Source organism: Ipomoea nil, unplaced genomic scaffold, assembly GCF_001879475.1.
Source record: "Ipomoea nil cultivar Tokyo-kokei standard unplaced genomic scaffold, Asagao_1.1 scaffold0632, whole genome shotgun sequence".
Lineage (NCBI taxonomy): Eukaryota > Viridiplantae > Streptophyta > Magnoliopsida > Solanales > Convolvulaceae > Ipomoea > Ipomoea nil.
In genome coordinates this window covers 10289-82377 of record NW_017617060.1, presented here as the reverse complement: position 1 = coordinate 82377, position 72089 = coordinate 10289, and the positions used below count along the sequence as shown (strand labels likewise).

The 72089-nt window shown below is 34.2% G+C and overlaps 1 protein-coding gene across 1 annotated transcript; it reads right to left on the bottom strand.

Moving 5' to 3' along the window:
* Positions 1-26157: 26157 nt before the first annotated feature.
* LOC109174324 (LRR receptor-like serine/threonine-protein kinase GSO2) lies at positions 26158-50513 on the bottom strand. The gene is made up of 2 exons (XM_019323557.1): positions 48808-50513; positions 26158-27939 (listed from the first exon to the last, which is right to left on the bottom strand). Exons 1-2 carry the CDS (start codon positions 50347-50349, stop codon positions 26242-26244), a joined length of 3240 nt encoding a protein of 1079 aa, XP_019179102.1. The 5' UTR covers positions 50350-50513; the 3' UTR covers positions 26158-26241.
* Positions 50514-72089: the final 21576 nt, after the last annotated feature.

Genomic DNA, 72089 nt, shown 5'->3' with positions numbered 1-72089 from the left:
CAGAACCGGCAGGACCAGAAGTCCACTTTTATGCCTGATGATAAATTAGTAAGTTTATTATTATTATTATTATTATTATTATTATTATTATTATTATTATTATTATTATTATTATAATAATTATTATTATTATTGTTGTTGTTGTTGTTGTTGTTGATAAATTATGGATTCCCATTTTTGATAGCTCTTTGGAACTCTAAGGAAAAAATTGACTCAGAGATGGACCAACTTGAAAGGAGACGACAAGATATTTTGGAAGAAGCAATGGGAGAAACATGGCACAATATCAATTAAGTTATGGATCAAAAATTGTACTTCTAGAAAGCGCTCCAGATGAATGCAGCACTAGGAGATATAAAGTCACTATTGGCACAGGATAATAAATATACTCCCAATGCTAAGAAATCATTAAAGGGTATTTGGTTCTTAGCATTGGGAGTATATTTATTATCCTGTTCCAATAGTAACTTGATATCTCCTAGTGCTGCATTCATCTGGAGCGCTTTCTGGAAGTACAATTTTTGATCCATCAACTTAATTGATATTGTGCCATGTTTCTTCCATTGCTTCTTAGAAAATATCTTTATCTCCTTTCAAGTTGGCCCATCTCTGAGTCAATTTTTTCCTTAGAGTTCCGGAGAGCTATCAAAAATGGGAATCCATAATTTAATAATAATAATAATAATAATAATAATAATAATAATAATAATAATAATAATAATAATAATAATAATAAAACTTACTAATTTATCGTCATAAGCAGGCATAAAAGTGGATTGTGGGTCCTGTCCGTTCTGGTCAAACGGCCATAAGCCGTATATTGTAAACATCTATTTGATTTTGGCTTTTTTACAGTCGCTAGTTATTTCACAGTAACCAAGACACCAAAGCAATGCGAGGTGAAAGCCTACCCATTGCGGAGGACCCGAAGGTGAAACAGGTGGACTAGGATGAGGAGTGGTACGACGACCGTGACCAGGACATGAAATGGGCGGACCAAGACGGGGAGGTGAAACAGATGGACTAGGATGGGGAGTGATACCGCGACTGTGACCGGGACCGGGAGGTGAAACAGGTGAACTAGGATGGGGAATGGTACCGCGACCATCGGACCGTGACAGGGACGTGAAAGGCGGACTCAGACTAGCACCGCCACTCTGACCACGACCGGAATGTGAAAGTGGGGGATTTGAACCGGTACCACGACCGTGATGGGAGGCTTCAATTGGACTGAAATCCTTACTCGCATTTGGCAGGATTGGAGAAATGGGAGTAGGGGAGGTGGTGGAGCAATGGCATTTAGACTAGGCCAGATTGTGAAGGAATAAGCAAACACCAGCAGCGCAGCCAAAACATATTGTTGTTTGGCAAGATGAAGATGAATGAAGCTGAAGATCAGATGAAGATTAAGATGAATGAACTTTGAGGCGCTTTTAAAGGCTTGTAAATGCTCGTCCAAGACATTGTCCAGCCACCTTTTTTTTTTTAAGCTGGCATGTTAAACATGATTTGACAGGTTAACATGATTTTGGCCTCTCTTTTATTATTGTTATTATTATTTTTTTTGGACCAAAAATTATAAAAGTAGGATTTTATTTTTATTAGTAGTATAGATAAACACTACTATAAAAAAGAACTTTAAGGTCAGCTTTTTGACCCCATTTAATGTCGGTTTTTGACCGACGTCTATGCAGCAGACGTCTAAATATGAGATACGACGTCGTAAATATGAGATAATAGAATGAGGAACCATATTCAGTTCAAATTGTGGCAGGCTAGCAAGTGTTACCTTGTACAGGTCGGTATTGCGAGTCTCCGCATCTGCTAACTCTTGCTTCAATTGAAGCGTTTGCAATTTTTCTTTGTTGAGAGACAACTCTAGTTCTTCCTTCTCTGCCTTAAGGGCTGATAAAATATGTTCACTTGTTTCTTCAACCTTTTTCACCTGCATAGCACAGTCAGCTCAAACCATAAGGGGATAAGCAAAGGAAAAAAATTAGATGTTTAAATAAATTATGCAGTTGCAAAAAAAAAAAAAAAAAGTAGGAATGAAATTAAATAGAGATGTGAAGAAATCAAATGATAGCAACATCAAACAGAAATCAACAGACTTCTATATATGGAGAATTCTTACAACAAAAGCAGACTACATGTTTAAAGAAATATATAGACATGGATGAGAATTGGATTGTAGTAAAAACTCTACAATGAACATTAATAACAAAAGATGTATTAGAACTGATATGGATTATACTTTCCTCAAGCAAAGGTGATAGTGGAGAGATTGTCAAGCAAAAAATTTAATATGAAACTCATTTTATTGGCAACAAATGATATTGATAGATTTATAATGTAATTCCTCCCACATGCTCTGTCGGGTCGGAGTGTGGGGAGCCCTTAGGGTTGGGGATTCATTCTTTTGGGGTAAGATTTATAATTTAATTAAATAATTACATATAGAAAGTAAAAAATTATCATTTAAATTTTGTATGATTAATATAGTGCATAAGTATATATATTATCTTTGTCCTGCCAAACTTAGTTTGACAGGGTTTTTTTTTTTTTTTTTTTTTTTTTTTTTTTTTCGAAAAAGTTTGACAGTTTAATATTCAGGGGTGACATTGATGATAATTGACATATTATGGAGGGCATAAATTACAATTATATATATATATATATATATATATATATATATATATATATATATATATATATATATATATATATAGGGATGCACTCAGGTGTGAATAAGTGCCCAGGAAGGAATATGCGAACGAATTAGCGCGCGACACGTGTCCAGATCTAATAACTTAAAAAAAATGCGGTGGCATTTTCGTAAATAATTGAACATCGAAGTGCAAGTAAAATCACTTACAAGTGCACCTACTTTTACCTATAAGTGCATGTAATTTTGCCTTGTTAGCATTCACTTTCCGCAAACATTCATGCACCTGGGTGTGCTTATAACTATATGCATTTGCAACTATTTATAACTATAGGTGCAATTACTTATAACTATATGTGCACCTACTTTCACCTATAAGTGCATGTAATACCCATGAAAACCACTCGCAAACATTCATACACAGGTGCAACTACTTATAACTATGTATGCAACTACTTAGAACTATAGGTGCAACTACTTAGAACGATAGGTGCAACTAAGTATTCATGCTCAGTGTAAATTTTTACTTGCACCTATAATACATTTTACATGCACTTGTAATATATTTTACTTGCACTTCGATGTTCAATTATTTACGAAAATGCCACCGCGTTTTTTAAAAAGATCAGTGTTTCTCATCCATTAGATTTGGACACATGGACGGACAGAATCCATTTCTATTTCGTGCCTGGGCGAAGCATTCGCACCTAAGTGCGATTATATATATATATATATAGTCGTGATCAAGTGCGAAGGATGTCACAGGTGCGAACATGCAATGAGATCTTAGTCGATTAAATCTTGATCAATTGCTCAAATCAATGAAAGTTGAAAAAAAAAAAAACTTGAATCTGGAAGGAAGAAGCAAAGTCCAAAAATGGCACACCTTAAATATTAAATCAACACACCTTAAGTCTTAACATCGCACACCTCCAATTTATAAAAATGACGCACTTTAAGTAGCAAAATTTTATCTCCTTAATTTATTTTTTATTTTTAGTCTTAACAAAGACGCACTCAATATAATTATATATATCCATGTTATAGTTGTGCATGCCTCCGTTAGAGTGCTTATTACCTAACCTTAACAGATGCGCACACCTCGCCAAACACACCATCAATGCCATGTTTTGAAAATTGAATGATAACATTTATACCACTAATAATTCAAAAATGACATTGATAATTAATATATTTTTGAGGGGCATAAATTACAATTTTTCCGATCATAAAATATTACAATTATAAAATCATTTCAATAACTTAGAAAGCCATGAAGTAAATAAACATTACAAATGATTGAAACTTACAGTCCCCTTCTACTTTCTTCTTGTTCTCTTCCTCACCACTTCTCGTGCTCATCCAATTCTTCATTTATAGTAGAATATACATAAACTCCTAATATAATACACATAACATAACATAATACATAATACACATAAACTCTTAACATAATACACAACTCTTATCGTGCATAATGTAATGTACACCTTGATTGTTGGAGATTTATATAGTAATAGAGATTAATATTTCAGATGGACTACCATGAAAGCTTAAATAATATTTGGAGTTGTGGAGTTATAAATATTATTTTAGTTTGGTAGAAAGTAAATTGAGAAATAAGAATTTTAATCAATGATTTACACGATTCGTTAGTTTGAATGATTTGTTGGTGTTAATGAATCGTCGGTTTTAACGGGTTGTTATTATTGATTGTATTAAATCGTGCTTAACGAATTGTAGTTAAACAATGATATATTTTGTACAATTCATGTGTAAAGGAATCGTGTGGTTAACGATTTGTTATTTGTGTACAAATCGTATTTTGGAGAAATCTACACAATTCGTTGGCCTTGAATTTTGCATGGTAACATCAATTCGTTGGTTCATCGATTCGGCTTTGGTTTTGCTTTGTGTAACGAATGATTATAGCCACTCAAATGATTCAATTCGTTGGATTTATTTTGGCTGCTTTCGTGCAAGTATACATATATATTATTTACTTATTTATTATATATATATATATATATATATATATATATATATATATGTTTTATTTAATAATTTGGCAGGCAGTGCATGAACCTATGAAGGTATATATCTTATGAAAATAAGATTCAATTAATTATTATTATTATTATTATTTCTCATGTTTAATATATCAGTTAAGATATATCTTTTTGGAAGTTGAAGTTTGAAACTTCTGTAACTTCCATGTAACCTCTCATAACCATCAAAATATTTTGTATAAATATTTGGAGAGACATCTGAAAGGGAAAGGAAAATCAACATGCAATTTGATGGAGGCAATCAACTTGCAGGAAACCAAGACATTTCACAGGCTTACAATTCTACAGGAAATTCTCAAACAGAGCAACTTGAGAATTTCATTCATCTTCTTGTATCCCATAAGATTAAATCTTGAACCTTGTTGCTTTTATAGAGGGAGATTTAAAGCTTATAGGAAAGTGATTACACGCCTGAAAATATCAAATGATCCAATTTTTGTTCCCTGATGTATTCTGTATTATTGTTGTATCTCAAATGTATTACACATTACAAACCCTTTCTCCAACAATCTATAAGCTTTAAAACTTATAAACCCGTGATCATTGGTCTTGCCTTGAAAGTTTTGAAGACAAGATGCCAGGCGTGAACAGTTTTCAATCACGAAAGTATTTCGGAATGAGAATTTCGAATTTGGTGGCAAGGATGACAGAAATCACTTTCTATCGTACAAGAAGGTTTTTCATGCGATTTTTGCATGGTGTTCCTGGCATGGTGATTTAAATGCATGCTGTGCAGTTTTGTTTTCATCTTCACTTAAATTCATGGGGTATTAGATTATACCAAGATAATTAGTGAGATGTGAAATTGATTTTATATAAATAAATCATTTTATTAGCAATGATTTATTTGGAACGAGAAGATATGTTATCTCCACGGTGGGGTGTGCGGTTTCAGCGTATCAAAGGCCGGAAGAGATGGATTATCAAGGCAGATACAAGTTATAGGATGTGATCGGTACAGTACCTTTTATATTTTTGTATCGGCTTCGGCAGGTACGTAAGTTTTATTTTACTTACTAGTTAAGTTCTGGTTTCTGTCTAGAAGGTATGCATGCGATTCTTTTGAGTTTTTGCATAGCCTGCTAATACAAGGATATGTTTATGCATGTATATAAATATTTTTATATTGAGACTCTGTCTCGGTTGCATGCATAGTATACAAGATACATGTATAATATGTTGGATCTTGGTGTGCTGTATATTGTCAAATTTGGTGTAGTTTGGTGTTGTAAATATTTCTGGTATCATTTGCATGGATACAGAGTTGCATAATGATAAGTTGAAATTATTTTTATTTTTTCATGCATGAAATATTGGTATTTTAGCACACAAATATTTTTATCCTTGTGAATGTTTTTGAAATATTATGTTATTAATATTTCCAATAAAGACATAAATGCCTTCGAAGTATTCTAGTATATTTCTAATGAAGGCATGTAGAAAGTTTTATGCATGAAATATGCATAATGAAATTCATAAAATTTATGAATGTCTTTAACACAAAGTTTCTCATTTTGAGAATGTGTTAAAGTTCTGAAAGTCAAAAAGTTTACTAGTTTATCTAGTATGGAAATTGACAGTGAAAAGAATTTCAAATTTAAATCATGGATTATGATTTAAGTTGGTATGATTCTTCAGTTTAGAAGAAACATGAAAAGTTAAAAGCTTTAAATAAAAAATGGTTTCTTCTCCAAAGTGAATGGATATTCTTGAATGGAGGAGGTTTATCAGTATATGATTTCTCCAAAGTAGTTGGTATTCCAAATGGAGGACGTTTAATTATTTATTTAAGGAATCACTCATTGTTAATGAGTTCAACACGGTGATTGAAATTCTTGGTTATAGAATTTGCAAGAAATAAATATTTATTGACTAGGAACCTATTAAGTGGGTTCCAGTAAAATCAATTGAATATTTTTCTCCAGTTCATTAATAGAATAGTAAATTTCTATCTATCATCGGTTGGCTAAGTGGATGGGATTAAAATGAATTTTGATATACTTGAATAAAACCATTAATTATGGTTTAGTATATTTAATAGAAATTTCCATTCTGAAAAGATTTTCTAATGCCAGTTGAATGTCTAATCATGAAACTTGTTCCTCAATTAGTAGATGGATATTTCTGCTTGGAGGAGGTGTAGTTTTATGGATTTCTAAAAGCAAAGTTGTTTTTTCAACTACGGCATCTGAATTTCTTGTGTTGGCTTCGGCATGAAAATAAGTTGATTGGCTAAGGAATTTAATTATTTAGATTCTGGTTGGGCCAAAATCGATGTCACCAGTTTTAGTACATTGTGACAATGCTACTACACTGGGCATATCATGTAAACAAGTGTTTATAATGGCAAGTGAAGGCACATGGGCTTGAGACTTAGCTATGTGGGAAATCCTAGGTAATTGTGTTATAGCACTGGACTTGGTACAGTCCCGGTTTTAACGGATCCGTTTGCAAGAGTCCTTGCAAGGGACATGGTACATCGGAAGGGATATGGAAAACCTAATTATTTAATTGCAAGTGAAGGAAAGCTCAACTCACGTCTAAGTTATTACGTTAGACCTTGAGTTCAATGTAGATGAGTACTTCATCTTGTGATTGCAAGCATCAAAAGTTTAAATTAAAATTTATATCCCAAGAAAAAAGTGATGCTTGGTTCTGAATTGTTGTAGGGATGAGTTTTTATTCTTAACTGATCTTTTGAAAAAATGCAAGCTGCAGTGCAAGATATAAAAGATTAGCCTTTGTGAGCATGAAGTGTGGCCACTTCAAACAAATTGGGCTTTACTTGGTATGTGCTCATTAATGGATACGAACACATGGCCTTAATAGTGTCAAGTTACAGTGAGTTGTAATGACTATAAAACTTGTGTGTGTTATATCTACGTTTCTTCAAAGCGACTGCGTGATTCAAGGTTCGTCCATCACAGCAATCCGAATTAATGTAACACATATAATACTATGTGAAAGTTCAATCTGTAAGACATTTTCATTTATGCATGAGTTTTGGATCTATCTTGGTACAGTGTTAATTTTTACTATATAAATGGAGGAGGAATGTTGGAGATTTATATAGTAATGGAGATTAATATTTCAGATGGACTACCATGAAAGCTTAAATAATATTTGGAGTTGTGGAGTTATAAATATTATTTTAGTTTGGTAGAAAGTAAATTGGGAAATAAGAATTTTAATCAATGATTTACACGATTCGTTAGTTTGAATGATTTGTTGGTGTTAATGAATCGTCGGTTTTAACGGGTTGTTATTATTGATTGTATTAAATCGTGCTTAACGAATTGTAGTTAAACAATGATATATTTTGTACAATTCATGTGTAAAGGAACCGTGTGGTTAACGATTTGTTATTTGTGTACAAATCGTATTTTGGAGAAATCTACACAATTCGTTGGCCTTGAATTTTGCATGGTAACATCAATTCGTTGGTTCATCGATTCGGCTTTGGTTTTGCTTTGTGTAACGAATGATTATAGCCACTCAAATGATTCAATTCGTTGGTTTTATTTTGGCTGCTTTCGTGCAAGTATACATATATATTATTTACTTATTTATTATTTTGCATGGTAACTTGCAATAATAAATATATAAATAAATATATATATATATATATATATATATATATATGTGTGTGTGTGTGTGTGTGTGTGTTTTATTTAATAATTTGGCAGGCAGTACATGAACCTACGAAGGTATATATCTTATGAAAATAAGATTTAATTAATTATTATTATTATTATTATTTCTCTATGTTTAATATATCAGTTAAGATATATCTCTTTGGAAGTTGAAGTTTGAAACTTCTGTAACTTCCATGTAACCTCTCATAACCATCAAAATATTTTGTATAAATATTTGGAGAGATATTTGAAAGGGAAAGGAAAATCAACAGCCAATTGATGGATGCAATCAACTTGCAGGAAACCAAGACATTTCACATGCTTACAATTCTACAGGAAATTCTCAAACAGAGCAACTTGAGAATTTCATTCATCTTCTTGTATCCCATAAGATTAAATCTTGAACCTTGTTACTTTTATAGAGGGAGATTTAAAGCTTATAGGAAAGTAATTACACGCCTGAAGATATCAAATGATCCAGTTTTTGTTCCCCTGTTGTATTCTGTATTATTGTTGTATCTCAAATGTATTACAATATACAAGCCACTTTTTCCAACACTGATGCACAATATAATTTGCCTGCCATGACTCATGACTCAAAAGTCACCAAACCAGCACTCAGATCAGACTCACGTTATAATTTGCCTGCCATGACTCACGATATGTGCACCCTAGCTCAAAAGTCACCAAACCAACACATATTCATAGATGAAGAATTCTTCGGATGTCATGACTCATATATGATTCATGAACAAAGCCAAACAAGTAAATAGCGAAGAAAATAGGGAAACTTCCGATGTCACACTCAATCGTACTTTCGTAGATGAAGAATTCTTTGGATGTCATGCTCATATAGTTGTAGGCCGGTATTGAGATGGAAGATTGTGAATTGAATTTATTGCATGTTGAAAATTAGCAATCCTTATACATGGGTTAGGTTCACAGTGCACTATGAATTCAAGTATTTATGTGTGTTTTATATTGTGAATTTTTGTATCTTGTGCTTTAAAATTTTGTATTTTAAAAATATGAATTCTGTTTTCTCAAAAAAAAAAAAAATGAATTGTGTACTTAAAACAAATTAATAATTGTGTCTTTTGTTATAAATTTATGTTTACTGTGTTGTGAAATTCTATGCCTATAAACACAAATTATATACCGAAATCAAATTTGGAGAATAAGTAAATATTTAATAATATAATATAGCGAAAATTGTAAAAAAAATACTCCTCTATAATATGTCAATTATCAATGCCACCCCTGAATTATGAGTGGTGTAAATGTTGTCCCTCAATTATCAAAACGATGCACATATAGCCCCTCCCGTAACGGACATGTGGTTCCCCGTTAGTGTACGACACCATTAAGTCAGAGTAAATATGTAATTTAGTTATTTTTCCCCTCCCTTGATTCGAAGTACCAGCGATGGACAGCGGTGGGGAACCACAAGTCCGTTACGGGAGGGGCTATATGTGCAACATTTACACCACTCATAATTCAGGGGTGACATTGATAATTGGCAAATTATAGGGGGGCATTTTTTACAGTTTTCTCTATAATATATGTATGTGTCTTGAGTTGTGATTTTTTGTGTCTTGTATTATGAAAGTTTATACCTCATTAGTATGAATTATGTACATCATCGTTTCGATAAGGGTCTATAGTGCTATGTTGACCCTAGTCCATGATATAAATTGTCAAAAATTAAGGATGTCAATCTTAATCCAAATTTGAAGGGTTAGCCAGATAAAATTGAAATATCTTAAGGTTAGACCCAAAATATTTTAGCAGAATAAAAACTAATCTAATAAGCCAGAAATCTATAAGTTCGGTGGCCTGAAAAGGCTAATAACCCGAAGATTACCCTTTATTATAGAAGTGATGTAAAACATAACATACTTAGAGTTTATATATAAACTCATCTTTAGATCATTGATTGGATGATATATATATATATATATATATATATATATATATATATATATATATATATATATAGGGTAGAGTTCCAGTGAGAACATGTGCTTAGGTGAGAACGTGAGAACACATCATGTGCATCCATCTAATATTTTGTAATGGTCTAGATTAGATTAAGTGTGTGCGAACACGCATTAAATGTGTGCAAACGCGATTTAGTGTGTTTGCACACATTTAATGCGTGTTCGCACACACTTAATCTAATCTAGACCATTAAAAAATATTAGATGGATGCACATGATGTGTTCTCACGTTCTCATCTAAGCACATGTTCTCATATGATCCTAATTATATATATATATATATATATATATATATATATATATATATATATATATATATATATATATATATATAGATTTAGGTTCTGGTGCGGTTAGGGTGTCCAGGTGCGATTATGCGGTTTAATTTGGGCCTTTCATCTCGCTTAAATCAACGTTCAGGATTATCAAAGTTTTAAAAAACAACGCGGTGGCAATTTTGTAATTTTTGCATATAGGTCAAAATTAAGGTGAGCGGATCTGTAATTAATGTGCGTGAGTTTTGTGCTTAATGTGCGTGTGTTTTGTGCTTAATGTGCGTGAGGTTTGTGCTTAATGTGCGTGGGGTTGTGCCTATCGTGAGTAGTTGTTAAAACTTAAAGTCTGTGAGTTAATACTTAAAGTGCGTGAGTTTTGTGCTTAATGTGCGTGATGTTGTGCTTAATGTGCGTGAGTTTTGTACTTAATGTGCGTGAGTTTTGTGCTTAAAATGCGTGGGGTTGTGCTTATCGTGAGTAGTTGTTAAAACTTAAAGTCTGTGAGTTAATACTTAAAGTGCGTGAGTTTTATGCTTAATGTGCATGAGTTTTGTACTTAATATGCGTGAGTTTTGTACTTAATGTCAGTAGTTGTTGAAATTTAAAGTATGTGAGTTAATATTTAAAGTGCGGGGATTTTGTGCTTAATGTGCGTGAGGTTGTGCTTAATGTGTGTGGGTTTTGTACTTTATGTGCGTGAGTTTGTGCTTAAGATCTAACACTTAAGGTGCGCCTTAGCTTATACTTCTTTGTTCCAGACGCGCGTTTTTTTTTTTTTTTTTAATTTTCATTGATTTGAGCCGTTGATGGTTTTTTTTTGAACGGTCAGATGGTGTGTTGATGGAATACACGTGTGATTGTTTTAGGGGTTGTTTTGTAATTTTCATTTGGCATTTATTATGTCTACGCATATTAACGGAGTTAATTTGGTAAAGAGAGTAAATAAAATATGAATTTTGTCTTGTTATCTCCGCTGTCTTCTTTCTCAGTCTCTTCCGCTTCCCATCAGCTCTCGTTCCTTCTTCACCCGCGTCTTCAACACTTCGCATAATCTCTTCGTCGTAATCAAAGTTACAGTTTCTTCATAGCTGGTTCAAGCAAGAGGCTGTCCAAGAGGCTTAGGGGATTCTCTTCTACTTCAAATACCGGTATTATGTTCATCCATTCTTTTATTTTGTCGTTCTTTATACGATCGCATTTTTGGTTTTCCATGGTGGGGTTTTAACCGGCGTTCTTTACCGGCCGGAGTGGTTGTGGGTTTTTGGATTTTTGTATTTTTATTTTGGTCGTAGTTCCTCTGGGCGCTTTAGTTTTCTGGTATTTTCATCTCGGGTTTAAGGATGGTGGTTGTCGATTCGAGTAGGTGTGGTGGGCGGCGAGCGTGTTGTTGTCGCTGGTCAAATTCTAGGTCTAGGGTTAGGGTTTTCGATTTTCTTTTTCTAATCGGTTGGGGTATTAATGGGGTCGATGGTGTTTCGTTTATGAGACTGGGAGAATGTTTGCCTGGTTTTTTTTTTTTTTTTTTTTTTTTTTTTTTTTTTTTTGTTCACGGAGGGGGGCGGTGGCGTGGGTGTTAATTGGTGGTGGTTTGTGCATTTGTGATTGTGATCGTGTGTAATTTAGATTTAAACTGTGGTTGGAGAATTGCTAATGCTTGTTTTGTTGTTTTTTTTTTCTTTTCTAATCGGTTGTGGTATTAATGGGGTCGATGGTGCTTCGTTTATGAGACTGTAATGTGTATTTTGTTTTTATTTCATGCAATGTGTATTTTGGTTTTAGTATTTGCTCAATTTTTTTTAGGGGTACGAGGCTTCAAATGCATGGGTAATTGGCTTGTGGCGGTTTTTTTTTTTTTTTTTTGTTTGTAGTGGTGACATGTTTACTTTTCATGTTTTTTTATGTGTAGGTTTTTTTGGTTGTATGTGTCTTCCATTGTCTTTTTTCCAACCTAGAATGGGGTTTGGGTTTTGGATTTATTGGTGGGGTAAATGCATATGGGTCCAATAGTTTACTGTGATAGTGTCTGGAGTTGTAATATGCATTATGGTTTTCTGTTTCCACTTTTTTCATGATGGGGTGGTGGGCTACTGGTTTTGGGGGCGGTGGTTGTTGCGTTGTAGGTGGTCGGTTTGTGCATGTTAGGGGTCAAGTGTGGTCGGGTTTGTAAATGTTGGTTTTATTTCGGTTTTGTACGTATGCAGGTTCCATCACTTGTATTGGTTATCTGTGTATTTATTTTTGTTGTTTTTTGGGATTTTTGGACTTACCTAATCGGTGGCATAGGTTTGTGCGTTGCAATATGTTCCTTTGTGCAGGTTAGAGTGTAACGTACAAGCCAATTTGCACTAGTTTTTTTAACGGGGATTTTCATTTGGGGCACTAGCATTATGTTCCTTTGCGCAGGTTGGTGCGCGTATGATATTCGGTCGGTGCGTGCTTTTTAATTTATTTATTATTTATTAGGGGTTCGGGATGGTTCTCGTCTATTGGTGGTGGTTTGTGCGTTGTGTCTGTGACCGTGTGCATTTTAGATTTAAAGTGTGGTGGGGCAATTGCTAATGATTGTTTTGTTGTTGTTTTTTCTTTTTTAGGTGGGTGCACCACTATTTTTTTGTTGGTGCGTGTTTTTTGTTTATCGGTCGGGGCTTTCTGGGTTTGCCTTGTTAGTTGTGGTAGTTTGTGCGTAGCAGTGTATTACCGTTTCCACGTTAGGGTGTGGTTTAGTTGATAATTGGCACTATTAATTTTTTGGGATTTTTGGACTTACGTAATCGGGTGGCATAGGTTTGTGCGTAGCAATATGTTCCTTTGTGGAAGTTAGAGTGTAATGTACAAGCTAAATTGCACTAGTTTTTTTAACGGGGGTTTTCATTTGGCCACTAGAAGTATGTTCCTTTGTGCAGGTTGGTGCGCGTATGGTATTCGGTCGGTGCATGCTTTTTAATTTATTTTTTATTTTTTAGGGGTTCGGGATGGTTCTCGTCTATTGGTGGTGGTTTGTGCGTTTGTGTTTGTGACCGTGTGCAATTTAGATTTAAAGTGTGGTTGGGGAATTGCTAATGCTTGTTTTGTTGTTGTTTTTTCTTTTTTAGGTGGGTGCACCACTGTTTTTTTGTTGGTGCGTGTTTTTTGTTTATCGGTCGGGGTTTTCGGCGTTTGCCTTGGTAGTTGTGGTAGTTTGTGCGTAGCAGTGTATTACCGTTTCCATGTTAGGGTGTGGTTTAGTTGATAATTGGCACTATAAGTTATATTTTCATGTCTTCTTCATTTAGGTTTGGTGCGTTTTTTTTTTTTTTGGGTCGGTGCGCCTTCATTTACTTATAACCCTCACGTGAACAAAATATTTTCTTTCTCATGATTACTCCCTGATGTCCCTTAAGTTCTTTGGGGAATTGCTACTGCTTGGTTTTTTTTTTGTTTTTCTTTTTTTTTTTTTTAGGCTGGTGCACAACTGTTGTTGTGTTGATGCTTTTTGGGGTCTGCCTTGTTAGGTGTGGTGGTTTGTGCTTAGCAGTGTCTTACCGTTTGCAAGATAGGTTGTGGTGTAGTTGCTATTTGGCACTGTTATTTATATTTTCGTGTCTTTTTCATTTAGGTTGGTGCGTTTCTATAGTTTGGTGGGTGCGTTTCTGTTGTTAGCACTAACGTGGTTTTGGATTATTTGCTTGTTTTGGTTATTTAGTTGTATAAATTGTAATGACTTTGTTTTTTGTTTAAAAACGAACAGTTAAACAGCGCGGGGGTTCGGGCTTGTGTTTTATGTTTTTTTCTTTTTCATTTTTTTTGGGTGTAACTCTGATTAATTCTTGCCGTTACCAGACGATGATCCTTCTGAGCCGGTTGTTGCTGTTGCGCCTGAGCGGGTAGTTGCTGAGCCGGTAGGTGCTGCCAATGTGGTTGATCCTTTGCCCCATGCTGCGGTTGCTATTGTTATTGATGAACCAGCACAACCAGCGCCGGAATAAACCATTAGGTGTTTCTTCCCATGTAAACTGTTTTTTAGTGTGATTGTTTTTTGCTCCTAGACGTTTGTTTGGTTTACCGTTTACAATGTCAACATTCCCGTGATTTAGATGTTTCCCGTTTTTCTTTTTTACGACGTGGTTGCTTTTTATTTCCCCCTTCGTTATTTTAATCAGTTTGTGCAATAATGTTATTCAAGGGGTAAGTGATACAAAGCAAATGTCTGTATCTAGAACTAAATTAATTTACACACGGATCCAGTTCCCAATTAATTTTTAGGTCATCTAATTTTAATTCTTGCTCATGAATCGCTTGGTTCACGCACCAACCAAACAACACACATGCATCAACCTAACAACAGAAACGCAAATAAACTAAATGAGAAAGACAAGAAAATATAAATAATATTGTCAATTAGCAACTAAACCACACCCTATCTTGCACACGGTAAGACACTGCTACGCACAAACAACCACACCAAACAAGGCAACCCCCAAAAAACGCATCAACACGAAAACAGTGGTGCACCCGCCTAAAAAAAGAAGAAAAAATAGTTTGTTCATGTGAGGGTTATAAGTAAATGTAGGCGCTTCGACCCAACAAGAAAAACGCACAAAGCCTATGTGAAGAAGACCAGAAAATATAACTAATAGCGCCAATTATCAACTAAACCGCATCCTAACTTGCAAACGTTAATACACTGCTACGCAAAAAAAAAAAAAAAAAAAAAAAAAAAAAAAAAAAAAAAAAAACAACCACTGCCCCACCGCATAACATCAGTATAATGCACAGATGATTACTACTACACGCACTCGGCCACTAAGCTCCCATCATATATACTTGATGTCATAAACCCAGACGGGTAGCACATGCTTATATGCATCCACGCTACCACGCGCCAGTTGTTTCCTGAGGTTCTGAAATAGACCTAATTGATAGTCAGCTATTCCCATCAACCAAAACATTAGTAACGTTCCTATTGGTAATATGCATAGACCAACACACGACTACGCACCGACATAGTATCTAATCATCTATACTACACTGCCTATTGTTACTCCACGAACCCAGCCCCTAAGCTCCCATTATATATACATGACGTACTAAAGCCGGAAGGGTTACAGACGCTGGTATGCATCCACGATTACACGTAAATGCTGCTTCGAGAGGTTCAAAGATACCGGTATTTCGTCGGTCGTTCATCAAGTCAACAAAACCAGTAAGAAATGCAAATACATATATTACGCACACACCACTATGAACGAATGCAAATACCTGTGCTTGGTCCAGCCATTATTGAAGTGCGTTTCTTAGTTCTCTCTGTGCTGCGTTTTCTAACTCTCGTCCTTCTGCACTATCAGTATCATTCACGCGTTTAGAGTTTACTACGTGTATGCTGTTGATGAAACGATCCATCTCCTCAATTACCATACATTATATCCCTAATTTAATGCTTAAGATTCCATTACAATTAATGCCATAAATAGTTCTTTTTTTTTTTTTTTTTTTTTTTTTAACTGTGCATTTATTCTATTTCAAAACTAAGAGTCTACAAGCATACGCCATAGCCCCAAAAGTGGACTATGGCTCAAGTCAAGTCCTTGGCCATTTCGGCCATAACAAAACAAAACAACTATCTAAATATATACAAGAGGTGGCCCAAAAGTGACCCCCCAATCAAAGTGTAGAGCTCCCAACCATCTAAGTCTACTATATCAAAATCAAAGGCCAAAATGGCTCACAAAAGAGATCAAAAGGTAAATTCAAGCCTTGAAAGCCCAACCCTCACCAACACATCCACACACCTCGTCTGTAAAAGGCTCCCCGTCCCACACAAGTGATGGGAACGATGCCTAAGCTCATGGAGATCCAACTATCCTATCCTATCCCTACTACCCTCGAGTCAAAGACCCATCCCCACCGGCACGGCGTACCGTCTTTTAATCCCGGGGGAATTTCACGGGTCCCGGCTTAAGCGGTAGCACTCACCTCCTTCCACCCTGGTGCCCAAGACCAACCTCCCTCGGCATAGCGCACTATGTTTTACCCGGGGAGGCTTTTGAGGTCCCGACAGGAGCAATGGATCCCTCCCCCACCACCCTTAGGCCAAAGGCCGACTCCCACGGCACGGCGTACCGTGTTTTAGGCCCGGGGAGCCTTTGCGGCCCCGACCTAAGCAATGGGTATCCACCATCTCACCCCTCCCTTCTCATTTCTTATCAAAATTCCTTTTCTTTTGCTTTTTCAAATCCACTTCTTTTCTTGCCTTTTCCTCATTTTCCCCTTGTTTCGCCCTCCTCCAAATTTCCTTACATTTCTCTCATTTTCTTTTAAACCTATTTTTTTTTTAATGCCATAAATAGTTCAATAAGTACAATTACAGTTTAATCCTTTTGGTCAATATATATCCTTTCTTCTTTTAATAATCTCTAATTATCTGAACCATTGATGAAAAATTAATCAATGGATAGCATGAGTTCTCATGACCTCATTTATCAAAGGGGGTGCACCAGATTCAAAGCCTATATATATATATATATATATATATATATATATATATATATATATATATATATATATATATAAACATAATAAGTGTGAATGAAAGTTATACCCCTGATTTATGTCCATTTTTTCCATTAAGTTTTTTTGTACATTATGCTATAAAGGTTGTACATTAAAATATTTTGGACAAACATACCCCTACCATTATAACTTCCGTTATCATTTCCACTATTGTTACATTAAAATATTTTGGACAAACATACCCCTACCGTTATAACTTCCGTTATCTTTTCCACTATTATTACCATGCACATGCATCCACCATATATTTTCTTATCTTCTTCATTAATAATAATATATACACATTAAATATTTGAGTTATATGTTAATTATTACATAAATATAAATATCAAATTTATAAAAATGATTTACATTATTATTATTATTATTATTTAGAATAATTTAAATATCTAAAATCTAAATAAATTTAAAATTTTAATATAATGTATTAATATTGGGCACCTATTTTTTGCGCATCGCGCATAAAAAATACTAGTATATATATAATAAGACTCAATTAAGGCTATATCCTTGATTTATGTCCATCTTTTTGTATGGAAATAAATGTGTACATTTTACTTTAAATGTTGTACATTCCAATTTTATTAGACAAAACTACCCTTACACCGTTATAACATCGTTAGTTTTTAATTCTAACATTGATGACACATCATTATTACCATACACCTATATCTATGATATCTTTTTAATACTTAATTATAGTTTAATTAAATTTCTATGAATGATAAATTATATATGTGTGTGTACAAAATACATATATTATTTGTGTATATATAATTCAAATTATAATTTTTAATTATTTGTATTTACCAATGTTTAAATTTTGGGCATGAATTTTCGCGCATCGCGCGTACAAAATGCTAGTACATTTATATTTGTTATTGTAAATATGATTAATATTTGATGCATCGCCGGTGTATAGATGCTATATATACACCGACTGTTAATGAAGAGATGACACATCATTAAAAACTAAAGTAAATATTAGTCGGGTCCTTTTTTACAAAATATCTAACACTTATATTTTTTTAGAAAACACTTTTATTTCTAATTAACAAAATATATCTACTTTTCTAAACATATTTATTACTTAATTATTGCATATATATCTAATTATCTAATTATTAATAATGATAATAGATTACTGAAAGCCGTAAAAGAATTCGAATTAACAATGTTAATTAACAGGTTCTTTACTCAAACTATTATATTATAATTAAGAATTCTAATTGATATCTAAAAATAAATTTCTAAATTATTATATTTATAATTAAAAATTCTTTAATCTTAATTAACAAAAACCATCTAATTTTCTAGGGATAATGTACAAATAAGCCACTGAACTATTTGGGAAAAAGCAATTAAGCCATCGAACTCAAATAACCCTCAAATAAGCCACTGAACCCGGGAAAAAAGAGCAATTAACATTTTTAACAGGTTAACTCCAGGTTTTTGCTGACTTGATTGCCAAATGTTTATTTTATTTACGTTTTTTTATTATTATAATCCACCTACATAGTAATATATTTTAAAGTAATTATAATCAAAGTAGTTTTGTCTTGTCTAGATCAAATTTATTTATTTATTATTATTTTTTAAACAAAAGATCCAGTGAAAAAATAATAATAAATAAATAAATCAAATCTCGACAAGACAAAACTATTTTGATTATAATTACTTTAAAATATAATACTATCCAAGTGGATAATATTAATAATAAAAATAATAATAAAACGTAAATAAAATAAACATTTGGCAATCCAATGAGTAAAAACCTAGAGTTAACTTGTAAAAAATGTTAATTGCTCTTTTTTTCAGGGTTCAATGGCTTATTTGCTCTTTTTTCTGGGTTCAATGTCTTATTTGAAGGTTATTTGAGTTCGATGACTTAATTGCTGTTTCTCAAATAGTTCAGTGGCTTATTTGTACTTTATCCCAATTTTCTATATCTATCTTTAACTCCTAAATCTTAATTAGAATTCTTTTCAACGTGTATTACGTCTCACAAGTTTGATGTTATGGATGACCTTTTCAACGTCTAGCTATAGAATAAAAAAAAATAAAAAAATAAAAGAAGATTTTGTTATATTTTTCTTCTTAAATTATTCACTTTAGAGGTACGGTCCAGGAGATGAGATCGTGTGTTCTGTTATTAATGATAATAGAAGACTAAAAGATGATAAATACAATAGAGACCTATCTATGATACAAGATAGAGAGTCCAAGATACAATATAATACTACTAAAAGATATATTTCTAATACTCCCCCGCAATTGAAGCATGTGCTCCATCTCAACTAAAAACCTAAGCTGATAGTTGGATTGCACATTACCCCCTCACGTGTGCGGTGGGTGCGGTGGGTTCCAAGCAACACATGGACCGGTGCACATTACCCCCCTCACGTGTGCGGTGGGTTCCAAGCAACACATGGACCGGTAAACCGTAATCGCTTATGAGTGGCGCTGAGATTCGAACCCATGACCTTCGGTCTAGCTCTGATACCAAATTGAAACATATGCTCCATCTCAACTAAAATCCTAAGCTGATAGTTGGATTGCACATTAATAGCTATATGCTCACACCCGCAAGTTCAAGTGGGGTGACTAACAACATTGAGCTTGTCACGCAACTCAGTAAACCGAGGCCCAGCCAAGGGCTTAGTAAAGATGTCAGCAATTTGATCCTTCGTAGAAATAAAACTCACATGAAGCCCCCCCCTTAGCCACTTTGTCACGCACAAAGTGATAGTCGATTTCAACATGCTTTGTAGAAGCATGAAAAACAGAATTGGCGCAGAGATAAGTGGCTCCTAATTATCACACCACAGCTTAGGAGACACAGAGATGGGCAGACCTAACTCACTTAGTAAGGCAATTCAAGCAAAGTAACCTCAGCCAACGCAATAGCCAATGCCTTATACTCAGCCTCAGTAGACGAACGAGCCACAGTCCGCTGCTTGCGACAGGACCAGGAAATTAACGCGTAGCCACTGGTAGACTTTCGATCTTCGGACGAACTAGCCCAGTCAGAGTCACTATAGGCATGCAAAACCTCCGTAGCAGACTTACTTAAAAGCAAACCAAAATGCAAAGTCCCCTTAATATAATGCAAAACACGTTTTAGCAACGCCAAGTGAGCAACCGTCGATGAGTGCATGAACTGACACAACCTGTTAACAACAAAAGAGAGATCCGGGCGAGTCACCGTCTAGTATTGCAAGGCACCCGCAAGACCCCTGTACTGCGTGGGGTCAGCGTAAGGCTCAACAGAGGTAACCTCAAACTTAGCAACAGAGAGCGGCGTAACCAAGGGCTTGCAATCAACCATACCTGCTTGTTTCAAAATGGCACACATGTAACGCTGTTGAGACAACAACACACCATCAGCCACAGAAACAGTCTCAATACCCAAGAAGAAAGAAAGATCGCCCATGTCACGTACTTTAAAAGCAGAAGATAACTGACTGACCAAACCTGCAACACACTTCGCATCACTGCCCATAACAAGGATGTCATCAACATACACCAGAAGATACACAAAAACACCACTAACAGAATAAATAAACAGGGAAACATCAGTCTCAAAGGGGCGAAAACCAATAGGCACCAAAAACTCATGCAAACGGAGAAACCAAGCACGGGGAGCCTGCTTCAGCCTATACAACGAGCGCTGCAAAAGACACACATAATCAGGATGCGCCTTATCCTCATACCCCGGAGGCTGATGCATGTAAACGGTCTCTACCAACCGACCATTAAGAAAAGCATTATGAATGTCAAGCTGGCAGATCGACCCAGCCATGAGAGTGCGCTAAAGATAGAAACAAGCGTACAGTCGTCGGTTTAACAACAGGGCTTAAATTCTCAAAAAAGCCCTGCCCCGGAACCTGATTGAAACCTTTCGCCACAAGCCTGGCTTTGTAGCGCTCAACCGGGCCATTCGCCTTCCGTTTCACATGTAACACTCACTTGCAGCCAACCACATTCATACCGGACTTAGCTGGGACAAGGCGCCATGTCTGGTTATGTAAGAGAGCATTAAACTCTGCATCCATGGCATCTCTCCACTCAGCATGCCGAACAGCCTGAGTAAAGCAAGTAGGCTCCTGAGGAACAACCTAAGACACCAAAGCACAGTGAGGCTGATCACGAGGCATGTGCCGAAGAGTCATCGTGTGAGAACGAGGTTGCCCCCGTACCCGCTGGTTACGAGTACGTACAGGTTGTCTGGAAACACCACTAGGAGCAGGCAAAGTAGGAACAAACACAACAACAGGAGACAGCACAGAAGGCACAGAAGTCAGAGAGAAACCAGCAACGCCCCATGAAAACCCAGACATGGGCTTGCTCACCGGACCCTGCTCAACACTAGAGCGTGAAAAGGAAAGCTGCATTCATCAAAACACACATGTCTACACAAAAAAAAATATGGTTAGTGTTCAGATCCATGTACCTATAACCACGAAAGGACGGAGGGTACCCTAGAAAAACACAAAGAGCAGACCTATAATCCATTTTATGACGATTATAGGGATGCAAGTAGGGCTAGCACTGTAACACCCTCTTTTTCTTAATCCTACTTAAGCAACTAAACCTTTAAAAGATAAACTAAACAGCAGAAATAAACTTAATAAATTAACATAAGGGAGCGTCACCGCCACAACCACCCTACACGGTGATTGCACGGGCTTAGGTAAAACTTAACAAAAACAAGTCAAACTAATCCGAGAATCTAGGGGATAAGACCCTGGTGTTCAACACTATCAAAACAAAGGTTTACTACAAACACCAAACGAATTTAGACTACAACATTAATCTAACTAGTCTAACTCGGAACTCTCTCACGTACCTACGAGCTCGAACCACCTGAAATGGGTTAACAAATAAACAAGTAACAAGCAAACACGTTAGCACGAAGCTAAGTATAACGCCGCTCAACCCTGTAAAGTAAGTACAGTATATACTTTGGAAAACAAGGTTCCACATTCTTTGCTCAAGCAAGTTTAAACACTTAATATACTTTGGCGTAACTTCTAGATGCTTGCAACTTAATACTCAAATAGGCATACTTAAACATAAACAACTCATCACATTCTCATCTTATAAACAATCTAAAGCTTCTCAAATAATCAAAATTCTCATGCTTTCTCATATAAATCAAATATGCAACTCATGCTATCAGGTACTACTCATCAAGATATATCAATAGGCAATCTCGTGCTACTACTCATGCAACCAAGTGCAAGACATATATTAATAAGCAATCTTGTTCTACTACTCATGCAACCTAGTGCAATACATATATAAATAAGCAATCTCATGCTTCTACTTATGCAATCTAGTGCAAGATAAACAAATAAATATAAATATATTGTCACACTCTAAAAATAATACTTTTCTGTGGAGGCTTCTGATGTCATAAATGACTTGCTTTTCTTCTCTTTTCTTTGAGTTTCAATGACTCTCTTTCTTTCTCTTGAGTGTCTCTTGACTCACTTTCTTTCTCTTGAGTCTCTCTTGACTCACTTACTTTCTCACACTCGTGGACGGTTTAGGGGTTCACAATGGTGTGAATTAACCCATTGGGAACGGCGTATAGCCGACCCAATATCTCCTACCGTCCACAGAACCAATCTAGTGGTCCCTTCTCTCACTCTGTGGAATCAGGTATCAAACTATCAGTGTGCACATCCCCTGACCAGGATTCCAAGCCTAACGGGCAGTTTCCAACCTATTAGTAACGTGGGAATACGCCTCATTACTGATTATCGGATCGCAATTGTCCGAATCTTCTTCTTTTACTCCGAAAGGACATAGTCCAAACGGCTCCTCCAAAATACTGTTTTGCCCACCATAGATACATATAGATAGATATATCACTCATGCATCTCAAGATATGCAAATACTCTTCTCATGCAATCAATGCACATAACTTCTCAATTAAATCTCAATATGATAAGATAACGGATCTCTACGTGGATATGAGATTTTAGAAAAATATACATAGGCTCACATTGGCCACTTATGCACTTTAATATATGAAAAACTCAATGATGCAATCTACAGTAACATGCTTCAAATGACATGTATTGTGAAAATCATGCTTCTAGATTCTACTCACTGTAAACTCACGGATTTCATAACTCATGCTTGAAACATACAACTCCACAATTCTTCTCATCAAACACTTAGCAAGTATAACATGCTATTGGAAAAATAGAAACTTGGTTGTAAACAACTTCAGTTCATAAAATACAATTTAGGCATGCTTTGATAGCTAGAAACAACTAACTTAACTTAGGCTTCTCTATTTAAAAATCAAACAATGACCTGCTTAGCAGATAAAATATCCATGTTTCATAAACAAAAACACTTTCACTGTAAAAACTCAAAAGAACATCTGCAACAAATATGCTTATAAATCTTAGCATAAAATGCTCAATTCTTCTCCAAACTCAACGAAATCAAAGCCAAAACGTGCGTCAAGATGGCCCCGAGGTAGAGAGTCGCAAGGGCCTTCGATACCCCGTCTGAAACGACATATAACGGAGCCACAAGGGCCCGACCACTACACAGAGAACTGCCAATGGGCCTAAGGGCGGGGCTCCTCTAAGCCCGGCCCTCCTTCCGCCTCTTCATCGGTCCTAGGCAACGGCCCTACCCTAGGGCCGATGGCCAACGGCCTTAACCAACGGACCCCTTGTTGGGCCGTTGGCTGGGATCGGTTGGCATATCTGGTGCACACTGGTTGTGCACCAGATGCCTCAAAACCAAAACCAAACATTTTCAGGCAAAACCAACTCCTCCAAAACATCAACAACACAGCATAGATCATCTAATAGCTCAAATAAAACATGTATTTAGAATTTCTACTCATTTCTAGCACAAACAAGACTTCACAGAGTCTATAAAAATAGCTTTAGGAATCCATGGGTTATACCTTTGTAGACCTCTTCTTCTTCTAGCTTGGTTCCCACATCCTTCTCAGCTAGTTATTACCTCTTTCACCTCCTAAACACCTCAAACAAACCATACAACATCTTACTACTAAGTTCTCAGAGGTAGAAAAGAAGGAAAACTTGAAGAATGAATGGCTAGGATTGAAAGGGTAGAATGAAGAAAACTTACTGCTTTGCTTGGTGATTTTGTAGGAGGCTCAATGGTGGAAACAAAGAGGCAAATGTCTGATAAGAGCTAAATTTATAGGACCACAAAACCCTAGGTTGATCCCATATGATTGGTTGATGGCAAAAGTGTAATTCCTTTAGCAAAAGAAGACTCAGGAAAGGTTTTGGATGTCTAGTGGTCCACCATGCTCCATAGACCAAGGGCTAGAATTGCTATTTAAAATACTTTGGGGTTGAAAATAGAATTTTCTTAAAAAGTTTTCTAGATGAACACTTGTTTAAGGCTTCTCAGAATTCTCCCGGTTTCACTCAGATAAATTTCTCAGTTCAAAACGTGGCATGCAATGTACCCGAAAAATCAGGATTTTGGAATTAAATCTAATCTTAGTGTCGAATTGAATTTAAAATGGCTCGAAATAAAATATTCAATACCGTTTCCTTTGTAAATCCAATCTTGGTGAACTGTCACTTATAAAATTAGAACTAAAAAAATTGAATTAACTCACCATACTATTACTACAAAATATGTTAGTATTAGAAACTACTAAAAAAAATCTACATTTGATTAAAAAAAAATAGAATTGAAAAAATTCTTAGAAATAAAGTTAAATTTAGATAATTTTAACCATCAAAATTGAAATTGAACAAAAAAAAAATAAAGTTTAAAAAAAAAAAAAAAAAAAAAAAAAAACTCAGTTTGAATGGTTGGTCCATACCTTGAGCAAGTCTAGACGTGGGTGTCTAAAAAAAATTGAGTAATTCTACCTGTACTCCCATTTTATACTTTATATGATTTGGCATGTTTTGATTGCTCAATTTTGTAAGGGAACATGATGTTTATCCATTCATTTTTTTCTTCCTTCAATTAAATTTGAACACAAGTGGGAGTAAAATTTTGAAAATACATCAAGTGTATAATCATTATTATACTATTAACTATGATCTACATTGCAATACTAAAAATTTATTTTTAATATATTAAATGTTCATTTTTTGTATATATTCAATAATGAACTTACAGTACACCAAAATTAAACAATTAATATATTAATAATAAACATTTATGTATAATCCAAAGTATAATTTGCCAAATTTATATGTAGTACTATAATTAAGTTTAATTTAGTCTCCATTTATTAAATTGAGCAATTCCGTTCACGCTATACCAATCTGGCCAATATTAAAAATACATAATTTAGAACTAGGGTTCACCTTGCAAGGTGAACCTACTCCATACCTCCATGGTATAACAAGTGGCTAAGTGATATTCCTATTCATATTGATATTTTGCTCTGTTATTTCCTGTTCTTCTTGTATTCAAATAAATATATAGCTGCTTTTGAGTTGTGAGATGAGTCAATTTTCAGAAGAAAAGTTCAGAAGAAAAGTTCCATAACGAAGTTGGAAGCTCACCCTCTATTCCACCCCAGAAATTTGATGTTATAATTGGGGATACAATACAATTGTCACAAGCTAAGATACAAAGATGTGTTAAATTTTCAAATTCTAAAGGTTTCGATATAATTGTAATACATAGATAGATATATAACTATCACAACTTCACAAGACAAAATTGTTTGATATTGAATTGCCAAAACTTAAAAGTTCAAATATAATTGTCACACATTAATATAAATGATTGAGATTTTTTCGGGGGCTTGCAAAACAGAAGTAGGCAATAGACATGCTTTTATTAGCAATGATGTATTTATGTCCATTCCCTTGCTTAGAATTCATAACTCTTCTATCCCAGGTTGTCAGAATAATAGAGAGCATGAAGCTAAGTTCAGAGAACAGAGTATTAGGAATTGAAGAAGAAGAATGAACTTTATTTATTACTGTCATAACTGCCATATTACAGGAGAATATAACATTGTCATTCACTTCTAAACTTTCATCCAACTCTGTATAGCTAGAAGCATTAAGCACTCAAAGCATGTGCCCATACTAAAAAAGACTTCAACTTCTTATCTAAAAATTTAAAATAAGCAATCCTCCAAGATTTTACAAGAAACAAAGAACCATAGATGCATCCAAAGCCCACTGCAAATCCTATAACCATGCTAACATAAAACCAATCCACTTCACAACCATCATCTCTTTTGTTTTCATTTGTGGGAATTTTACCTTCATCAATACTGCTACAGCTTTTTGAGATCGGAGGGCCGCAGAGGTTGTTGCCAATGTAACACGAAGCATTAAAGCCTTGCAGTTGAGTACCTGAAGGTATCTTCCCAGATAGGTTGTTATAGGATAGGTCTAAAACACCCAACGATGACAAACTTGAGAAGCTTGATGGAATTTTTCCTGAAAGTTGATTTCTTGAAAAATCAATGGATTCTAATAACTTCATATTTCCCATCTCCACGGGGATATTTCCTGTCAAATTGTTTCTTGATAAATTCAAAGATTTCAATTGCACAAGATTCGTCAATTCAATTGGAATATCCCCATTAAAGTTGTTATTAGAAAAATCCATGCTAACAAACAACATTAGAATGATAGTGAAATACTCGTACTCATGTCCTTTTGTAGTTACTAAAGCACTTTCACCAAAGCTCCCAAAATCTGATGAATACCCCGTTTCAAAGAATCCATATGAAAATTCCTTCTTAATCATTGCAGTGAAATTTTTAAGACACTTGGGTATCACACCAGTGAAGTTGTTATTGGAAATATCTAAAATGCGAAGAGATGTAAGATGGCAGAACTCTGGATACAATTCACCGTTAAAGTTATTTGATCGAAGTCTTAAAATTGTCAAATATGAAAGAGAAGTCCCCAACCATCTTGGGATCGTCCCTGTGAATCCATTTTCAGCCAAATCAACTTTCTTTAGCATGGAGCAATTTTGCAGTGATGGTATAGGGCCAGAAAGCATGTTTTTGTGCATGTCCAAAGATTCCAAATTACTCAAAAGCCTAATGGAATTTGGAATGCTTCCAATCAATTTGTTTTCCTTCATATTTAAAACTTCTAAGTATGGCCAATGCATCCAACAATCTGGAATTTCTCCAAATAAATCATTTCCTCCCAAATGAAGTAGTCTGAGGTCATATTGCACCTTTTGTGCATGGCATAAGAAGTTAGAAATATTTCCTGAGAATGAATTGTTTGACAAGTCTAACCCAATTATGTGGATAGAAATACGAGGTAAGGGACCACTAAATTGGTTAGAGCTCAAGTACACCTCTCTAGTTGAATGAGAAGGTATGTTTTGAATTTGGCCTCGCAATTGGTTGTGTGAAACATTAACTAATTCAATTTGAGAAGAAAAGTTCCATAACCAAGTTGGAATCTCACCCTCTATTCCAGCATTAGAAATGTCCACCGCATAAATTTGATGTTGAGATTGCAACCAAAGAGGAAATTGAGGACCCAAATTCCAGCCACTTAGATAAAGCCGATCAAGTTGGAAGGGAGGTGTCCAGTTTGGATTGACACGCATGGTTAATCTATTTCCAGATGCAACTAAAATGGTTAACTTTGTGAGATTAACAAAGTGATTTTCTGTCACTATGCCTTCCAACTTGTTATCTGAAATGTACAACCTTTCAATCATTGGAAATGAATACCCCAAATTCTCAGGAAGAGGTCCGCATAACCTGTTTCTTGCAAGATTAAGCTCTTGCAGCTTATTGAGATTCCCAATTTGCTTTGGTATCTCTCCAGTAAGCATATTACTAGAGAGAGAAAGCGCTTGCAACTTGCTGAGATTTTCAATTTGCTTTGGTATCTCTCCAGTAAGCATATTCCCATAGAGATAAAGGACAGACAAAGATGTCAAATTGGAAATAGAATTTGAAATGGTTCCTTGCAATTGGTTGTCACTAAGATCTAGTGACTCTAGATTGGTCAAATCATAAATCTGATTTGGTATGTATGAATTCATGCGGTTACTAGAAACATCCAAATTTTTAAGGAATGTCAAGTTTGAGAAACCATTGGGTAAAGGGTTTTGCAATTGATTGAAACTTATGTCCAGAGATGCCAAGTGACTAAGACCAAACAATTGATGGGGTAATGAACCATTCAAATTATTGCTGGAGATGTCAAGAATACTCAGAGATGTCAAGTTCCAAGGACTATTGGGCAAGGAACCTTGAAATTGGTTATCTCTTAGATTCATAGATACCAAACCACTAAGACCAAACAATTGACTAGGTAATGAACCATTCATTTCATTACCACTGATGTTAAGAGTGATAATGGATGTCAAGTTCCAAGGACCATCAGGGAGTGGACATAGAAAACCAGAAGATGTTAGATCAAGAGAAACAAGGTTATTGAGATTAAACATCCACTTAGGAATAACAGTGTTGAATTCATTATAGGAAAGATCAAGGACTTCAAGTAAAGAATTGTTTAGAAGGGAAAGTGACTGGGATAGTTTAGGCAGATCACAATCAGATAAATAAAGCTCACGCAAGGAAGGAAGCATATTAATGGCCTCTAACCAATTATGTGCCATGCTAAGATTAACATAACTCAAATCCAATAACTGTAAATTTGAAAGATTGGACAACCAGTCAAGACTCTTAGTTTTTATGAGACTAGTACCACTCGTTTCATCAATGTTCAATTGCAAAATTAAAGTGTGCAAACTTGTAAGGTTTCCAAGTTGAGGGGGAATCATCCCTTGAAATCCCGAATGGGATAAATCAAGATATTGCAAGTTTGCAAAAGATCCTATGAAATTAGGAATTCGAGATCCACTGAAATATTTATAAAGGCCGCTAAGATCAAGGTGATGTAGTTGTTTCAATTCTAGCAAACAAGGACTGAGTGTACCTTTCGGAAGATGAACAAACTCAAACTGAAAGTTGGGATTTGTTAGCCGGAGTTGAACAACATGACCGGTTACATTGTGGCACATAACTCCCTCCCATTTGGTGCAACAATCAACTCCATCAACCCAAGAGGAGAGTCGATTCATTGGATCTTCAAACTCCTTCTTGAAGCACAATAGTGCTTGCATCTCCCTCTCCTTGCAAACCCCCAAGTTGTTGCTTCCGCTACAATTGCACAGCTCCATAAGCACAAAGGCGAAGAGGATGATGAAGAAATAACTAGTTTGATGGACGAAAGTCGTCCCCATTATGAGGAAAGTTTTTCAAGCTTAATATATATATGACTATAAATGTAATGCTTTGCTTATGTTTATTTGTTTGCTGGATAATAGATATATATACAAACTTCATATGCTATAGCTATTACTGAGATGGGCTGGAAGCTTCCTTGACAACTACGAAAAACATGGACTGGAAAATGCATTGCATGTCTCAATCGGTATAAAATATTAAAATGTAATACTTTTAAATTAAATTGTAAAAGTATTACATTTTCCTTTTAAAATATTACATTTACCTTTAAAAGTAACAAAAATTTTATTCTTAATTAATATTATATTTAAGCATATAAGTATGACATTTGTGCTATAAGTATTACATTTTTATATTGACCCGACCCGACTCACGATGAGACAGTCTCAAACAAGTTTTTGTCAAAACCCACGCGAATTCTACTTTTAATTTTTAATTATTGTGATATTTAGTCTTATTATTCTTTAATTTTTATAACATTACATTCTTGACTTTTTTTTATACAATTAATTAACTCTATTATGAGTTAGTATTTGTTCTATACTTTTTTATCTGTTGTAGTTCAAAGAGTCAAATTCCATCACTGATGTATTTAAATTTCACTATCTGTATTTAAATTTTACGCTAGGCAGGTCAATATTCAATATCGATGTGCTCAGTTTACAATAAATTACAAAGTCGAGTATTAGTTACGTAATTTTAATCACCCAGAATTCATGTTAAATTTGATATATAATTGCATTGTTACTTGCGAGTCTTTAGTCTTTAGTTGTCATTATTCCTGAGCTTTCTCAGTCATTAACCAATTTTTAGTGAAATGAATTATTGTACCCCAAATTGTAAGTTTGCTCCGTCAAGGCGTCAACAACTAAAGACAAAGACTTACAAGTCTAACCCAAAATACACGTTAACTATGATATCAGCATTGCAAGTCTTTAGTCTTTACTCTTTGGTCGTTACTGTCCTGACTCTTGAGTGGCTGAGTTGTCATTAACCAATTTTTTGGGGAACTATCTTACACCACAAAATTTAATAGGTGGAATCCTTACATTTTTTTAAAAATTAAAAAAAAAAAAATCTTTCTTTGGATGACTTTGTAAACCTACAGACAGTACTAGGTAAATATTACTTTTGTGTAAAAATTATTTAAGAGAGCATGTTGGAAAGACCACGACCACATGCATAATAGATATAAATTGCACTAGGAAGATCGCTCCAAAAAAAATGTTAATAAGAATCGACTTGTAATCTTTAAATACAAAATTCATACTCTACTCACTCGGCCATCTTTTTTAATTTTTTTTAATAAAAGATTTAAAAGAAAAAAAAATAAAGCAAAACCTAAACTAAAAAGTAAAAGGTAAAAACTGAAAAAAAAAATAAAATAAAATAAATAACATACGTACTTGAAGGCTGACTGGCTAGGCCGGCGACTGGCGGAGGCGGAGGCGACCGGAGGGCGTGGGCGAGTTGCGAGCAGTGCGTTTGAGGGGTTCTTCTTTCTTCGTTGCTGACTATTACTATTACTATTACTATTACTATTACTTCTTTCTTTCTTTGGATGACTATATGTAAAACTGCGGGCACTACTAGGTGAAAAACCCCTTATCTGTAAAAATTATTTAAGAGAGCCTGTTGCAAAGACCACAATTACATAAGATAGATAAATTACACTAGGAAGACCGCTTAAAATTAATAATGTTAACAAGAATCAAACTTGTAATCTTTAAATACAAAAATCATACTTTTTGAATTTTTTTCGTTACTTCTCTCCTTGTATCTAGATGGAGAATTTTTCATTTCATTTGCAGAACCAACATCTTTATAAGGCTTGTTGTCAATGTATGCATCAGCATCAACCACAGGAAATAGCCTCTTCTTCTGGGAGCCATAGCCTAGACTTAGGAAACTTTGTGATACAACTTGTTAACATGATGCGAAATTAGACCCACAATAACGAGTTAGTGTTTACTTTTAATATATTCCACGTCATTAACAGGTTGACTCGTTAAAAATCTATTAAAATTCATGTATTAACAGAGACTAATTAATCCCCATTTACACAAAGTGCTGGCCATACAAGAGGGAGTTCAAACTCACAACCTTTCTTAAATCGAGAGTGTACGGCCACTCACGCCAACCAAACTGTTTAATATGTATACTATTTTATTGATTTAATTGTAGATCTATCTAATATAATAATTTTTGCTAAAGTTATATTTTCTATATAAAAAAAAAACAATTATATTAACATGCATATCTAATGAGTTCTAAATGAGGAGTCATTATGTTGTGCATCCGTGTACACCATGTATGGTGCACGGATGCAAAAACGACGTTGTTTTGACGCCGACTCAAAAAAAAATTAAAAATTTAGAATTGCATAACTAAACATCCATAATTTCATAACTATACATCCAGAATTGCAAAACTATACATCTAGAATTGCATAACTATACATCCAGAATTGCATAACTACACATCCATAACTTCATTACTATACATTCAGAATTGCATAACTACACATCCATAACTTCATAACTATAAATCCAGAATTGCATAACTTCATAACTATACATTCAGAATTGCATAATTACACATCCATAATTTCATAACTATAAATCCATAATTGCATAACTATACATCCAGAGTTGCATAACTATATATTCAGAAATTATGCACAACATAATGTTGTTGACGGGAATCGAAGTTGATTCTTTTTTTTTTTTTTTTTTAAGTTGGACCGTTGGACGCACGTTTTTATTCAAAACGACGTCGTTTTTGCATTCGTGTGGTGCACACAGATGCACGGCATAATTTGCCCTAAATGAGCTATTATGGCCAATGACCTTGTGGTCTAATGACATGAAGTGACTCTTCTAAATGGGGAAGTCATGGGTTTAAGCAGTATTAATTCTGTGTGCTTTAGAAAAAAATTGCATTTGTTGGTGTATAAAATTTTATCTCGTTAACCTTGAAAATATGTTTATTTGTTCACTGGATAATAGATAGATATACACACTTCATATGCTATAGCTATTACTAAGATGGGCTGGAAGCTTTCTTGAAAACTACAAAAAACATGAACTGGAAAATGCATTATTGCATGTCTCACTCGGTATAAAATACAGCAAATTAATTAAAGAAAAACTCCAAAGCTAATTAGTGAATAGAAGAAAAAAGGTCCTCACACAGTACCATGACAGCTCTGGCCAAAAGATTAACCTTCGGAAAAGTTTCTTCGTTGTTTCCAAGCACTGTTCCAATCAGCAGGCTACCACTATGACACGTATTCTTGGCATGCAGAGATCGAATTTGTCCTTCCGTTACTTGGGTGTGAACCTATTTTTAGGGAGAAACCGCCCGTTGTACTACCAACATCTGTTGGAGAAGGTAGATAACAAATGATTGGGCTGGCAACGAAAGCTGTTATCTCCCGGCGGTCGCTTGACATTAATCAAGCATGTTCTAGCCATGATCCCCCTCTACACGGCGGCATCTATTATGCTTCCCCGACAGACACAAAAGTCTCTCGAATCCAAATTTGCAAGATTTTTTGGGGGGTCTTCAAACGGATATCATAAAAGGCACTGGGCAGCTTGGGGGAAACTCTGCTACCCAACTGAAGAGGGCGGGTTAGGAGTCCGTTCGCTAGCGACTATACAACAAGCTTTTTCAGCAAAGCTACAATTTAACTTCTTGCGCGGAGGCTCTGTGTGGAGCGAGTTTTTGGATGCCAGCTATCCGGATAATCGCGCACGCAGGGCTCCCTCAATTACTTGGAGAAGAATGCAGCAACAACTAGAGTTTGTGAATGACAACGTGGAGTTTACCTCTACAGGGAATCCTATTTGGGCTCCCTCAACTTACGGGGATTTCACTTTCTCAACAGCTTATGACCTTCTTCGCTCGAAGCAAGGACGCTGTTTGTCATCGTCATGCATATGGGGCGGGGGATTGCCATCCAAAGTCTCTATTTTTATGTGGAGGCTGCTTCGTCATCTCCTCCCTTATCCGGATGTCATCCAAAGCTTTGGATTTCACCTGCCATCAATCTGCCCTTTCTGCCGAACTCAATCAGCCTCACTAAACCACTGCTTACATACCTGTCACAGTGTTCAGGAGATTTGGAGACATTTTGAAGGCATTTTTGGTTTGCTATGTGTCCCTGCAGGTTCTCTCCGTGCATGGTGCCATTCGTGGTGGCTATTCACACCCCCGGGATCAGCTCTGGAAATCTTTGCTCATTTGATCCCTTGTTTAATCCTATGGTTTTTGTGGAAAGCCTACAATAGCTGCCTATATGATGATGCACCATTCTCGTCCGTCGGAGTCATCATCAACATCAAGCGTGAAGTTATGCTAATTTCTTTAGCTCGGCCGACTCGCTGCAGTAGTCCCCGAGATGCTGCTCTGGTTCACGCTGGTTTGGTGGAACGTTTTGCACCTCCCCAGAAATCTGTAACTCTATGGGTTAAGTGGATGATGCCGCCGACGGGAAGACTCAAGCTCAACACCGACGCTATTTTTACAGAAAGTGGCGTGGCTGGTGGTGCGTGTTTGAGAGACTCGCGCGGCCAGCTTCTGGTGGGGCTCTGCTTTCGCTTTTCTGCTTCTACAGCACTGGAGGCTGAAACCCGGGCTGTACGCCATGCGGTTCAATGGTGTGATGTGTTCGCCAGGAAACCGCACGAGGTGGAAGTGGACTCTTTAGCTCTTGCCAATCTGGTTTCTAAGCTGACACGGCTGCCGTGGAGGCTGGAAGAGTCCATTGTCTTCATTCGATCGCGCCTTGAGGATTGGGGCTCGTCCATCAAGCATGTCTATCGTGAGGCAACGATTGGCTTAGCTCATAGCTCTTCTCAGATTTTTTTTATAGCTTGTCTTTCTTGCCAGATTCGGCTAAACTAGCTCTCCTGTATGATCTTGGTGGCTTTGTCACGCGCCGGGCTGTTCGGTGTCAATAATACGGTTTGTTCATAAAAATAAATGATAATTTTGACTTCAATCAATTTCTTTGTTTATTTGGCACCATCGATCATCATTAAAAAATGATAAGTCAACAACAAGCAAAATCAATGTTTCCATCGATTCCTCCGCTGTACCCTCACTATCACAATGTTCGAAGACCGGATGATCCTCACACTCATCCCATCGTTGGGTTGAGTATGAATCCTCTCCGCTCGCCGCCGTCCACCTGTTTGTAGCCCACCTTCGGACCGTCGCCGCCATTCACCCAACTTGTTAACATGATACGTGTAATTTTGCATATTCTCTTAATTTAAGATAATCAATTTATTTTCTTGACAACTGAATAGTGGAATGATTGACTCAGACTTACACTCATTTAGATATATATATATAATCAGATATAACGAAATGCCCATTTCCATGGGGATATTTCCTTGTTAAGTTATTTCCTGATAAGTTTAAGGATCTCAATCTCACAAGATTTCTCAATTCTATTGGAATGTCCCCAGAAAAATTGTTGCTTGAAAGATCCATGCCAACAAATGACGATAGAATGATTGTGTAATACTCATACTCTATCCCTTTGGTCGTCAGTATAGCACTTTCACCAAATCTCCATTAATAAATTGAATAACCCATTTCAAATTCTCCATCTTGAATCGCCTCTTCCTTGATCATTGCAGCGAGGTTTAAGACACCAAGGAATCACACCAGAGAGGTTAAGTTGTTATTGGAAAGATATGCGAAGTGATTTAAGATGGCAAAATTCTAGAGGTAATTCACCATAAAACTTATTTGATCGGAGTCTAAAAATTGTCAAATCTAAAATTCTAGTCCCCAACCATCTTGGAATCTTTCCTGTGAATCCATTTTCAACCAAATCAATTTTCAACAAAAGGGTGCAATTTTGCAATGATGGAGGTATAGGGCCAAAAAGTATGTTGTTGTGCATATCCAAAGATTTCAATTGATCCAAAAGCCAAATGGAATTTGGGATGCTTCCAATCAATTGGTTATTGGCCATATTTATGACTTTTAACCGTGGCCAGTTCATCCAACAATTGGCAATATCTCCAAATAACCGATTTCCTCCCAAATAAAGTATTTGAAGCTTATATGCACATTTTAAGTATGACATAAGAAGTTAGAGACATCTTCTGAAAAGAAATTATTTGACAAGTCTAACTCCATTGTATAGCTAGAGATACGAGGTAAGGGGGCATTAAATTGGTTAGAACCCATGTACACAAAGTCATATTCTGAGATACTTTGAATTTTACCTCGCAACTGGTTGTGTAAAAGATTAAGGAAACAAAATTCAAAAGATCTCCAAAACCAACTTGGAACCTCACTCTGTATTCCGACATAACTCGACAATATAATAGTATGTTGACATTGTAACCAAGTAGGAAATTGAGGACCCAACTTCCAACCACTTAGATAAAGCATATCAAGTTTGAACGGAGGTATCCAATTTAGACTAACATTCAATGTTAATCTATTTCTAGATGCATATAAATATCCCAACATGGTGAGATTAACAAAGTGATTTTCCGTCACTATGCCTTCAAACATGTTATCCGTAATGTGAAGAGTTTCTAACATTGGAAACGAATATCCTAAATTCTTTGGAAGTGGTCATTATAACTTGTTGTTAAAAAGGCTAACTATTTGCAGCTTGTTGATTTTTCCAATTGGCTTTAGTATCTCCCCCGTGAACATATTTCTAGAGAGATCAAGGTATGACTAAAAAGTCAAGTTCCAAAGACTATTGGGAAGATGGCCATGGAATTGATTTGTAGAGATGTGAAGAGCTCTAAGGGATGTCAAATTTCAAGGATTATCAGGAAACGGACTTAGAAAACCACAATCATATAGTTGAAGTGAAATAAGGCTATCAAGGTTGAATACCCTTAGGTCATTTTACATGTTAATCTAAACAGCTAATTTTTTCAAATATCTTTTTACCAACCGTTGATATAATTCGCTGGTCAAATCTGCTAATATAATTCGCTAAAGCCAATCGCTAACTGCTGATTGTCAAACAAGGACATTGTGAGATAATTCTCACTTCAATTTGTCGTGTGATTTGAATACTCTCTTTGTCAACAAATTCCTCAAGTAATTAATATGATTGGCTTTACTAATTATAATTTTTTTAATTTTTTCATGGTATTAATAAAATACTTGGTAAATAAATATATAACATTATTTTGTATTATAACTTTGATATTTAATTAAAAAATTGTGCACAAAAAAAAAAGATAATAGACAATGTAGTGAATATAATCAATTGATGAATTTGAATGTAAAGAATTTTTACATTGGAGAAATATAAAGACAATATTACTAATAAAATTGTTTCTCTTAATTAATTTATTGATAATGAATAATTTTTTTTAATAAAGACATTGTAGGGACAATGTAGCGAATATAATCAATTGATGAATTTGAATGTAAAGAATTTTTATATTGAAGAAAAATAAAGACAATATAACTAATGAAATTATTTCTCTTATTTAATTTATTGATAATGAATAATTTTTTTTTGAATAAAGACATTGTAGACACATAATTCTAAATTAAAGAAATGCATATGTATTATTTTTTGTTGTAGCTACTAAATTATTATTTTAAATTAATAAGACTAAAATATAGTACTAATAGAGCTAGTAGCATTAAAAAAAATAGAGTACTAATTATGCCAACTTTGATTGGAATGGGGTTCGAACCTAAGATCTTTCTTATTGAAATCAATGAGTAAGTTAACGGTGAACTAACAGAAATTAACGGAAAACATAATATTTAACGGAAAAGTTAGCGGATAATCATATTCATTAAGGATAAATTAGGAAATCTTAAAGAAAAATTAAAATTTGATCAATCCGAGCGATTCATTTGATTAAAAAATTTGACCGCCATTTTTTCTACCCATTATAGGCCTAACTCTCTTGGGCCTATAACTCTCTTGGGCTCTTATTAGTATAGTAGATGTTAAGAGTTTGTGTATTTTGTTAAAAGTTTATGTGTATTATGTTAAGAGTTTATGTGTATTATGTTAAGAGTTTATGTGTTTTATGTTGTGAGTTTATGTGTATTATGTTATGAGTTTATGTGTATTATGTATTATGCTAGAGTATGTGTATTCTGTTATAAGTTTATGTGTATTATGTTATGAGTTTATATACATTCGAAACAAGGGAATTTTTTTTAAGTTAAACGGTAGAATCGGGGAATGGAATTTCCAAAAAAAAAAAAAAAAAAGACCAAAACGATGTCGTTTTGGCTAGGGCTGGATGCATTGAAATTTAATGATGTAAGAATAATTTTGTCAGATAAAAAAAATACAATATTAGTAAAGTAATGTATAATTGTATGTACCAAAAAGAAGTAATGTATAATTAACAGTCGACACAGGACCTAAGACCAAGTACCAAGGACCGTGTGGTCCAATGGTACCAAGTGCAATCGTTATACCCTGCACCACAGCGCACATAGCACTGTGCGTCTTGCGCCGCCCAAAATGATGACGTCGTTTTGTTAAGTTGTGTAGGGAGTCGACACGATTATGTACATTATGTTATACAATTATGTACATTTTTTATACAATTATGTATATTTTTTATACAATTATGTACATTTTTTTTATATAATTATGTACATCCGAAACATGGAACTTATGTGTACTATGTTAAGAGTTTATGTGTATTATGTAGTATGTTAGATTATGTGTATTATCGTTTCAAAAAAGAGTATGTGTATTTTGTTATACAATTATGTAAATTCTAGTATACAATTATGTACATTTTCGAAACATGAGATTTTTTTAAAGAAAATTAACAGTCAATACAGGAAAGCGGAATTTTCCAAAAAAATATTAACAGTCAACACAAGAAGCACCAGGAAGCACAATGCAATGCGCGCCTTGGCGGACGATATAAATTGCCTACCAAGTTGCTCGATATAAATTGCCTACCAAGTTGCTCCATTATAGTAGAGATTGTGGGTTCAAGCCCAAATAAGCATAAAGTAGTTAAGAATAATTAAACATTCCAGTTAATGTAATTATCTTTTTAAAAAAAAAAAAAACCAAAGAATAACTCATAATGCTCGATAAACGACGACATCTAGTGTCATCTCCGAGTTCTCATATAATCAAGGAGAGAAAAGTTGTTCATCTTTTTACATCTCAAAGATACATTCACTGAGCATCTTCCTAATGCAACTCAGTCACCAAACTCAACTATCTAAGACTTAGTCCCAATCTATTTGGCATTAGCTCAGCTAGGTCATTGAAAATATATGGAACAAAGGGGAAAAAAGAATCTGCATAGATGAAGATTAGATCATATCAAAAGTTATGCAATACCTATCTTTTGTTTTTTAAATAAGAAGTTTTTTTTTACCAGAAATTTAATGCCCGCTTCCAATCCTGCATTTAATTTTCATTGTTTCATCATAAACCTCAAATCAACACTAAAATATTCAGCAATTCAGTTTATACATAGACACTAAAATAAACCACCAGATCGTATGGCAACGTAAAGAATACAGACTTCACACATATCTGCTAGTGCAACTATGGATACAACAACATTCTAGGCATCCTGATTTTTCCTTTCTTCCGTTCATGTAAGAACAAAAAACACAAAAGATAGATGTATCAAAATCTATTCTTTATAGACAAAGATATGACTAAACACACTATATATGGCTTCTGTTTTCAAGGTGCCCTTGGATCAGATTGTTCAAGGCTCAGGATCAAGATCACAAATGACACCTCTAGATCGTCATTTGATAATCAGGGTGAGGCTTCTAACAAATGGAATACATAGAACTATTTAGATACAAAGGCATCATGAATCTGATATATATGATTTAAACATGCACTGGTTGGTTGTTTTTAATGTAAAGGGTAACCACAAAAAAACACAGATAATATTAAGTATTTTTCAAATAGTAATCACAAATAAATTCTGAATATGAATTAGTCTGAAGTTGAAAAAATTTCCAATACCTTACATGAGTTTGCTAAAAATTTCTCCGTAACAGCCTTCCCCACTCTCCCCATCCAGAAACTTCACTCATGGCTAAGCCATAGGGTTTCAATGCAGAGAGCAGGGCAAAATTTCAAATACAAGCAAGAAGGAAGGCCACAATATCCAATAATCCAATTTGATGGCATTCTTTTCCTATAAACCCTATGTTTTCAAGCCAAGGGTGTGATATAAAGAATAGGTGTGAAGCTAAGTTTTCACTTAGAAGGAGAAAGAGAAGTAGAGAGGGATAGAGATTACCTCAGAGAATATCCACAGCAATTAGAGAAGCTCCGGGTGTGAGGAGAGCATCCGGCTGCAAGGAGGAAAAACGAGAGAAATTTGCAATAGGCCAAGTAAAAACGATCCTATCATTAGTCCACAATGTCTTCTCATCACCCTGCTATATCCTATTCCTATTCAAATTCAAATTCATATTCATATTCCTACTCCGGTTTTGCACTGTTATTTCTTTTTTTTGTATTCAAATATATAGCTGCTTCTGAGTTGTGAGATGAGTCAATTTTCAAAGCTCTCATCAATTCTTGGTTTTCTTAAAGTTGGGAGGGATGAAATCTTCTTCCATCTTCCAAGTTTATCGAGCCCTCCCTCGCTAGCTCGTAGCAAGAGATAGAAAGAAAGGTTTGTGATGGAGAATGATTTTGATGAGGGTGCCAGCCTTTGAAGCAAAGTCTGCCTTGTAACGTTTATCCGTTACTATTATTATAATATTAGGATAAGTTATGATAATATTCAGTATTTGATATGTGGTGCAACACTAATAACCTAACAACTAGACTACCATTATGATTAGGAGTCTAGTTAGGGTTTAGGAGACCTAAAGACAATCAACCACAATGATGGCCAGTGGTTATATAAGGTCACTAGTCCTCTCACTGCTCACATTACATACCTCATACACCATCTAGAGAGAGCTGAGTAAAGTGAGAGACAAAGCACTTATCATCTCTGCAGCAGCCCGGATCGCTCAACCGTAAGAAGAACTACGGCGGAAGGTTAGTACGATCCTATTATCACATATAAGATTATGCATGTGATATTTTAGTCTAACAGTGGGTATCAGTCGCCATAAATAATCTCTGCCTAGTTTTTTTTTTTTTTAATTGCTTAAATATTTACATATGTTGTATACGATTTTGTATAATTGAGATACATATGTGAATATTCTTGAGTTTGCAATTAAATTATCTGGGTTGCTGGAAATTTGGTGTTTTCTTTTTCCGCATTAAGAAATAGCAAAAAAAAAAAAAAATTGAAATTGGATAATTAAATTTTGGCTTGGCTGCTTCGTCGCTGTGCTACTGCCTTTGCATGAAGAAGATGATGATGGATGATGGTAATTAAGTTAATGGACCAGGTCTGGCCCAATTGGGCCAGACTTGGGCTCATTTAAAAAAATTACTGGGCCTGTTATGGTTTTGGGCCAAACCTGAATTGATATTTGGATTACATCAATTCATTCAGATTTACATCTTCATCATATTTGGACTTCTTCTAATTAAATTATCCAATTGAAATTTTTTTTATTAAGTCTATTATTAAATTATTATTCAACTTTGAATAATTATTCAGTTTTAATTTTTCAGTTGAATTTTAATTTAATAATGTTTTTCATTTTAAATTGTATTAAGTGTTACAATTTAATTGTGGAGTATTTGTGAGTAATATGCATAATCTGAGCATGCTATTTATCTCTTTATTGCAATAATTATATGACTGTTATAATTATGCCTGTAGAAAAGCATGTTCATTAAGAAAAATTTAGAGCCTTTTAGGTCTAAATTATTTGTTATGCATGATTTAGTGCCTTGTAGGCGAATTAGTGCCTTTCAAACGATCTTACTTCAAAAATGAGAACACATGAATTAGGGAAGTTTCTTGGGGAGGAATACTAGTTCTATGGCCCTGGCTTAAACGCCTTGTTGCTACTAGTCCCCTTGCGACGCTACTCTGTCTAAGGAGTTGGTATTTAACCGAGCTTCGTCTCGACCAACTTTCCTGGGAGTATACCTAAAGATTGTCTATCATATTTTGGTTTAATCTGTTTGTTTATTAGGTTTTCTTGCTAATGTGATTATGTTCTTTGGTTAATTAAAGAGTAGCCACAACATCTTTAATTTTTCCAAAATTACATATTAAGTTTTACTCACATAAAGTTAAATGCAAGAATATTGTAATTCACTCTGCGTTATATGGTAAAATTTAGCCCACAGGCAATTTTGTTATATTTGTAGGGTTAATTAGGATGAAATACCATACTATGATCATAATTTGCCCACAGGGATTATGTATCGGCATATAGTTTTGGTAGTTTTGTCATTAAGGGTGGAAAAAAATTAAAATCGCACCCATTCCGTTTCCACCATTCAGTTTTGGTAAATTCATTATGCGTAAAAATTTAGCCCACAGGCAATTTTTATGGCATCCGAATTTATCTTTCGCATAATTTTACATTGGTAATATTATGTACTTCAGTATCTCTCTCTAATTTTTGTGCCTCGAAAATATTCTAACCAAGCATTATTCTAACCAAGCATTAATTATTATTCTTTACAGCAACTCATCCTGTCACCCAAACACAAATTAATGTTCCAATCCTTAATGAAGATAATCACAAGGAGTGGAAAGATGCAATTTTCAGACAATTAAGATTATTAGAGTTGGATTACGTTGTTCTCAATGAGGAACCCCCTGAGGTTACTGAAGAAAGCACTGGCGAAGCCAAGCAGCTTCGCGCTCGATGGGAGAAATCCAATCGATTATGCGTGATCTTCATTAAGTCACGAATTTCCACAAAAATTCGTTTTTGCTTTGAGGACATTAAGAAAGCGAAACATTTGCTCAAAGCTATCGATGATAACTTCATTGAATCAAAAAAAGTTTTGGCAATGACTCTAATCATGAAGTTGAGAAATTTGCGTCTTTCCACTGTCAAGGGAACGCGTGAACACATTATGCAACTCAGGGATATTGCGGCTCAATTAAAGGAGTTGGAAATCATTCTACCAGATGATTATTTGGTGCTTTTTGCACTTGATACCCTTCTTCAGGAGTACAATCCTTTTAAGATTTCCTACATCACACATAAAGAGGACTGGTCTATCAATGAGTTGATAACCATGTGTGCAATGGAGGAACAAAGGCTTGTGGCTAAGCTTGGGTATGTTCCATCTTCTTTTGTTTGTTTCAAATCTAATATGTCAAAGTTAATACTAATTCTTGGTGGATTGACTCTGGTTCAACAATCCACATTGCAAACTCTTTGCAGGATTTGACAAAATTGAGACAGCCAACGGGAACTGAGTGTAGCGTCTTCTCTGGAAACAAGATTGCATCACCAGTCGAAGCTGTTGAAGTTTGCAATTTAGTTTTGGAAAATGGTTTTGTAATGACATTAGAAAAGACATTTTATGTTCCTAGTTTTTCTAGGAACTTAGTTTCAGTATCTAGACTTGTACCCTTCAGTTATTCTTTTGAATTTAATACTAATAATATCAAGTTATTTCGTTATTCTACTTGTGTTGGTACTGGTACATTGTCTAATGGTCTTTTCCTTCTTAAATTAAAGAATTATTCAGTTTACAATTCTTTACATGTTCAAAACGGCACCAAACGGTGTAGTATTAACGACAATTCCTCAATGTTGTGGCATCGGAGATTATGTCATATCTCCCTTGAGCGTATTAAAAGGTTAGTAAAGGATGGAGTACATTTTACTCTAGACTATACTGACTTTGAGACTTGCCTTGACTGCATTAAGGGTAAGCAGACAAACAAGTCAAAGAAAGGTGCCAATAGAAGTACAACGTTGTTGGAAATTATTCATACTGACATATGTTGTCCTGATATGACAATACCTGGTCAGAAATATTTCACCACCTTTATTGATGACTTCTCAAGTTTTTCTTATGTGTATTTACTTCATCATAAACATGAAGCATTGGATGCCTTTAAATCATTTAAAGCTGAAGTTGAAAACCAATGTAACAGGAAAATACACATAGTTAGGTCTGATACGGGTGGTGAATACTATGGTAGATATACTGAGAATGGACAAGCACCTGGTCCATTTGCTAAGTTTCTTCAAGAGCATGGGATTGTTGCCCAATACACCATGCCTGGTTCTCCTGACCAAAATGGTATAGCTGAAAGAAGAAACTGGACCTTTCTGGATATGGTGTGGAGTATGCTTAGCAACTCTAAGCTTCCTAAGCCGTTGTGGGATGAAGCACTTAAGACGGCAACGTATATATTAAACCGTGTTCCAACCAAGGCTGTCTCTAAGACACCGTTTGAGTTATTTAAAGGTTGGAAATCGAGTTTGCAACATATGCGTGTTTAGGGATGTCCGTCTGAGGTGAGGATATATAACCCACACGAGAAGAAACTTGATCCAAGGACGATTAGTGCTTTCTTTATTGGATATGCACAATCTTCTAAGGGTTATAGATTCTATTGTCCATCTCATACTACTAGGATAGTGGAATCAAGGAATGCTAAATTTCTTGAAGATGACTTGATTAGTGGGAGTGATCGGTTTAAGGACTTAGTTCCTTCCTTCGATCATATTGACTCTCAACCTTCTACGTCATCTGGTGGGGTTGTACTTATCCGCAGTGCTCCTTTAGTTATGCCTGCAGATATACCACCTACCGTTGAGGTTCCACAAACTGTTGAGGATCAACCTTTGGAAGAACCATTTCAGGACTTACAGCAACCGCCTGAACTAGATTTTGAACCAATGGTTGAACCAACTCAGGATATACAGCAAGATTCTGAGCCGATGCAGACTGAACCAATTCAAGAACTGCTACCAGTTCCTGAAGAGGTAGTTGACCTGCAGCCTGTGCAAGGTGGTGGAGGTCCAACATTAAGACGGTTTACTCGGATAAGGCGATCAACAGGTCCTAGTTATTATGTTTCGTATCTACAAGAATCTGACATAGGGGCAGAAAATGATTCTGAAACATTCTCTCGAGCCACAAATTGTGCACAGTCTGACTTATGGTTAGAAGCCATGAAAGATGAAATGAATTCCATGAAGGACAATGAAGTTTGGGATCTTGTGGAGTTGCCTAATGGGGCCAAGGCCGTTTGTTGCAAATGGGTCTTTAAGGCTAAAAGAAACTCATTAAGCAACATTAAGAGATACAAGGCCCGGCTTGTTGCCAAGGGATTTACTAAAAAAGAAGGAATCGATTACAATGAGACATTTTCTCCTGTATCAAAGAAAGATTCACTTCGGATCATTCTGGCATTAGTTGCACATTTTAATCTTGAGTTGCAACAAATGGATGTGAAAACCGCTTTCCTAAATGGTGATCTAGAAGAGGAGGTTTATATGAAACAACCTGAAGGTTTCTCTTCTAGGGGTGGTGAACATTTAGTATGTAAGCTTAAGAAATCCATATACGGTTTAAAACAAGCCTCCCGTCAATGGTACATCAAGTTCAATGGGGTAATTTCTTCATTTGGTTTTGTTGAAAATCCCTCAGATAACTGTATATACCAGAAGGTGAGTGGGAGTAAAATTTGTTTCCTTGTTTTATATGTGGATGACATCTTACTTGCCACCAATGATAAGGGGATGCTTCGTGAAACAATTTCTTTCTATGAACTTTGATATGAAGAATATGGGTGATGCCTCTTACGTTATCGGCATTAAAATTCGTAGAGATAGGTCCCGGGGTATACTGGGTTTATCTCAAGAAACCTATATAAACAAGTTTTAGAGAGATTTCATATGCAAAATTGTTCACCGAACGCTGCTCCCATAACTAAGGGGGATAAATTCAGTTTGGACCAATGTCCGGAAAATGACTTGGAGAAAGAATCCATGGAGAACATCCCTTATTGGATGTCTTGGATATATTTGAGTCTGTATAAAGCCGGACATTGCTTTTGCGGTTGGAATGCTTGGGTGTTACCAACACAATTTGGGGTAAGACTATTGGAGAGCTGTAAAGAGGGTTCTAAGGTATCTAAGATGAACCAAAGGTTACAAGCTTGGGTTTAGGCAGACGGACAATTTAGATCTTGTCGGTTATTCAGACGCGGACTTTGCTGGCTGTGTTGATTCTCAAAATCAACATCAGGGTGCGTCTTTATTGTGGCCAGTGGGGCTATCTCATGGAGAAGTGTTAAACAGTCCTTAATAGCTACTTCTACCATGGAAGCCGATTTCGTTTCCAGTTTCGAGGCAACTTCATAGGGTGTTTGGCTAAAGAATTTTAACTAGGGGCTTAGAATTATGGATTCTATATCTAAGCCATTGAAAGTCTACTGTGACAACTCAGCTGCAGTCTTCCTAGCTAAGACCACAAAAGTGGGAGTCGAATTAAGTACATCGACATCAAGTTCTTAGCAATTAGGAAGTGTGTCAAAAATAAAGTTCTATTCTTTGAACACATTAATACTGGGTTGGTGTTAGCAGATCCCTTGACTAAATGCATGCCTTCAGTTAAATTCAAGGATCTGGTTTAGAAAATGAGACTTTCATCTACTTTGTGATTTGTATATACATTCAGTTTCAATAAAATTCTTTGGCATTCAGACATTTTCTCAATTAAGTGTGTACACATTCATTTGCTTCATATTGATGAGAAAATGTACTTCAGGGACTTGGAATAAACATAGGGTTTATTTCGTTGGGTTTTGTTTCCTAATTAAGTGCTCATTGGCAGTTTGCATTTGATCATAATGGATACTACTCGTGCTAATGAGAACATATCACTATGGTTGGTGTTTTTCTGTTATTGAGTGGTAGTGCTTGCACCAAGTGGGAGAATGTAACGTTTATCCGTTACTATTATTATGACATTAGGATAAGTTATGATAATATTCAGTATTTGATATGTGGTGCAACACTAATAACCTAACAACTAGACTACCATTATGATTAGGAGTCTAGTTAGGGTTTAGGAGACCTAAAGACAATCAACCACAATGATGGCCCGTGGTTATATAAGGTCACTAGTCCTCTCACTGCTCACATTACATACCTCATACACCATCTAGAGAGAGCTGAGTAAAGTGAGAGACAAAGCACTTATCATCTCTGCAGCAGCCCGGATCGCTCAACCGTAAGAAGAACTATGGCTGGAGGTTAGTACGATCCTATTATCACATATAAGATTATGCATGTGATATTTTAGTCTAACATGCCTCTCTTCCTCCTGCTCACCCATTGGAAAGCCACAAAATACCATGTATAATACTTCTTGCTCCAGATTGATTCCATGTAGCATTTTCTTCAATACAGCTTTAGTTTTTCTAATTCACAGATCAGAGTATCTATTTTATATACCAAGGAGCTGAGCAGTAGTAAATGCACTTATTGTAGCAGTAACTATAATGAATACGCAATAGACAACAAAATATGTTCTAAAACTCATTATATTGTTGCAGAAGACTTGTACAACTAAAAGCTAGATATATAGGTTTACAATTACAACAATATATGTTACAATTAGTGGTACTTGATAAATTACAACGTAATAAAAATATATTTAATCGCAAACTTCAATCTTTATAGATGTTTTCTAACATTTAAGAAAATAGCTAGAAGCATTAAGCACTCAAAGCATGTGCCCATACTAAAAAAGACTTCAACTTCTTATCTAAAAATTTAAAATAAGCAATCCTCCAAGATTTTACAAGTAACAAAGAACCATAGATGCATCCAAAGCCCACTGCAAATCCTATAACCATGCTAACATAGAACCAATCCACTTCACAACCGTCATCTATTCTGTTTTCATTTTTGAGAATTTCACCATCATCAACACTACAGCTTTTTGAGAGCGGAGGGCCACAGAGGTTGTTGCCTATGTAACACGAAACATTAAAGCCTTGCAGTTGAGTGCCTAAAGGTATCTCCCCAGATAGGTTGTTATATGACAAGTCTAAAACACCCAAAGATGACAAACTTGAGAAGCTTGATGGAATTTTTCCTGAAAGTTGATTTCTTGATAGATCAATGGATTCTAATAACTTCATGTTTCCCATCTCCATGGGGATATTTCCTGTCAATTTGTTTCCTGATAAATTCAACGATCTCAACCTCACAAGATTCGTCAATTCAATTGGAATTTCCCCATTAAAATTGTTACTAGAAAAATCCATGCTAACAAGCAACATTAAAATGATAGTGCAGTACTCATACTCGTGTCCTTTTGTAGTCACTAGAGCACTTTCACCGAAACCCCTTCCATAAAGTGAATACCCCCTTTCAAGAAATATATTTGAAAGCTCCCCTTCATTGATCATTGCGGTGAGATTTTTAAGGCACTTAGGTATTACACCAGAGAGGTTGTTATTGGAAAGGTCTAAAATGCGAAGAGATGTAAGATGACAAAACTCTGGAGACAATTCACCATTAAACTTATTTGATCGGAGCCTTAAGATTATCAAATGTGAAAGAGAGGTCCCCAACCATCTTGAAATCTTCCCTGTGAATCCATTTTCAGCCAAATCAACTTTCAATAGGAAGGAACAATTTTGCAGTGATGGTATAGGACCAGAAAGCATGTTCTTGTGCATGTCCAAAGATTCTAGATGACTCAAAAGACTAATAGAATTTGGAATGCTTCCAGTCAATTTGTTTTCCTTCATATTTAAGACTATTAAGTATGGCCAATGCATCCAACAATCTGGAATTTCTCCAAATAAATCATTTCCTCCCAAATGAAGTATTCTGAGTTCATATGGCACCTTTTGTGCATGGCAAAAGAACTTAGAAACATTTCCTGAAAATGAATTCTTTGATAAGTCTAACTCAATAATGTGGATAGGGATACGAGGTAAGGGACCACTAAATTGGTTAGAGCCCAAGTACACCAATAAAGGTCTACCCATCGCTCTAGTTGAGTGAAAAGGTATATTTTGAATTTGGCCTCGCAATTGGTTGTGCGAAACATTAACCAATTCAATTTGAGAAGAAAAGTTCCATAACCAAGTTGGAAGCTCACCCTCTATTCCAGCATTAGAAATGTCCACCACAGAAATTTGATGTTGAGATTGCAACCAGAGAGGAAATTGAGGACCCAAATTCCAGCCACTTAGATAAAGCCGATCAAGTTGGAAGGGAGGTGTCCAGTTTGGACTGACATGCATGGTTAATCTATTTCCAGATGCATCTAAAGTGGTTAACTTTGTGAGATTAACAAAGTGATTTTCTGTCACTATGTCTTCCAACTTGTTATCTGAAATGTACAACTCTTCAATCATTGGAAATGAATACCCCAAATTCTCAGGAAGAGGTCCACATAACCTGTTTGTTGAAAGATCAAGGACTTGTAACTTGCTGAGATTCCCAATTTGCTTTGGTATCTCTCCAGTAAGGCTATTATTAGAGAGATCAAGCTCTTGCAGCTTGTTGAGATTCCCAATTTGCTTTGGTATCTCACCCGTAAGCATATTTTCAGAGAGATAAAGCTCTTGCAGCTTATTGAGATTCCCAATTTGCTTTGGTATCTCTCCAGTAAGCATATTACTAGAGAGAGAAAGCGCTTGCAACTTGCTGAGATTTTCAATTTGCTTTGGTATCTCTCCAGTAAGCATATTCCCATAGAGATAAAGGACAGACAAAGATGTCAAATTGGAAATAGAATTTGAAATGGTTCCTTGTAATTGGTTGGCACTAAGACCTAGTGACTCTAGATTGGTCAAATCGTAAATCTGATTTGGTATGTGTGAATTCAAGCGGTTACCAGAAACATCCAAATTTTTAAGGAATGTCAAGTTTGAGAAACCATTGGGTAAAGGGTCTTGCAATTGATTGAAACTTATGTCCAGAGATGCCAAGTGACTAAGACCAAACAATTGATGGGGTAATGAACCATTCAAATTATTCCTGGAGATGTCAAGAATACTCAGGGATGTCAAGTTCCAAGGACTATTGGGCAAGGAACCTTGAAATTGGTTATCTCTTAGGTTCATAGATACCAAACCACTAAGACCAAACAATTGACTAGGTAATGAACCATTCATTTCATTACCACTGATGTTAAGAGTGATAATGGATGTCAAGTTCCAAGAACCATCAGGGAGTGAACTTAGAAAACCAGAAGATGTTAGATCAAGAGAAACAAGGTTATTGAGATTAAACATCCATTTAGGAATAACAGTGTTGAATTCATTATAGGAAAGATCAAGGACTTCAAGTAAAGAATTGTTTAGAAGGCGAAGTGACTGGGATAGTTTAGACAGATCACAATCAGATAAATGAAGCTCACGCAAGGAAGGAAGCATATTAATGGCCTCTAACCAATTATGTGCCATGCTGAGATTAACATTACTCAAATCCAATAACTGTAATTTTGAAAGATTGGACAACCAGTCAAGACTATTAGTTTTTATGAGACTAGTATCATAAAAGCTTGGATGCAATTTTAAAGTGTGCAAACTTGTAAAGTTTCCAAGTTGAGGGGGAATGATCCCTTGAAATCCCAAGTTGGATAAATCAAGATATTGCAAGTTTGCATAGGATCCTATGAAATTAGGAATTCGAGATCCACTGAAATATTTATAAAGGCCACTAAGATCAAGGTGATGTAATTCTTTCAACTCTAGTAAGCAAGGGCTGAGTGTACCTTTCGGAAGATGAACAAACTCAAACTGAAAGTTGGGATTTGTTAGCCGGAGTTGAACAACATGACCGGTTACATTGTCGCACATAACTCCCTCCCATTTGGTGCAACAATCAACTCCATCAACCCAAGAGGAGAGTCGATTCATTGGATCTTCAAACTCCTTCTTGAAGCACAATAGTGCTTGCATCTCCCTCTCCTTGCAAACCCCCAAGTTGTTGCTTCCGCTACAATTGCACAGCTCCATAAGCACAAAGGCGAAGAGGATGATGAAGAAATAACTAGTTTGATGGACGAAAGTCGTCCCCATTATGAGGAAAGTTTTTCAAGCTTAATATATATATGACTATAAATGTAATGCTTTGCTTATGTTTATTTGTTTGCTGGATAATAGATATATATACAAACTTCATATGCTATAGCTATTACTAAGATGGGCTGGAAGCTTCCTTGACAACTACGAAAAACATGGACTGGAAAATGCATTGCATGTCTCAATCGGTATAAAATACTAAAATGTAATACTTTTAAATCAAATTGTAAAAGTATTACATTTTCCTTTAAAAATATTACATTTACCTTTAAAAGTAATAAAAATTTTATTCTTAATTAATATTACATTTAAGCATATAAGTATGACATTTGTGCTATAAGTATTATATTTTCATCTTGACCCAATCCGACTCACGATCATGAGACGGTCTCAAACAAGTTTTTGCCAATATATAATTGTACGTTGCAAAACCCACGTGAATTCTACTTTTAATTTTTAATTATTGTGATATTTAGTCTTATTATTCTTTATAATTTTTATAACATTACATTTTTGACTTTTTTTATACAATTAATTAACTCTATTATAAGTTAGTATTTGTTCTATACTTTCCATATCTGTTGTAGTCTAAAGAGTCAAATTCCATCACTGGTGTTTTTAAATTTCACTATCTGTATTTAAATTTTATGCTAGGCAGGTCAATATTCAATATCGATGTGCTCAATTTACAATAAATTGCAAAGTCGAGTATTAGTTAAACCTGACAATTATGGACACGACCCGTTAACACGATACGAAACCGGACACGAAAATAACGAGTTAGTGTTTAGCCTTAACGTATCTCGGGTCGTTAACGGGTTGACCCGTTAATGACCCGTTATGTTTCGTGTCTTAACGGGTCAACCCGTTAAACCTATTAAGAACCCCAAATTATTGTACCCCAAATTGTAAGTTTGCTCCGTCAAGGCGTCAACAACTAAAGACAAAGACTTACAAGTCTAACCCAAAATACATGTTAACTATGATAGCAGTACTGCAAGTCATTAGTCTTCTTTTTTTTTTTTTTTTTTTTTGAAGGAAAGTCTTTAGTCTTTACTCTTTGGTCGTTACTGTCCTGACTCCTGAGTGGCTGAGTTGTCTGGGTCATTAACCAATTTTTTGGGGAACTATCTTACACCACAAAATTTAATAGGTGGAATCCTTACATTTTAAAAAAAATAAAAATAAAAATCTTTCTTCGAATGACTATGTAAACCTACCGACAGTACTAGGTAAATATTACTTTTGTGTAAAAATTATTTAAGAGAGCATGTTGGAAAGACCACGACCACATACATAATAGATATAAATTGCACTAGGAAGATCGCTCCAAAAAAAAATGTTAATAAGAATCGACTTGAAATCTTTAAATACAAAATTCATATTGTACTCAACCGGCCATCTATTTGAATTTTTTACTTTCTTTACTTGTAGCTAGATGGAAGTTTTTAATGTATGCATCAACCACAGGAAATAGACTCTTCTTCTTGGAGGCATAGCCTAGACTTAGGGAATTTTGTACGACTTGTTAACATGATACGGAATTAGAAACACAAATAACGGGTCAACTGACTTAACCCGTTAATATTAGCATTAGTTATGATTTTTAAATATTATTTTATTATTTTATGAATATTATGATATGCTATGAAATAAATAAATAAATAAATAAATAAATAAATAAATATATATTTTGTTGATTTAATTATAGATTTATTAAAATAATTTTTTTCTAAAGTTTTATTTTCTAAAAAGAAAATTATATTAACATGCATGTCTAATGAGTTCTAAATATATAAAGTTATATTGTAGCAGTTGTTAAATTTGGTTATATTCTTCAAATTTTGTCTCATTACATTTTTAACTTAAATTTTGTTTATTTACAACCAATGTTGAAAAGACACTAGGTGCCCTAAGTTCTGATTTGTTGGCACCAAGGCGCTCGATATTTTTTGTTTTGTTTTGTTTTTTTTTTTTAAATTTTTTTTTAATAAAAGATTTAAAAGAAAAAAAAATAAAGCAAAACCTAAACTAAAAAGTAAAAGGTAAAAACTGAAAAAAAAAACAAATAAAATAAATAACATACGTACTTGAAGGCTGATTGGCTAGGTCGGCGACTGGCGGAGGCGGAGGCGACCGGAGGGCGTGGGCGAGTTGCGAGCAGTGCGTTTGAGGGGTTCTTCTTTTTTCGTTGCTGACTCGCTTCAAGCGATTTTTTAAGGGTTATTCGTCAAAACGACGTCGTTTGGCGAATAACCTTTTAAAAAAAAAAAAAAAAACTAGGGTTCAATTCGAGACAATTCGGCCGGCTAGGCAGTCTCCGCGCCGCCTAGATCTCTTAGGCTACCAGTCGCGGAGGAAGCCAATTCTGGCATTCCTCGACGCGGCCAGGCGCCGCCTAGCGGCTAGATGCGATTTTTGCAACATTGCTTACAATAGTTAATCTTTTATTTAAAATTGACATTGTACCATTTAATAAAGAATTTTACACTAATCAAAGATGTAATGAATTTTTTTTTTTTTTAAAATAAGACTAAATGTGACAATCACACATTAATCAAAGATTAAAAGTAAACTTCGTTATTTAAAATATAAACCAGTATTTTGTTATAAATATATCATTATGTGGACATTATTATAGATTATATAACAATTGTAACGGTTTTGTATTTATGTCTCCATTATGTCTTCCGTTATATTTGTATATTATATATAGATGTGTTATGGTTGTATGTAAGACATAGACATGAATGAATAAGATATACTATTGCCTTGTCTATTACTTTCTCTCCTTCTCTATTATTTTTCCATCCTACTATTCTTTGAGCAATGAGCTAATGGGTTACAACACGTTATCAGCAAGCTCTTCTTTCGGAGAACGGTATGTTTTTTTTCTAATTAACATTCATAACTATTCAAATTGCCAACGAATTGCATATTTACATTGTAAAATCATGTTGATTTGTATTATATGCTTTAACATATATATGCAATTTGTCTTTCTATCTTATGAATGTTTGTGTATATACATTGACTGTATGTATGTGTATACATATTTTCAAGCCATGAAAAATTTTATACATCCTAAAAATAAATATACTCCGTACAATATACACACATATACATATGTGAATTTTTTTTGGGGAAAAGAAATGTAATCCATGTTGTCTATTAAGATCTGTAAAAGAAAAAGAAAATAGTTTTTTTTTTTTGTACATAAAAAGATCTGTGAACTTTTGTTCTTAGAAAAAAAAAAACTAATGTTCACACAGCATAACCTTTTTTTGGAAATACTATTATGAAAATATGTAAGTTTTCGTGGATATTTTTTTTCTCTCTCTCTCGAAAACTACATAATTTTGTTTCCAAAAGACATAGTTTTTTCAAAAAGCTCTTCACAGCATAATTCCTGTTTAGAACTTAGAATGAAAAATTAGCAGTATATATGTTGGTTTTTTGGACGAACATTGTGTGTTTTCGAAAATAAATAAAAACACAATCAAAACCTGCTCTTGGTCAATCTGCTACCGCTGTTATCCGTCTCCAATCTACGTCCCTGATGGTCGCAACATTGGATGTTTTTGCTGGCTGTATTCCGTTTGGAGATGCGGCGGCAACGGCGATGCCGTGTTTTCTCTGCCGATCGGGTGCGGCGCTGAGCGGTGTGGCTATTTCGATCTGACGGAGGGAGGATCGCCGACGGTAGTAGCCATTGTTATCGTTGTTGGTCGTTCGCTTCATCGCATCTCCGCAGAAGTCATTTCGCAGCAGCAAAATTAGTGAGTTGTGGCAAATAAACCTGGCGACAGGTAATGAAATAATTCCATTGATTTGCACTACCTCATAATTAACAATTCATTTGGAGATATTTTTTTTTTTTAGCGTTAAGCTTATGGTCATTGATCATCATGCATTTATACACAACCCACGACCGTAAATTATGTGATTTACTGATTTTTATGGTCAATTCGTTGTGCATTCAAGGGGATTGATACTAATTGCCTAAATTTGCTCAAAGATTATGCTTGAATTTCCATGCATAATGTCTGTCCGTATCATATGTATCTCCGGTCATATCAAATATGATTGAGAAAAGCATCTGTCTGTATTCATTTTTATTACGAATATTATTTGGTATGACGGCCCCTATTAGCATGTTCATACATATTACAGACTTGGAGTCATGTATATTCCCTTTATTGGGGACACTAGTTTACTAATCAATACATTTTGTTTGATTATACATTTTATTGTAATAATAGTCTACGATATTTTGGCTATCCCTATCGATTTGAAACATCATAGAAAAAGATAAACCCAATGATCCTGCGATGGTCATACAATTGACAAACTAAACATCCTGGAGGTGACAAAATAATAAGTGCTATCTCATATTTATATGGGCTATTATGTGCATGCATATATCACTATGTGGTGTTTTTTTACTATGGCCATTGTTTAAAGAAAATATATGCCATGCATCTAATTGATGCTTAGTTTTTAGAGATCATGCTTGCTAGATGAAATTATGATTTTTTTTAGAAAGCATGATAAATAGACGAAAATTATGATATGTTATCTTGATGAGTTCACTCCATTGTATGTTACGTTGAGTACTCTACTTGTTTCTCTAATTGTCATGAAACACTTAATTAAGATACACAATATCATATTTTTTAACTAAAGCTCTAAATCTTAATAGAGCTTTGTTTGGAAAGCAAATTATGCAATTTTGGAGGAAATATGTTTTTTGGGGACCTTCAAAAATTGAATAACCAATATCTTGATCCACTACATATCACATACGCTAGTACATGATGCATTTCCCTATCTGCGTTCAATTTTTTTTAGTATGCAACCCTTCTAGCTATATCCCATCATGAGAAATCAACAATGATGTTGGTTGCATTATAAGATCTTTTCTCGGCATTAGGGGGAGATTTGAAATTTCTAATTAATTAAATGCCGAGAAATTGATAAAAATCTTCAAACACATGTACTAGCCTTATAGAACCAGAAGTTCAGTCATGGAACAAATTATCTGCTAGAAATCTCAATGAGTGACTAAGTCCATAGAAAATATTTTAAGAGTTGAAATCCCCAATTAGGACTAAAAATCTCTACCATTATGCCAGAAGCATACATTGATTTAAGAATTTACAAAACTAGATCTAGTATAGAAATTTCGTCACTCCAGAAATATAGAAATTTTATCCTGAAGATATTCGTCTAGACGGCGAAAACCCCAGTAAAATTGTAGGTACACCAAATAACTAAAATACTGGGGAAGCGGAACAACCAAATCCAAATACTTTTGGGAAATGCCATATATTTGGTTGATATAAAATTGTCATGTGTATAAAAGATATTTACAAAGCTGTTATAGTTGTCGACAACATTTTTTGCCTCTATTGCTCATAAATACTTAAATCTGGATCCAGAAATGAAAATAGTAGTATAACGCCTGCAGCGTGCTAACTATTTTCATAGAAAATAGCAATTAAGGCATACAAATCAGAATTCGCTAATAAATTAAGGCGAATGGAGGGTTTTCGCAGAGACCCAATATTAATCATGGCTTTATATTCCGCTATTCAATAAAACTAGCAGTAAATAAATTAGATATGTAGCTAATAGTTATAGTTATCACATATTTATATGGGTAACTTGTTACTTATATTTAAAATCCTTGATGGATTTTCTCAAAATGTGATGAATGAAAATCACAAAATAAGAAGTATAAAAGTTAGTAAGTTACTAACTATGATTTTTCTTATAGTCAATAAATTGATTAAAAGTATTTTCTCCCCCATAACAAAGTATGAAAATATATTATCATAAACATGCCTAGTAATGTTATATGTGATTGGGAAACTCAAATATCGTTTCCTCTTGAAAATATCCTAAATATATCCACTAGTTTATCCTGAAAATCCCTAATGGATTTATAATTCCCGAAATGAGGATTTATTTAAGTGCCATTATTTACTTTTTAGAGAGTTGCGAATGGGGTTATTATCCTCATATAGAAGGAATAATATGTACCATTATGTGCTCAATAAAGAGTTGATAATGGACTTATTTATTATCTCAGTCAATATTTATGGTGTAAACATCAATGAAATATATAAAGAGTTTAATGATGTTAAGTTATGAGATAAGATAACGAATAACAAATCAAGGTACAAATACTCGTATTGATGCCTTTTGGCATGAAGTCATCATACTTGTTACAGATAAAAACGTATATAGTTTTTCATGATATAAAATACCTTGATCCACATGAACTCCAGAAGAGTGATAAAATATTTGTTCAGAAGGTTTGCTCTAGTGACAAGTTAGCAAATGTATACCTACAAATATTCATAAGATTGATATGTGTAGGTAAAGAAAAATTATTATATTTAGGGGGAGCAACAAAATATAAACTATAAATAATTTTTATTAGTCCAGATGATCATAAGAAAATATGATGACAATCCTGAAGATTGTACCATATCCCTTCTCTACACCCTTTAGAAACAATGATTTTACAGGCAATATAGAGTTTGAAGATTGTTATCTTCAGGGGGAGACAGGAAGTACATTCACTCGAGTCAATCCTGTAGATTGGTCAATCATGTAAGATTGGGTCTTAAAAGGACTAATAGTAATACTTTTTGCAGCATATACATATCATGTAATCTTTTCCTCACTAGGTTTTCCCAATGAGTTTTCTATTGTGGTTTTTAACGAGGCATGAGTATGATATAGTAATGACAATGGGGAAAAGTTACAAAATAATTGGTTAATAAATGAACAAACTCCAAAATCCTGAAGATTATGCATATTATGCCTTGAAGGCTTATAGTTGTACTCTTTTTCCCTTAACTAAGTTTTCCCACGGGATTTTCTTGAGTTAAGGTTTTTAATGAGGCAACCAATACAATATATGATTTCTACATATATCATGTACTCTTTTCTTCAACTAGGTTTTTTCCCACGTGGTTTTCCTTGTGAAGTTTTTAATGAGGCATGAATATATTTTCTATTATACTCTTTTCTAGGTTTTTCCCACAGGGTTTTCCTAGCAAGTCTTTAACGAGGCAAGGTCATGGACAAATAATGTCCAAGGGGGAGTGTTATAAATATATCATTATGTGGACATTATTATAGATTATATAACAATTGTAACGGTTTTGTATTTATGTCTCCATTATGTCTTCCGTTATATTTGTATATTATATATAGATGTGTTATGGTTGTATGTAAGACATAGACATGAATGAATAAGATATACTATTGCCTTGTCTATTACTTTCTCTCCTTCTCTATTATTTTTCCATCCTACTATTCTTTGAGCAATGAGCTAATGGGTTACTCTAGACATGTCAATATTCAATACTGATGTGCTCATCAGTTTGCAATAAATTGCAAAGTCTGAGTATTAGTTACGTAATTCTAATTACCCAAAATTAATGTTAAATTTGATACTTGCATTGTTATTTGCAAGTCTTTAGTCTTTAGTTGTCATTATCTTGAGCTTTCTCAGGCTCTGTTTGGCAAACCTAGCTGAAAAGCTATAAGCTAGGAGCTGATAGCTGAAAAGGAGCTGAAAGCTGAAAAGCTATAAGCTCGGAGCTGAAAATTGAAGAGCTGTTAAACTAGCTGTTATGATTGAAAGTATTTGGTAAAATTAGCTTTTTGATAAGCTGATAAATGTAAAAAGACTAAAAATGACATCTTCATAAAATTTAAATTAATTTGTTTACATATTAAAATTTAACATTTCGTCTTCCCAAAAAAAGTAAACACTTTTTAAAACAAACTATTAGCATGATCATGATCTAACATCGCATAATGAAGTAGTAATATTGTTGCGAATCTCCTTCATCTCCATAGAGGTGTGACTTAAATTTTCGTTGATGGAGATATTACTACTTGAATCTTGAAGTTCATCGGGCGGTATGTAATCTAGATGCTGCTCAAGCACATTAAACATCATGTCATCTTGTGAATTCTTCCGAATATAATTATGTAGTGCAAATGTGGCCATAATAACATCAATTTGGGTCTCCTCACTAAACTGCGGCATTTTAGCAAGTATCTTCCATCTCTTATTCAATACTTCAAATGATCTCTCAATACAACTTCGAAGAGAAGAATGTGCACGATTGAATGCTTCTTGAGCATTAGTTGGCGGCTCTTGTTCAAATTGAGATTGAAGTCATATTGCTAATTTAAAAATAACAACAACAACAACAACAACAACAACAATAATAATAATAATAATAATAATAATAAGCTAAAGTTTCAACATAATTGTTTAGCAGAAAACAAGACTAAGGAAGGGATTGACGTGAAAGTTAGGATAGGGGAAGAGAAAGGGTTTTAATTCATAAGGTTAAAATATGTCATTACTTTAAAATAATAAGGGTAAAGATGGAAAAAAAGTTAGGAAGCTAGTAGCTTATTTTGAAAAGCTACCTAAAGTAGCGTTCCAAAATAAGCTCTTATTTTAAGTTAGGAACTTATTTTGGGAACATTACCAAACAGAGCTTATAGCTTATTAGTAGCTTAAAATAAGCTATAAGCTCCTAGCTTAGCGTTGCCAAACAGAGCCTCAGTCGTTAACCAATTTTTAGTGAAATGAATTATTCTACCCCAAATTGTAAGTTTGCTCCGTCAAGGCGTCAACAAGTAAAGACAAAAGACTTAAAACTCTATAAAACTTTTATATTTAAATCAATACCATAGTGGTCACTTTGCAATAAGTCTGATCACCCAAAATAAATGTTAACTATGATAGCAGCATTGCAAGTCTTTTTTAGTCTTTATTCGTTATGTTACTGTCCTGAGTGGCTGAGTTCTCTGGGTCGTTAACCAATTTTTTGGGGAACTATCTTCCACCACAAATTTTAATTAGAAGAATATAATCCTTACTCTATTATTATTATTATTTTTTTAAAGAAATTATTATTATTATTATTATTATTATTATTATTATTATTATTATTATTATTATTATTATTATTTCTTTCTTTCTTTCTTTGGATGACTATATGGAAAACTGCGGGCACTACTAGGTGAAAAACCCCTTATGTGTAAAAATTATTTTAGAGAGCCTGTTGCAAAGACCACAATTACATAAGATAGATAAATTACACTAGGAAGACCACTTAAAATTAATAACGTTAACAAGAATCGAACTTGTAATCTTTAAATACAAAAATCATACTTTTTGAATTTTTTCTTTCTTTCTTTCCTTGTATCTAGATGGAGAATTTTTCATTTCATTTGCAGAACCAACATCTTTATAACGCTTGTTGTCAATGTATGCATCAGCATCAACCACAGGAAATAACCTCTTCTTCCGGGAGCTATAGCCTAGACTTAGGCAACTTTGTGATACAACTTGTTAACATGATGCGAAATTAGACCCACAATAACGAGTTAGTGTTTACTTTTAATATATTCCATGTCATTAATAGGTTGACTCGTTAAAAATCCATTAAAATTCATGTATTAACAGATTCTAATTAATCCCCATTTACACAAAGTGCTGGCTATACAAGAGGGAGTTCAAACTCACAACCTCTCTTAAGTCGAGAGTGCACGACCACTCACGCCAATCAAACTGTTTAATATGTATACTATTTTATTGATTTAATTGTAGATCTATCTAATAAAATAATTTTTGCTAAAGTTATATTTTCTATAAAAAAAACAATTATATTAACATGCATATCTAATGAGTTCTAAATGAGGAGTAATTATGTTGTGCATCCGTGTGCACCATGCATGGTGCACGGATGCAAAAACGACGTTGTTTTGACGTCGACTTAAAAAAAAAAATTAAAAATTCAGAATTGCATAACTAAACATCCATAATTTCATAACTATACATCCAGAATTGCATAACTATACATTCAGAAATTATGCACAACGTAATGTTGTTGACGGGAATCGAAGCTGATTCTTTTTTTTATATATATAAGTTGGATGCGCGTTTTTATTCAAAACGACGTCGTTTTTGCATGCATGGTGCACACAGATGCACAACATAATTTTCCCTAAATGAGCTATTATGGCCAATGACCTTATGGTCTAATGACATGAAGTGACTCTTCTAAATGGGGAAGTCATGAGTTTAAGCCCTAGTAAGAGCAGTATTAATTCTGTGTGCTTTAGAAAAAAATTGCATTTGTTGGTGTACAAAATTTTATCTCGTTAACCTTGAAAATATGTTTATTTGTTCGCTGGATAATAGATAGATATACACACTTCATGTGCTATAGCTATTACTAAGATGGGCTGGAAGCTTTCTTGAAAACTACAAAAAACATGAATTGGAAAATGCGGGCATTGCATGTCTCACTCGGTGTAAAATACAGCAAATTAATTAAAGAAAAACTCCAAAGCTAATTAGTGAATAGATGAAAAAAAAATGATAATTATGACTTCAATCAATTTCTTTGTTTATTTGGCACCATCGATCATCATTAAAAAATGATAAGTCAACAACAATCTGAATCAATGTTTCCATCGATTCCTCCGCCATACCCTCACTATCACAATGTTCGAAGACCGAATGATCCTCACACTCTCCGCTCGCCGCCGTCCACCCGTTCGTAGCCCACCTCCGGACCGTCTGCCGCCGTTCACCCAACTTGTTAACATGATACGTGTAATTTTGCATATTCTCTTAATCTAAGATAATCAATTTACTTTCTTGACAACTGGATAGTGGACTGATTCACTCAGACTTACAATCAGACATTCATTCAGATATATAGATAATCAGATATAACGAAATGCCCATTTTCATGGGGATATTTCCTGTCAAGTTATTTCTTGATAAGTTTAAGGATCTCAATCTCACAAGATTTCTCAATTCAATTGGAATGTCCCGAGAAAAATTGTTGCTTGAAAGATCCATGCCAACAAACAACGATAGAATGATTGTGTAATACTCATACTCTATCCCTTTGGTCGTCAGTATAGCACTTTCACCAAATCTCCATTAATAAATTGAATAACCCATTTCAAATTCTCCATCTTGAATCGCCTCTTCCTTGATCATTGCAGCGAGGTTTAAGACACCAAGGAATCACACCAGAGAGGTTAAGTTGTTATTGGAAAGATATGCGAAGTGATTTAAGATGGCAAAATTCTAGAGGTAATTCACCATAAAACTTATTTGATCGGAGTCTAAAAATTGTCAAATCTAAAATTCTAGTCCCCAACCATCTTGGAATCTTTCCTGTGAATCCATTTTCAACCAAATCAATTTTCAACAAAAGGGTGCAATTTTGCAATGATGGAGGTATAGGGCCAAAAAGTAAGTTGTTGTGCATATCCAAATATTTCAATTGATCCAAAAGCCAAATGGAATTTGGGATGCTTTCAATCAGTTGGTTATTGGCCATATTTATGACTTTTAACCGTGGCCAGTGCATCCAACAATTGGGAATATCTCCAAATAACCGATTTCGTCCCAAATAAAGTATTTGAAGCTTATATGGCACATTTTAAGCATGACATAAGAAGTTAGAGACATCTTCTGAAAAGAAATTATTTGGCAAGTCTAACTCCATTGTATAGCTAGAGATACGAGGTAAGGGGGCATTAAATTGGTTAGAGCCCATGTACACAAAGTCATATTCTGAGATACTTTGAATTTTACCTCGCAACTGGTTGTGTAAAAGATTAAGGAAACAAAATTCAAAAGATCTCCAAAACCAACTTGGAACCTCACTCTTATTCCGGCATAACTCGACAATATAATAGTATGTTGACATTGTAACCAAGTAGGAAATTGAGGACCCAACTTCCAACCACTTAGATAAAGCAAATCAAGTTTGAACGGAGGTATCCAATTTAGACTAACATTCAATGTTAATCTATTTCTAGATGCATATAAATATCCCAACATGGTGAGATTAACAAAGTGATTTTCCGTCACTATGCCTTCAAACATGTTATCCGTAATGTGAAGAGTTTCTAACATTGGAAATGAATATCCTAAATTCTCTGGAAGTGGTCATTATAACTTGTTGTTAAAAAGGCTAAGTATTTGCAGCTTGTTGATTTTTCCAATTGGCTTTAGTATCTCCCCCGTGAACATATTTCTAGAGAGATCAAGGTATGACTAAAAAGTCAAGTTCCAAAGACTATTGGGAAGATGGCCATGGAATTGATTTGCAGAGATGTCAAGAGCTCTAAGGGATGTCAAATTTCAAGGATTATCAGGAAACGGACTTAGAAAACCACAATCATATAGTTGAAGTGAAATAAGGCTATCAAGGTTGAATATCCATCTAAAAATGACAGTGTTGAATTTATTATTTTCAAGATCAAGGACTTGAAGTGAAGATTTGTTATGGCCAAGTGGATGTGATGATTTTGAAATATCACAATCAGTTAAAGAAAGCTCACGCAAGGAAGGAAGCGTATTAATCACCTCAACCCAATTGTGTACCATGCTAAGATTAGCAAAAGACAAGTCCAATACTTTTAAATTTGAGAGACTGGATAACCAATCAAGCTGTCAGCTTTTGGAAATTTTGAGAGGTTCATCTCTCAAACGTAAAGTATGCGAATGTCAAAGGTTTCCAAGTTGGTGGGGAATGATTCCTTCAAACCTTGTGAAAGATAGCTCAATGTATTGCAAATTTACAAAAGATCCTATGAAATTCTGGATGTGAGACTCACTGAAATTGGAACCATAAAGATTGAGGTAGCGTAATTGTTTCACTTCAAACAAACAAGAACTAAGTTTACCTCTTGGAAGATTATCCTCAAAAGTTGATAGATGGAGTTCAATGACATGACCGGTGGCATTATCACACACAACTCCTTCCCATTCAGTGCAACAATCAGCTCTATCAACCCAATTCATTGGAAATTTTGACTCCTCCTTGAAGCACAATAGCACCACGTTCCATATTATGTATCTGGTTTGGGTGACGAGATTTATAGAGAAAATAAGCAAAAAAAAAAAATGTTTATAAATAGTAAACATGACAGGTAAAATGGATAGATGGAGTAATAATATATTTATTAAATTTTTAAATTAAAAATTTAATAAAATACTAAAGATGAGTTACTCTATGTATGTTATGTTCTACATTACTTCTATAATAAAGAATAACACTCAAGCTATCGGGCTAGCCCACTAAATTTCAGGATAACCCGTTCGGACCGCCGATTTCGTGCATATTATACTAGTTTTTATTGTGCTAAAATATTTCAGGTATACCCCTAAGATTTTAAAATTTTATCGGGCCAACACATCAAATTCGGACTAAGCTAGATTGATATCCTTAATTTTCAGCAATTTATGTCATGGACTAGGGTTTACATAGAACTATGGACCTTGGATTGAAACGACGATGTACAAAATTCATACTCGTGAACAATGTTGCAAAAAATCGCGCGGGTGGCCAGCCACCTAGAATTTTGGCAAAATCGTCGTTCTAGGCGGCCTAGGTGCCGACTAGGTTGTGGAAGACTAGGCGGGCATTAAGTGTATGTTTGGCAAACCTAGCTGAAAAGCTATAAGCTAGGAGCTGATAGCTGAAAAGGAGCTGAAAGCTGAAAAGCTATAAGCTCGAAGCTGAAAATTGAAGAGCTGTTAAGCTAGCTGTTATGATTGAAAGTGTTTGGTAAAATTATTTTTTTGATAAGCTGATAAATGTAAAAAGACTAAAAAGGACATCTTCATAAAATTTAAATTAGTTTGTTTACATATTAAAATTTAACATTTCGTCTTCCAAAAAAAGTAAACACTTTTTAAAATAAAACTATTAGCATGATCATGATCTAGCATCCCATAATGAAGTAGCAATATTGTTGTGAATCTCCTTCATCTCCATAGAGGTGTGACTTAGTTTTCGTTGATGGAGATATTACTACTTGAATCTTGAAGTTCATCGGGCGGTATGTAATCTGGATGCTGCTCAAGCACATTAAACATCATGTCATCTTGTGAATTCTTCCGAATATAATTATGTAGTGCAAATGTGGCCATAATAACATCAATTTGGGTCTCCTCCCTAAACTGCGGCATTTTAGCAAGTATCTTCCATCTCTTATTCAATACTCCAAACGATCTTTCAATACAACTTCGAAGAGAATAATGTGCACGATTGAATGCTTCTTGAGCATTAGTTGGCGGCTCTTGTTCAAATTGAGGTTGAAGACATATTGCTAATTTATTAAGAAGAAGAAGTAGTTTCAACATAATTGTTTAGCAGGAAACAAGACTAAGGAAGGGATTGATGTGAAAGTTGGGATAGGGGAAGAGAAAGGGTTTTAATTCAGAAGGTTAAAATATGTCATTACTTTAAAATAATAAGGGTAAAGATGGAAAAAAAGTTAGGAAGCTAGTAGCTTATTTTGAAACGCTACCTAAAGTATCATTCCAAAATAAGCTCTTATTTTAAGCTAGGAGCTTATTTTGGGAACATTAATTACCAAACATAGCTTATAGCTTATTAGTAGCTTAAAATAAGCTATAAGCTCCTAGGTTAGCGTTGCCAAACAGAGCCTAAGGCTGCTGGTTAGCTATTTTTCCTTTTTTTTTTTAAATGGGTTATTTCGCTCAAACCGACACCGTTTTTAGTGAAATAACCCTAAATTATTCAATTCGGTCGCAAACCCAAAAATGTAATTAATATATTGAAATCAAGTTATCTAATATTAATTAATACTTTGTGAGTTGTGACTTTGTGTTGTGTTTTGATTCTTTAAATCTTCATACAATTTAAAATTCTAGATGTACGCCTAGCGATTTTTGCAACCTTCCTTATGAGGTAAAGAATTTCATAACACACAGATACAAAAAATCAAAACTCAAGACACATACACATTATATTATAATATATTTACTTATTTTCCAAATATGATTTATGTATATAATATGTGTTTATAGGCACATAATTTCACAACACAAGACATACAAATTCATAACATAAGACACAATTACTAATTTGTTTCAAATACAAAATGCATATTCTTAAGGTATAAAATTTTATAACAAAGACACAAAAACTTACAACATAAGACAATGTAGGCCCTAGTCCGAATCGCTAATTTTCAATATGCAATAAATTCAGCAATCGTTATATCGTATCAGGACACACAATGTATTGTGCATCCTGTCCAAAACGACGTCATTTTTTATGTTCAGATTTTATGTGTATTATGTTAAGAGTTTATGTGTAAAATTTTATGTATATTATTGTAAATTTAAATATAGACGTTTGGATTTGGTAACGTTGAAACAGACGTTGTGACACAAATATTTATAACGCAGTTTCGGGCAAGCAGCCCTAATCTGCGAGGCACTTCTCAAATTGAGAATCTGCCTAAATCCACTAAAAGATCAATATTCAAAGTACACTTTGTTTAGGGAACGGGGATTACACAATATGATTTCCTATCAAGCTATTGAGACCTAAACACTTGTACTACTTTTCAAGGGGATTTGGGTATCTATCTCAATGACTCTCGTCCTCACAATTAGGTGCTGAAAGCGTGTATTGAAGAGTTGTGGAGCAGCTCCTTTTATAGGTCAAGAGATGCAGTATAGATAGGAATAGGATTGCTATTCCTATTTAGATTAGGAATATAATTCCTAAAACCTGTTTGAATTTAATATTCCCTATTTGTCTAGAATTTGACAATTTGTCTTATGTCAACAATTATGTTATAATGAGTTTCTGTGTATTATGTTAAGAGTTTATGTTTATTATGTTAAGAGTTTATGTGTATTATGTTAAGAGTTTATGTATATTCTGTTAAGAGTTTATGTGTTTTATGTTATGAGTTTATGTGTATTATGTTATGAGTTTATGTGTATTATGTATTATGCTAGATTATGTGTATTATGTTATAAGTTTATGTGTATTATGTTATGAGTTTATATACATTTGAAACAAGGGAATTTTTTTTAAAGTTAACGGTAGAAACGGGAAACGGAATTTCAAAAAAAAAAAAAAAAAACATGACCAAAACGACGTCGTTTTGGCCAGGGCGCCAATGCATTGAAATTTAATGATGTAAGAATAATTTTGTCAGATAAAAAAAATAGTACAATATTAGTAAAGTAATGTATAATTGTATGTACCAAAAAGAAGTAATGTATAATTGTACCATTATAAAATAGGGGTGTAAATGAGCCGAGCCGAGCTCGAGCATGGGTTGGTTCGAGCTCGATAAGCATAGTTCGGCTCGAGCTCAAAAAACGAGCTCGAGCTGCTCAATTGTTCGAGCTCGATCTTGAGCTCGAGTTCGGGCTTGATTTGAGCTCGATTTTAATCTCGAGTTTGACCTATTTGAATTCATTACATAAATAATATAAACTTTAAAAATTCAAAAGTCCAAACTTTGGTAGTGGCATCTGAATTGATGCTCCTCCTTATCGGCACTAGTGGCGTCTCCGGGGAAACACCGAGAGATTTAGGCAGCGGGTATGCAACTGCAATAGATTTAGGTTTTTCCTACTCTGCGAGTTTTAAGTAATATATATATTTAGGGTTTATATTTATATTTATTTATATTTAATATTTATCTATTTATTTAATTATGGCTCGTGAGCGGCTCGACGAGCCACGAACCTAGAATATTTGAGCTCCAGCTCGGCTCGTTTACTAAACGAGCCGCTCGAGTTCGACTCGAGCTCGATTTTGACCGAGCTCGAGCCGAGCTTTGACCTAGCGGCTCGTGAATCACTCGCGAGCCGCTCGGCTCATTTACACCCCTATTATAAAAATAGAGACAAAAAATATTAATACCATAATGACCTAAATTATTTCCAATAATAATGCAAACGTATAATTAAAACTAGTTTTTTACGCGCATTGCGCGATTGGATAATGCCCAATGTTTTTTTTTTTTAAATAAATAGTTTAAAGTATATCAAGGCAAGATTATATTGGATTGTTCATGCATAGATAATTGAATGTTAAATTTGCATATTTAAATAGGCAATTCTAAATTTACAAATGCAAGCTAATATAGTCAAGATTGATTATAATTGTCAATAAAATAATTGTATAGGTATACTTGAAACCAAATACGGGACATAAGGGAGAGCAAATAAAAATTAGGGCATAAAATATTAAATATATACTAATACTAAAGAGCTAACTGCTGATTGCAAAACAAGGACATTGCGAGATATTTTCCCACTTCAATTTGTTGTGTGATTTGAATACTCTTTTTGTCAATAAATTCCTCAAGTAGTTCATATGATTGGCTTAATTTTTTTTTTAAAAATTATTATTATTATTATTATTATTATTATTATTATTATTATTATTATTATTATTATGTATACTCATAATTCATTTTACATGTTAATCTAAACAACTAATTTTTTCAAATATCTTTTTACCAACCGTTGATATAATTCGCTGGTCAAATTCGTTAATATAATCCGCTAACGCTAACCGCTAACTATTGATTGTCAAACAAGGACATTGCGAGGTAGTTCTCATTTCAATTTGTTGTGTTATTTGAATATTCTCTTTGTCAACAAATCACTCAAGTAGTTAATATGATTGACTTTATTAATTATATTTTTAAAATTTTTTCATGGTATTAATAAAATACTTGGTAAATAAATATATAGGATTATTTTGTATTATAACTTTGATATTTAATTAAAAATAGTGCACAAAAAAAGATAATAGACAATGTAGTGAATATAATCAATTGATGAATTTGAATGTATAGAATTTTTTACATTGGAGAAATATAAAGACAATATAACTAATAAAATTATTTCTCTTAATTAATTTATTGATAATGAATAATTTTTTTTTTTAATAAAGACATTGTAGGGACAATGTAGCGAATATAATCAATTGATGAATTTGAATGTAAAGAATTTTTATATTGGAGAAAAATAAATACAATATAACTAATGGAATTATTTCTCTTATTTAATTTATTTATAATAATAATTTTTTTTTAAATAAAGACATTGTAGACACATAATTCTATTATGTATTATTTTTTGTTGTAGCTACTAAATTATTATTTAATTTAATAAGAGTAAAATAGAGTACTAATTATGCCAATTTTAATTAGGATGGGGTTCGAACCTAAGACCTTTCTTATATTGAAATCAATGAGTAAGTTAACGGTGAACTAACAGAAATTAACGGAAAAGATAATATTTAACAGAAAAGTTAACGGATAATCATATTCATTAAGGATAAATTAGGAAATTTAAAGAAAAAAAAATAAAATCTAATCAATCTGAGCCATTCATTTGATTAAAAAACTTGACCGCTATTTTTTCTACCCATTATAGGTCTAACTCTCTTGGGCTCTTATTAGTATAGTAGATATAGTAGATATTGAGTTTGTTCTAAATAATCAAAAGAAGATTAATTAAACAAAAAAAAAAAAAAAAAAAAAAAAAAACTTAACCTAGATTTCTTTTATTTAAAAAAATGCAAGAAAATGATTTTCAAGATTCCTTATTTGTAATCTTTGATGCTCAACTTTGAATGTTATATATATATATATATATATATATATATATATATATATATATATATATATATATATATATATATATATATATATATATATATTCTAGCTAATTAATTGACAAAAGTTCATGTTAAATTTTATGAGTTAATTACATTAGAGGTCTGTTGTTTTTTTGTGGCAATTCCAAATTTAGTCCAAGACAATCGTTTTTGTCATTTAACAAATGATGTCTTCTCTTTTTTCGCATTTATTCTAATTCTTACATATAAATAGATATGAGTGCGGTTTAGTTTTGATTATGAACCACCAGTTTACGATTTCGGTTCCGATTTGAACCGCTTGTTCGAACTTTTTTTTTTTAAAAAAATTCTTTTTTTTATTTTTAAAATAGTTTAAATTCAAAAATTATTTTTTTCCCGCATCGTGATTTTAATAAATCAAAATCTAAAAATTAGATTTCCGGTTCTGAATCATAACCGAAACCTTTCAATTTGGTTACTCCAATGTCTGGTTCAGTTCAAACTAGTCGGTTCGATGCGAACAGTGTTTAACACTCTATATTAGCAATAATTTGTTGGAGAAGATAAATAAATGCAATATTTAAATTTAACGATAAAAATGTCTATTTAATAAAAAAGGGATACAATCTTTATTTTTAACATAATTGATGGGACTAATGTAGATACATGAATAATTTAGAGGTAAAAGTGATATAAACATATAATTCAGGGGAGAGATACTGATGAAACTAATAAGGAAACTTCCAACGTCATACTCAATCATATATATTTTCAACATGCAATAAATTCAGTTCACAAACATGAACATCTATCTCAACGCCGGCCTATAATAACTATATGAGCATGACATCCCCCTAAATTATACGCTTAGTGGTCAGTTTGCAATAAATTGCAAAGTCTGATCACCCAAAATACATGTTAACTATGATACCTGCGTTGCAAGTCTTTAGTCTTTAGTCGTTACTGTCCTGAGTGGCTGAGTTCACTGGGTCATTAACCAATTTTTTGGGGAACTTTCTTCCACCACAAATTTTAATTGGAGGAATCCTTACTTTTTTTTTTTCTTTTTTTTTTTCTTTTTTAAAAATTTCTTTCTTTGGATGAGTATGTAAACCTACAGGCACTACTAGATAAATAAGAACACGACCACATAAAAAAAAAAAAAAACTATACTAGAAAGATCACTCGTAAAAAATGTTGACAAGAATTGAGTTCGTAACCTTTAAATACAAAAATTATGCTCTACCCACTCGGCCATCCTTCTTCGAGTGCACATATTCTGTTTGAGTACTTTAGTTTTCCTTTTGAGTGCAAATCTTTATAACTTTGTGTGCAAACATTTGGCCTTCAAGTGCACATTTATGTTCGTTCAAGTGCACTTTTTGTGCATTCAATAGCATATTTATTGGTCAATGTTTATTATATGTCTTGCAATCTTTTCAATAATCTATAAGGATAAAGTACAAATAAGCCACTGAACTATTTGGAAAAGAGCAATTAAGCCATCGAACTCAAATAACCCCCAAATAAGCCATTGAACTAGAAAAAAAAAACAATTAACATTTTTAACAGGTTAACTCCAGGTTTTTATTAACTGGATTCCCAAATATTTATTGTATTTACATTTTTTTTTTATTATAATCCACCTACATGGTAATATATTTAAAGTAATTATAATCAAAATAGTTTTGTCTTGTCTAGATCTAATTTATTTATTTATTATTATTATTTTTTAAACAGAAGATCTAGTGAAAAATAATAAATAAATAAATAAATAAATAATCAGATCTCGACAAGACAAAACTAGTTTGATTATAATAATTATTTTAAAATATAATACTATCCAAATGGATAATATTAATAAACGTAAATAAAATAAACATTTTGCAATCCAGACAGCAAAAACCTATAGTTAACCTGTTAAAAATATTAATTGCTCTTTATTTCCGGGTTCAATGGCTTATTTGCTCTTTATTTCCAGGTTCAATGACTTATTTGGGGGTTATTTGAGTTCGATGGCTTAATTGATATTTCTCAAGTAGTTTGGTGGCTTATTTGTACTTTATCTCTAATCTATAACTAAATATCTAATGAAATTTGTGAGATTTACAAACGATTTGTATGACAATTGCTTCAATAACACTTAAGTTGAATAACTTTCCTTTTTGGGACTAGGATTTGGTTTGATTTCTTGCTATTGATGTCTATTTGAGTTGTATTGCATAAAGGAGATTGTTTGGGTGTTCTAGGGTTAGTTGTGTGATTTTGGATTGTTATAAAATTGTGTATAATTGTTGGATCCCAATTATATGCTTTATTTGGAGTGTGTTTGTTGCTACGAGAGTAGAGCTTGTACACTAGCCACACATTCACATACTTGATGCCCAATACGAGAGTATTTCAGGTATTAAGGAGAATTTATGCCTTGTGTTCTTGCTTGGGAAACCTTGGATTGAATTGCCACGAGAGTGGAGTTTAATGATAGGTTGCAAGTCCAAATTGTTACGAGAGTGGTATTCGGACACTTTTGTGCATCTCACTTACCCGGGGATGACTTGGTTTTGATTGTTTTGTAGTAGTTAACATTAGTGAATGACTATTCTAGGAGACTAGACCATTTTTCTATGTTTTTATTTTCATTTTATTTTCCTTATGTGCTCAAGTGCTAATTGCTCAATCTTGTTTGGGATTTTCGGATGAATGTACCTTGCTAGATGCATTTATTCTAGATCAAGGAGTAGTTTGGTACATCGTCCACCCAAAGAAGAACTTTCAATATGTATGGGTATGAGTTTCAAGGATCCTTACCACCATTCCAAATTCCTCCCCATGGATACGAAATGAATTTGAATATGAGCCAAACATATGGAGGAATGGAAAAACAAGAATCACATCTCAATCTTGCCTACATGAGTCAAGAAGCTTTTCAAGGAGGCAACCATCATTTACTATGCCACACCCTTTATGGTGCACCATTTGTGGAGGAGCACATGACGCCGAAAATTGCTATACATTGGCTCCTAACTACCAACATTTGTGTCAATTTCAAGAGCCCTCTTACCAAGAGCCTCAACAAGGATTTCAACCCCTTGAACAAGAGTCCGAGATGATGTCCAAGTTGATGAGTTTGATCATGCAAACATCTTCTCGATTGGATGAGTTACAAACCTCCACGGATAACATGATGGCTCCAATACAAAGTAGGGCAACTCAAGAGTCCATTCAAGA

Bases quoted from the DNA above. Each gene is read 5' to 3' on its own strand.
- LOC109174324 (XM_019323557.1), bottom strand. From the start codon at position 50,349: ATGGGGACGACTTTCGTCCATCAAACTAGTTATTTCTTCATCATCCTC. The intron at 27,940-48,807 runs CTCTCTAATAAT...CAAGAGCTTAAT, and splicing joins ACAAGCTGCAAGAGCTTGAT to CTTGCAAGAAACAGGTTATG.